Source organism: Sapajus apella, unplaced genomic scaffold (genome assembly GCF_009761245.1).
Source record: "Sapajus apella isolate SASKATOON/1434 unplaced genomic scaffold, GSC_monkey_1.0 scaffold106, whole genome shotgun sequence".
In the NCBI taxonomy this organism is placed as follows: domain Eukaryota; kingdom Metazoa; phylum Chordata; class Mammalia; order Primates; family Cebidae; genus Sapajus; species Sapajus apella.
In genome coordinates this window covers 292,332-364,085 of record NW_022437046.1, presented here as the reverse complement: position 1 = coordinate 364,085, position 71,754 = coordinate 292,332, and the positions used below count along the sequence as shown (strand labels likewise).

General features: G+C 40.5%; 2 protein-coding genes and 3 pseudogenes across 5 annotated transcripts in view; 2 read left to right on the top strand and 3 right to left on the bottom strand.

Annotated features, from left to right (window-relative positions):
* The window catches only part of RRM1 (ribonucleotide reductase catalytic subunit M1), a 43,625-nt gene extending 25,518 nt beyond the window's left edge, over positions 1-18,107 (top strand). For both annotated transcript variants that reach the window (XM_032258888.1, XM_032258887.1), the window contains 10 exons: positions 1,858-2,019; positions 2,397-2,476; positions 3,456-3,657; positions 7,278-7,427; positions 7,634-7,855; positions 9,725-9,801; positions 12,817-12,952; positions 14,069-14,164; positions 15,563-15,751; positions 17,406-18,107. In XM_032258888.1, coding sequence (XP_032114779.1) covers positions 1,858-2,019; positions 2,397-2,476; positions 3,456-3,657; positions 7,278-7,427; positions 7,634-7,855; positions 9,725-9,801; positions 12,817-12,952; positions 14,069-14,164; positions 15,563-15,751; positions 17,406-17,594 — 1,503 coding nt within the window. In that variant the 3' untranslated portion in view covers positions 17,595-18,107. The remainder of the gene's footprint in view (positions 1-1,857; positions 2,020-2,396; positions 2,477-3,455; positions 3,658-7,277; positions 7,428-7,633; positions 7,856-9,724; positions 9,802-12,816; positions 12,953-14,068; positions 14,165-15,562; positions 15,752-17,405) is intronic.
* LOC116537000 lies at positions 3,664-4,689 on the top strand (annotated as a pseudogene).
* A 32,265-nt stretch (positions 18,108-50,372) lies between the features above and the next one.
* Positions 50,373-50,926, bottom strand: LOC116536998 (annotated as a pseudogene). The gene has a single exon (XR_004262911.1). The product of XR_004262911.1 is annotated as a 60S ribosomal protein L12 pseudogene (transcript).
* A 2,415-nt stretch (positions 50,927-53,341) lies between these two features.
* Positions 53,342-54,346, bottom strand: LOC116536996 (olfactory receptor 52K1-like). Its single transcript, XM_032258885.1, has one exon. The coding sequence runs from the start codon at positions 54,344-54,346 to the stop codon at positions 53,342-53,344; it is 1,005 nt and encodes a 334-aa protein (XP_032114776.1).
* A 2,606-nt stretch (positions 54,347-56,952) lies between these two features.
* LOC116536995 lies at positions 56,953-58,117 on the bottom strand (annotated as a pseudogene). Its single transcript, XR_004262910.1, has one exon. The product of XR_004262910.1 is annotated as an HIG1 domain family member 1A, mitochondrial pseudogene (transcript).
* Between the last annotated feature and the right edge of the window lie 13,637 nt (positions 58,118-71,754).

Genomic DNA, 71,754 nt, shown 5'->3' with positions numbered 1-71,754 from the left:
TTCATTTATGTGTAGTTTCTAATTACTTTTTTTTACTTGTAAAATCAATTTGAGGAGGTATAATTATTTTAATGTGCATATACTTTAAATGTATGGTTTGATGGATTTTGACAAATGTATACATTTGTGTAATCACATTGATAAAGAGGTAGAACATTTCCGTTACCCCAAAATCTTTCCTCCCTCATATACCTTTACATTCAGTGATCCTATCACCCCTTCCCACACATACTTTATCCCTGGCTCTAGGCAGCCACCAATCTATTCAGCGTTCTTATGTGATAGTTTATTTGCAAAGAATTTCTCAAGTTATAACTCATATAAATATGTAACTTGAAATAGGGTTGTGATATGTGGTCTAGGTTTTTCTTTTTTTGTTTTTTTTGTCTCTCTCTTATCACCCAGAGATTTTTTTTTTTTCTTTTTTAAACTGCAAGTACAAGAACAACTTAGCTCTAGTACTTGGCTCTATTAAATGTACCTGTAGCAAAGTTAAAGCCATACATTAAGTTGAGCCTTTTCTATATATGTACTCCAATGGCAGCCAAACATGAATTTCAAACTTGGTATCAAGTAAATAGAAATAGTAATGTATAATTTTAGGTTTAAAATCTAATCTGATAATGATACTTTTACAATGGTAGAAAAGCACTTGGTAAAAGAAACATACCTAATAGATAAAATTGCTAATTTTGTGAAATTGGACCATTAAATTGGCATGATCTTGGCTCACCATAACCTTGACCTCCCGGATGTAAGTGATCCTTCTGCCTCAGCCCTCCCATGTAGCTTAGACCATAGGCCTGTGCAGCCACACCCAACTAATTTTTATACTTTTTGTTAGGATGGGGTCTCACTTTCTTGCTGGTCTCAAACTCCTAGGCTCAAGATATCTACCTGCCTTAGCCTTCCAAAGTGTTGGGATTACGAGTGTTAGCCACTGCACCTGGCCTACGTTTTTCTTAAAAAAACAAAAAGAAAAAAAACTGGAACAACAAAACTCTCCCTAATTGGCTGGGTACGGTGACTCCCACCCGTAATCCCAGCACTTTGGGAGGCTGAGGTGGGTGGATCACTTGAGCTCATGAGTTCAAGACCAGCCTGGGCAACATGATGCAACCCCATCTCTACAAAAAATACAAAAATTAGCCAGGCATTATGGTGAATGCCTGTAGTCTCAGTTACTCAGGAGGCTGAGGTGGGAGGATGGCTTTATACTGGTAGGCAGGAGGTTTCAGTGAGCCGAGATTGCAACACTGCACTCCAGCCTGGGTGATAGAACTAGACCTTGTCTCAAACAAAACGAAACAAATAAAAACTCTTCCTAATTGATAGAAGAAACAGTAAAATTGAGAGAATTGGGTTGTTTACCTGATTTTATCAACAGGGTAGTTTGTAACTAGAATCTGCCTTTTGTGACCATAGACATAGTAATCACCTGTTAGTTTATAAATTTCTCTTTGATGGACTTGGACACCTTGATAAGATAGATCAGCTTTTTGACCTTCAATGGCTTATATTGTCAAAGCAACTTCCTTTGGGCTTTGTGTACATGTCCTGTGGTGTAAAGTGAGCTGGGCTATTGCTGAAGAGGAGGCTCCATCTGTAGTTCATCATGTCATTTTAGAAAAGCCAATCTTTCTAGTTTCAGATTTTCTTTATATCATTTGTTCTTTTTTACTCATAGAATTATAAAATATTACTTTTATAGTTATATACGGAAAACTCATACTTTTATTTATGTTATTTATCATTATAGTGAAGATCAAAGGAGATACTATAAAAGTGCTTTGGGAGACATGATGTTTCTTTGTTTCATTTCTGTTCTGAAAAGAATTGTCATTTATTTACCACTAGCGTCCTGGGGCATTTGCTATTTACCTGGAGCCTTGGCATTTAGACATCTTTGAATTCCTGGATTTAAAGAAGAACACAGGAAAGGAAGAACAGCGTGCCAGAGATCTTTTTTTTGCTCTTTGGATTCCGGATCTCTTCATGAAACGAGTGGAGACTAATCAGGTGAGAAATAGGTACCTGTTGGTAATGGCAACTTGATTCACATGAACTTTCTCTTTTTTAGTCACCTTAAGTCATGCTTAGGAAGAGCCTGTCTATGTGTGATGCCACAGAAGGTATTCTGTACAAGTTAAGAGATGCCGTGCTGGTGGTCTTCTTATATTTCTATTCGCTAAAGTAGATGCTATGTGACCTAAATGCTTAAAAGGTCATGTATAAAGAGGCAGACCTAGATGTTTGGGCCTAGACTTGAAAATGATTATTTCTACAGCACATTTCCAAGAGAGCTTATGAAAGTCACCTTATGCTTGCAGTGTTTCTAATGGATTATGGTTGGTTATTTGAAGTTTCTTACTGGTGGTTTTGTCCTTTTTTTATAGGACTGGTCTTTGATGTGTCCAAATGAGTGTCCTGGTCTGGATGAGGTTTGGGGAGAGGAATTTGAGAAACTATATGAAAGGTATGGGAAAAATATGAAAGAAGACAATAATGTTTTATCATGGTTTCTCTTATTTCAGAGATCCAAATAGCAAAAGTTCTTGTCAAGAATCTTCTGAAGCATCTAAGAGAAAAAGTGACTAAAAATTTTGGTCAGATTTGTTTCCTGACTCTTCACCAAAACTGAGTTGTGTCTTTGTCTTTCTTAAAACTTTGGGATGTATAAATAGGTTCTTGGGATTTTTAATTGATCCTTATAAAAATTAAGAAGATGACTAGCAGGGTTATTATTTTGCTTTGTCATACAGTACTTTTTATAAGTTATGCTTTATATTGCATAAAGGAATCATGAGTGACTAGGACACATATGTCAATAGTTTTATATTAAGAGTAGCACAATAGGCCAGGTGCAATGGCTCACGCCTGTAATCTCAGCACTTCTGGAGGCCAAAGCAGGTGGATCACTTGAGGTCAGGAGTTTGAGACCAGGTTGGCCAACATTGTGAAACCCTGTCTCTAGTAAAAATACAAAAATTAGCTGCGCGTGGTGGTGCATACTTGTAGTCCCAACTACTTGAGAGGCTGACGCAGGAGAATCGCTTGAACCTGGGAGGCAGCAGTTGCAGTGAGCTGAGATTGTGCCACTGCACTACAGCCTGGGTGACAGAGCGAAACTCCATCTCAAAAAAAAAAAAAAAGAAAAAAAAATTAGCACAATATTAAGAGATTTGACTTCCTTAGTTTTTACTCCTTTTTATTATGAAAGGTATTACTTGGTTTAGCGGGATTGGGATCATTTGCAGAAGGCTAAAACTGCCTCATTTTCCTCTGTGGCTTTAGCCAGAGTAAAATAAATATTGTATTCCTTTTTTTTTTCTTTAGCAAAACTTAGAAGAAATTAAAGAGTTTTCATAACTTTATATTTTAATGTCTTCAAGTTGTCTACAATAATGATTTTTTTAGGGAATAATATATTAAATAATATTTTCTGTGCCTGTCAGTTATGAGAAACAGCGTCGTGTCCGCAAAGTTGTAAAAGCTCAGCAGCTTTGGTATGCCATCATCGAGTCTCAGACAGAGACAGGTACCCCGTATATGCTCTATAAAGATTCCTGTAATCGGAAGAGCAACCAGCAGAACCTGGGAACCATCAAATGCAGCAACCTGTGCACAGAAATAGTAGAGTACACCAGCAAAGATGAGGTAGGTAGAAAAAATTCTTCCTAGAGCACTAAGAAAAAGACCTTAGGCAGTTACTGTGTGTGAGTTCCTCACTTGATTTCAGTTGAGATGAGTGAAGGGAGTTTTCATAGTTGTAAGCAGAAGAACACTAAAAAAGGCAGGTAGCAAAGGAAGGAAGGGGTATGATCTGTGCCTATAAATGCATTTTAGTCTAAGCTATATGGGAAAGACTCAGTTTTTTTCTTATACATGCATCATTGTAATATTTAGTCAAGAAAAACAGAAATGCAGTTATGTTGGTTTAGGACACACACAAAAATGTGTTAGGATGTACATCCAATTAAAGGTATGTAAGCTTTGGCTCTTTCCCTTCACTGCTGCGGCCGCAGCCATAAATGAGTATGCTCAGGCTTCAGAAGAGGCTTGTCTCTAGTGTCCTTTGCTGTAGCAAGAAGGTCTGGTTGGACCCCAGTGAGACGAATGAAATCGCCAGTGCCAACTCCCGTCAGCAGATCTGGAAGCTGATCAAAGATGGGCTGATCATCCACAAGCCTGTGACGGTCCATTCCTGGGCTGATGCTGGGAAAACACCTTGGCCTGCTGGAAAGCCAGGCACATGGGCATAGGTAAGCATAAGGGTACAGTCAATGCCCAAATGACCGAGAAGGTCACGTGGCTGAGAATGAGGATTCTGCGCCAGCTGCTCAGAAGATACTGGCAATCTAAGAAGATTGATTGCCACATGTGTCACAGCCTGTACCTGAAGGTGAAGGAGGATGTGTTCAAAAACAAGCAGATTCTCAGGGAACACATCCACAAGCTGCAGGCAGACAAGGCCCACAAAAAGCTCCCGGCTGACCAGGCTGAGGCCTGCAGGTCTAAGACCAAGGAAGCACGCAAGTGCCCTGAGGAGCAACTCCAGGCCAAGAAGGAGGAGATCATCAAGACTTTGTCCAAGGAGGAAAAGACCAAGAAGTAAAAGCTCCCCCTTTGTCTGTCCATACTGTCCTCCGTGATTACATAAATTAGCCATTAAAATAAAACAAGCCATTATTTGCTTAAAAAAAAAAACAAAAAATAAGCATTGAGCCGGGAAAGTGGAGGCTGCAGTGGGCTGATATTGTGTCACTGTACTCCATCCCCAGTGACAAAATGAGACCCTATCTCAAAACAAACAGACAAAAAACAAAAACAACAACAAAAAAATAATGTAAGTTTATAGAGAGTCCTTTCAGTGAATGGTGAGATAAAATTCTAATCTCAAGTCTGGAAAGAGACTTCACAGAAGAATTAAGGCTAGAAATGGGACATAGATTTGGTGTTTAAAAAAAAAGTTTTAGAGAAGAGCTTTCCATTTGGAAAGAGTAGTCTGTATGATACATCAGAGATAGGGCTGGGTTTTGTGCAGGCTGTCAAGGAAATTTGTTTTGATGGTGCAAGTAGATTAATCATTGGAATATGGAGAGATGGCTATGGCTGGGGGAAGGGAGATGGAAGGTAGAAGCTGACATGTCACAGAGATAGGAAGCCCTTGTAGGTTTCTGACAGGAAAATAGCATCAAATAGCAATAAATAGTGTCTTGTTATGAGAAGAGGTTAGAGATTAGCCTAGGGAGATTGTTGCAGTAGTTGGATGACAGGCTGCTTTGATATTGCGTGTAAACTATGGAAATGAGGAAGGAGTAGATCCTCAATTCTAGGACCTTAAAAAAGGCAAATGGAAAGTTAGAAAGTAAATGGAAATTGAGTAAAATATACTGCTAAGGTTACAGTTTAATTCAAAATTTATTGATTACCAGCTATATGTAAAACACTATGTTAAATGCTCTGAAAATATAAACAAATATGCTGCTCTCTGGAAACTTCTAATTTAGTTGGAATAAATTGATAGGTATTCAAGTAACTATTATGCAAGATAGATTATATTATTGAGACTAGTGTGACCTTTTTAAAATAAAAACCAGATAATGTCATTTGTCTGCACAAACCTACTCTTTGGCTTGCCAACTCATGCAGAATTCTTTTTTTCTTTTGAGTCAAGACTAAGATCTTACTCTGTTGCCCAGGCTGGAGTGTGGCTCACGGAAACCTCAAGTTCTTTTTGTAAATTGAGATGTGATTCACTCTTTTAAAAAATGTATAATTCGGTGTTTTTTAGTATATCTGCAAGTCTGCGCAACCATTACCACTATCTAATTGTAGTACATTTTTATCACTCTAGATAATGAAACCCTGTACCCATTAGCAGTTACTCCCTGTTCCCTTCTTCCCTCAGCCCTTGACAACCACCAATATATTTTCTGTCTCTGGATTTGTGGACACTGTGGACATTCCATATGAATGGAATCGTATAACATGTGGCCTTTTGTGTCAGGCTTCTTTCACTTAGCATGTTCTTAAGGGTTATTCATGTTATAGCATGTTCGGTTATTCATTCCTTTCCATCCAGAGTTCTTACATTGCCCTTCAAAGTCCTAACCCACCGCATCTGTGATTACTTCCCCTTTGTTCATTGTGCTCCAACCCTATTAATTTTCTTGCTGTTTCTCAAACATGTCAGACATGCTCCTACCTGAAGATTTTTGCTCTTTCTTGCCACTTGAATGTTAAAATGCACCACCTCTCCCCATAACCTCATAGTTTGGTTTCTAACCTGTTAGTTCTTTGTTCATATGCAACATTTTCAGTGAGGTTTTTCTTGACACCTTTGTTTAAAAATGACACCCCTTCATCTTTATCCCCAGTACTCTCTGTCTTCTTTTCCTGCCTATTTTTCTCCCTGGCATTTATTAGACTTCTGTGATTCAAGCTATATTTTTAAAATGGGTATTTGGCAACATGTGTAGAATGGAGTTGATGTGAAGGGCATCAAGAGTTCAACTGATGCCAGGTGAGGGAAGTTGAGACTTTGGGTTGGGATGGTCATAATCCAAATGGAAAAGGAAGTATATTCATTCAACATTATTAAGACTTACTGTATGCCAGATGTGTTGCTAGTGCTATAAATATAAACAAGATGTGATCTTGTGTGAAGAAGCTTACTGCCTAGTGTAGTGTAGTGGAGGAATAACTGGAAGAGCTTTTTTGAAATTCACAAATTAGGATCCTTTGTTGCTAAGAGCTTGTCAGAGTATCAGTGAGGTGAGGTAGAGGTGTGTTTTGAAGAACTTTCTGCAGTGATGGAAATATTCTGTATCTGGTAGCTAGTGAACATTTGAAACATGACTAGTGCAACTGAAAAACTCAAATTTTATTTCATTTTAAATAGATACATGTAGCCAGTGGCTACCATATTGCAGGCACTCATCTACTAAATACTGAGATAAGTGTTTGTAAAAAGTTAATTATAACATAGTGTGATATATGTCTAGTAATAGAGGTGTGTACTGTGGAACACTGGGTTCTCTAGCTTACCTATTTTGCTGATGCATGTTATAACTAACATATATGACTAGGTATTGAAATAGAATCAGTGGGGTTTAGAAATAGACTGATGAATGATGAAGAGGGAGAAGTCAAATATAAACATTTAAAAATTTAATGTCTGAGAGTATTAGAGGCTCACATGGTAGTGTGATTGACACAGAGAGTAGAAATAAAAATTGTGTGATTCTTGACCTTTTTTTTTTTTTACATTCCAGGTTGCTGTTTGTAATTTGGCTTCCCTGGCCCTGAATATGTATGTCACATCCGAACACACATATGACTTTCAGAAGTTGGCTGAAGTCACTAAAGTCATTGTCCGAAACTTGAATAAAATTATTGATATAAACTACTATCCTATACCAGAGGTATGAATAGATTTCTCTCCTTACTGGCGATGATCGAAATCCAAATTGAAAGGAATCAGTCATGATCTGCAAGTCATCATTTAAATGGTTGTCAACAAAATGGTGTGAGAAAACTGAGATAAAAGAGGCAATCTCTTTCATTTGGTGTAGAATGTTGCTTTTCCTGTTCAGTAATGTTTTCTCCTTTAAAATCTATTGACACAAAGGCATGCCTATCAAATAAACGTCATCGCCCCATTGGAATTGGGGTACAAGGTCTGGCAGATGCTTTTATCCTGATGAGATACCCTTTTGAGAGTGCAGAAGCCCAGCTATTGAATAAGCAGATCTTTGAAACTATTTATTACGGAGCCTTGGAAGCCAGCTGTGACCTTGCTAAGGAGCATGGACCATATGAAACCTATGAGGGCTCTCCAGTTAGCAAAGGAGTAAGTATATGGATGAAATTGTTTTTGCCTGTAAGTAACTGTAGTGGGCTGAATCGTGACCCCACAAAAGGATATGTCCACATCCTAATTCCTGGAACCTGTGAATTTCATTTTATTTGGTTCGAAAAAGAGTTTTTACAGATGTAATTAAGAACCTTGAGATAAGGAGATTTTCCTAGATTATCCAGGTGGGCTCTAAATCTAATGACAGTTGTCCAGCAAGAGACACAGAAGGGGAAGCAACATGAGTATGGAGGCAGAAATTGGAGTGTTACAACCACAAGTCTTGGAATGCTGATAGCCACTATAAGAGGCAAGGAACAGAATCTCTTCTAGTGCCTTTGGAGGGAGTGTGGCCCTCCCAACATGTTGATTTTGGGCTTCTGGTCTTCAGACTATAAGATAATAAATTTTTGTTACTTTAAGTTAACAAGTTTTTGGTAATTTGTTTCACCAGCCGTAGGAAACTTTAATACCTTTGTCCTCTGGAATAAAAAGGATATTCTGTTTTAATCTCTTATTTAGAACTAGTCATTGCTAAAATAATGTTAAGAGGGATGCTGTGTTAGTTTTCTGTGGATTAAAACATGCATTCATTATCTCACAGTTTCCACAGGTCAGGAGTCCAGACTTAGCTTAGCTGGGCTTTTTTTGTGTCTGTGTTCAAGATGTTGGTACGGGCTGTGGTCTCATCTGAGGCATAGAGTTCTCTTCCAGGCTCACCTGGTTGTTGGCAAAATATATTTCGAGAATTCATGGCATCTTGCTTCTTTATGGCCAGTTGGGGAGACCATCTCTCATTTCAAATGGGGCACAGTCTGGTCTCTCTTTTGAGGGTTTTCACCTGATAAGTCAGGTCTACATAGGATAATTGCCCTCTCACCTTTCCAACTCCCCCCTGCCTTTTTTTGGGGGGACAGAGTCTCACTTTGTCACCCAGGCTGGAGTGTGTGGTGTGATCTCAGATCATTGCACCCTCCGCTTCCCAGGTTCAAGCAATTCGATTCTCCTGCCTCAAGTCTCCCGAGTAGCTGGGATTACAGGTGTGTGCCACCTCGTCTGTCTAATTTTTGTATTTTTTGTAGAGATGGGTTTTTCCCACGTTGGCCAGGCTGGTCTCAAATTCCTGACCTCAGGTTATCCGCCTGCCTCGGCCTCCCTAAGTGCTGGGATTACAGGCATGAGTCACTGTTCCTGGAGTAATCTTCCTTTTATTTAACTCAGAATCAGCTGATTTACAACCTTAATTAAACCTGCAGAAACCTTTCACCTTTGCCATAATCACTGGAGTGACATCCATCCTATTCTCAGGTCATGTCGACACTCAAGTGGAGATATAAACAGCCTGTGCACTAAGGTGTGGGAATCTGGGGAGCTCTCTTAGAATTCTGCCTTCCCTACTGCCTTTATTATCAGTAGTGTGATTCATTTCTACATAAAATGTTAATTTTATTTCTGACATTCCTGCTGGTGTTAGAAAATCTAATCTGTGGTTATTAGAAAATAGGTGTTTTTAGCTAAGTAAACAGATCAGGGGACAGATCAAGGCAATGAAGAAAGACGAGGTTAAAGTAACATTTTTACTGTAATTAAAAAAATAATGTTATCAGCCACATACTTTCATGAATGTTAGAGTTTTCTGGTTTGTAGATATGATGTGGGATAATCAGCTTTCTTAACCTACTTCTGATTAATATGACTACATGGAATTTTGTTCAGGAAAATCTCTAGAGCATGTATTCCTCATAGAGGTCTATTAGAAGACAGCATTTGTTTGGGATGTGGGGACATGGCAGCTAGTCATTTTTTTTTTTTTTTGGTCATAGTTTTAACTTGCTGTAGAATAAATTTGAGTTGTGTATTCCTTAGATTCTTCAGTATGATATGTGGAATGTTACTCCCACAGACCTATGGGACTGGAAGTTTCTCAAGGAGAAGATTGCAAAGTAAGTGAAGAGATGTAAAGTAGCTCTGAAGGCAGAAGGGTTTAGGTTCTCCTTCTGGCTCTTCAGAAGTTAGATGTGTCATTTTAACTTCTTAAACTCATTTATTACAATTGGGGCTAAAATGACCTATCTCACAGAGCTATTTTCGGAAAAGACTTCGTAAGATAATATATAGAGTAACTTGTAAGTTGCTTGGCACAATGAAAGCATTTCAGTACATGGTAGGAATTACTATTATTAGTTGATCTTATTGTAGGGACTTAACACACCTAGATTAGGTACTTTTCTTTCTCATTAAGGCTTTTTTCCAGCTATGCTTTTTTTTGAAAAAAATGTTTTTCATTCTTATTATTTCCCAATTTAGTTACATTGGCATATAAATAGCTTTTGTTTGAACTGATTGTCATAGGAATAAGGGATTTTGGAAGAGCCTTTGTAGGGTAACGTGTTTAACTATATGAAAGAAAAATTTTAAAATTGAGTTTTTGTAGGCCTTTCAAACTAATAAGCATGAGGGATTGGAAGGCAGGCAGAATGTTTTGCAGAGTAAATAACAAAACAAATTGTTTTTGTTCTCTATTGTGATAACTTTGTCATCTATGGGTTAATGCATATATGCAAAGTGATTAATATTTGGAGAATGAAGCAATAGCTTTAAAATGCTCTTTAAAAAAACTGTTTGCCTTAAAATTGTTTTCTTAAATAATACATGTTAGAAAATTTAGGAAAACATAGATTTGGAAAGAGAAAATGAAAATTATCCTAATATTGTCTCCCCCCAAAAAAGTATGTGCATCTTAGTGTCTGTCATCCTTTAGGCTTTCTTCTAAGAGTACACACATGTGTGTGTTTACATGGAAATTCAACTTTTTAGAAAATGGACCTGTACTGTATTTTTATGTTTTTTTCTCAAAATACTATGGCTTAGTTTTTTATATATATAACTTTTTTTCTAATTTCAAAATTGGTATATGAGCACACATTTATTATTAATGAAGTTCAAATACAGAAATAAAATAGAAAGGAGAAGCCTTTCTTCATACTTCTGCCAACCATTTGTCTCAGGAAACAAACCAAAAAACTGACTTACCCTTTTTCCCAGAGATAAGACTTGTTAATGGCATGTATTTTTTCTAGACCTTTTTTAGTACATTTGCAGATAGATACACATACACAGTTTTGTCATATAAATGTGATCAAACTTGATGTATTCTGGGCTGGGCACCGTGGCTCATGTCTGTAATCTCAGCACTTTGAGATGCTGAGGTGGGAGGATCACTTGAGGTCAGGAGTTCAAGACCAGCCTGGTCAACATGGCAAAACTTTGTCTGTACTAAAAATACAAAAATTAGCTGGGTATATGGTGCATACCTGTAATCCTAGCTACTTGGGAGGCTGAGTCATGAGAATCGCTTGAACCTGGAATTATAGTGGATATTACAGTGAGCTGAGATCGCACCGCTGCACTCCAGCCTGGGTGACTAAGTGAGACTCGGTCTCAAAAAAGAAACCAAACTTGATATATTCTGAGACTTGTTATTTAGTGATTTATTTTGGAGCTGTTTCTCTTTTAGTACATGTAGATCTACCTAACGTTTTTAATGATTACAGACAATTCTATAGCTTGGATATATCATATATGTAAGACTTTTCACATCATTTTGCTGTCCGTAGACAGATGATGTTGCTATTTTACAGATGAGTAAGTAAAGACATGAAGATAGTTGGTAGTTTGCTTGATATCTCACTAAAAAGTGACAAAGTAAGGTGGAGAACCACACCCCAAATAAAGTAAATAAAGAAATAATAAAAACTAAAAAGTAGAGAACCCAGTTGTATTAGTCCATTCTTACACTGTTATAAAGAACTGCCTGAGACTAGGTAATTTATAAAGGAAGGTGGTTTAATTGACTCACAGTTCTGCAGGGCTGAGGAGGCCTCAGGAAACTTAGAATCATGGCAGAAGGGTAGGCAAACAAGTCCTTTTTTGTATGGCAGCAAGTGAAGTGCTGAGTAAAGGGAGAAAAGCCCATTATAAAACCAGATCTCGTGAGAACTCACTATCATGAGAACAGCATGAGGGTAACCTCCCCCAAGATTAAATTACCTCCTATCGGGTCCCTCCCATAACACGTGGGGATTACGGGAACTACAGTTCAAGATGAGATTTGATGGGAACACAGCCAAACCAAATCTCTTGTTGTACAGACTCCATCAGGATATGAGGCTGTATGCTAAGCACTGTATGAATCCATAGGTATAGAATGTAGAAAAGACAGGCTGTTTGTGTTTTAAAAACTTGAGACTAAGAAGACAAATAGTTAAGGCATATGGAAAGGTACAGGTCAGAGAAAATGTTTGCAGAGCAGATATTTGTATTTGACATTTGTATTTGTGCCTGCCTGATCAGGAAAGTTGTTTTAAAATTGATATTAATTAGGCTGAGCTTTGAAGGGTGAGCTGGGGCAGTTGGGAGATTTCTCGGTGTGTCAGATAGTATATTCTCCCTTAAGTACTCTTGGGCATTGATTAGTCAAAAGATGTTAACCTTCTTCCAGGAACTTATAATTAAAGAATATACTTTGAGCATAATTTTTTCCTCTTCACATAATAGTGGAGAATTATGGTGATACATGTCTGATTCTGACCACTTTTTCATCATTATTTTTCTAGAAGGGGCCCAGGCACTTAGAAAAGAATGAGGGTTGAATGAGCATACCCTGATACAGGTGGGGAGTGCTTCAAGTCATGATAAGGATTGCCAACAATAAAAATTGTATTAATTCAGTTTAGGAGTCAGGCATTTAAGAGGAGAGTGAGCTATAATAGCACCCATACTATGGAATTGCTTCTATGTTGGAGTTTAATTGCCTCCATGTAGGAATTTTTGAATTAGATGAGTTCAATGCATCTATGATGTCACAGCATCTACATTTACTACAGTGACTTAAAGTAGCTGCTTTCCTGGCAGATTGTAGCTTTAGGACTAGTACCTGATAATCTCCTTTTTTTTAGGTATGGTATAAGAAACAGTTTACTTATTGCCCCGATGCCTACAGCTTCCACTGCTCAGATCCTGGGGAATAATGAGTCTATTGAACCTTACACCAGCAACATCTATACTCGCAGAGTCTTGTCAGGAGAATTTCAGGTGAGCAGTTCACAACCAGCCCTCCAGGGAGATCTTTCAAAAGCTTGATATTGGGAGTAAATGCTCATTCATGTTTAATTTGCTCATTTTCTTAGTTTGGATGCAAAGCTTTGATAATAGTAGTTCTTCATCTCTAATATTATTCTTTGTTATTAATATTTCAGCACATAATAGGCATTTAATAAGTCTGTTGAAAGAATGATTGAGGGTTGGGTATCAAAGTAACTTGTTGATAGTAGAGTTAACATGTTTAACTGTTATGTAATCATAGTGATATAGTCTACAATTTCCTCCAGATGCTTAAGGTAGGATACTCAAAATGTATAAAAGAAGTAGCATTTAAGGCAGTGGTTCCCAGACTTGGTTATCAAATAGAATTTATGGTGGGCGGGACTACTTTTTTTTTTTTTTTTTTTTTTTTAAGGTTCCCAGGTAATTCTTATGTGCAGCTAGGGTTGAGAACCTCAATTTAAGAGACTATTTGTGAATTTCCAGATATCTTGAAATAAAGTTCTGTAAAGTTCAAGAAGGATATGTTTCTAATTTTTTTAACCTAGGTATTTATATATTTACCCGTCTTAGGTGTTGTTCTTTTTACTTTTGCAAATGTCATATATTATGTTTCTTTTTTAATTTAAATATTTTTTCAGTTTTTTGAGGCATAATTGACAAATAAAAACTGTGTATATATCAAAGGTATACAGCTCCATATCACAATGTTTTTGTTGTTGTTGTTGTTGATTTTGAGAAAGTATCTCGCTTTGTCACCCAGGCTGGAGTGCAGTGGTATGATCTTGGCTCACTGCAACCTCTGCCTCCTGGGTTTAAGCAATTCTCGTGCCTCAGCCTCCCACTTAGCTGGGATTACAGGCAGGCTGCATCACCACACCTGGCTAATTATATTCTTTCTTGAATAACAGATGTCAGGATCTTAAAGGAATATAGTTTTGTGTGGTGGGATTGATGTCTCAGTTTTATAAAAAATGGAATTTACCAAAAAAGCAATCTAGCATTAAATAATTCTTAAGTGATTTTAGTTTAAGCTTCAAACCTGTGGTCTTATCTAGGCTGTCACTGTTATTTATTACTTCATATATTTTCTGCTTTTCTATCCAGATTGTAAATCCTCACTTACTGAAAGATCTTACTGAGCGGGGGCTATGGCATGAAGAGATGAAAAACCAGATTATTGCATGCAATGGCTCTATCCAGGTATAGAATGAAAATGAAGTGTGCTTTGCAGGGGCTGAGTTGGACAATGTGGTGCCTCCTTACTCATCCCAGACAATGGAGAGAACGACTTCAGTGTGTTCATTTGGCTCTGGTTATGTAGCTTTGTCCACCTATGCATTGTTGTGCTAGGATTGTACACATCTTTACTTAGCCCTTACCATCTTGTTTTTATGCAATAATGTAAAATAGTAGTTCTTAATTTTTCTGCATCTTAGAATCAACTGGAGAGCTTTTAAAATCCTGAAGCTTAGGTTGCATTCCTTACCAATTAAATGTCTGGGAGCGGGAGCCAGGCATCAAATTTTTTTTTTCTTTTGAGATGGAGTCTGTCGCGCAGCGGTGCCATCATGGCTCACTGCAACCTCTGCCTCCTGGTTTCAAGCGATTCTACTGCCTCAGCCTCCCAATTAGCTGGGAATTCAGGTTCCCACCACCCAGCTAATTTTTTGTATTTTTAGTATAGATGGGCTTCACCATGTTGGCCAGGCTAGTTTCGAACTCCTGACCTCAGGTGATCTGCCTGTTTTGGCGTCTCAGAGTGCTGGGATTATATGTATGAGCCACTGTTCCTGGCCTCAGACATCAATACTTTTTAAAGATTCCTTCAGTGATTCCACAGTGCCTCAAAATTTAGGGGATCATTGATAGACTGAAATTAAGAGAGTCAAACTTAATTAAAAGGCATGGTAGAGATTGAGGACTGATAGTCCAAAAGACAGAGTCACAAATAGTTTAAATATTTGCAGCTGAGTTTCAGGAGGCATTTATTTGCAGGTAGAGACCTCTGGCTAAATGTTGGTCTGCTTAGCAACACAGATGAAAAGTCCTGTAACAGTTCCATATTTGATGACGGAAACTGTAGCATTAGCCAGTCTGTGTGTTTTAATGAAAGTTAACCCTAGACCTAAGAAAACCTGATTTCTTTGGATTCCAGAGGTAGTTTGGAATCCTAGCTTACAGGATTTTATCTCATTGCTTCCCTTGATCCCTGTGAATTACAGCCCTCATTTTTTTGTGTTTTCTGCAAAACTCAAGGGTTATTTATTGCTGCTTAGCTCTGGCTTTTCCTTTCTTTCTTAAGTGCCTCTAGAAGAAGGAATGTTTGGATCATAGACCAATTTTTAATTGACATATGACCAAAAAAAGGAATGCTTAAATTACTGTCACCAGATTGATATTAGGTTGGTTAGATGGGGTTTTGTTCAACTTTCTAAATAGTCTTGGTAAACTTGATAAAGATCATATCATATGATAACTGAATTGTAAGGTCAAATCTGGCAGGAAGTAGAACCAAGGTCAAACCCTTGTGTCACTATTCTATTAATCATACTGCTTTATTTACCAAAGTAAAATAAACATTTGGTTTTCATTCTTTAGAGCATACCAGAAATTCCTGATGACCTGAAGCAACTTTATAAAACTGTGTGGGAAATCTCTCAGAAAACTGTTCTCAAGATGGCTGCTGAGAGAGGTGCTTTCATTGATCAAAGCCAGTCTTTGAACATCCACATTGCTGAGCCTAACTATGGCAAACTCACTAGTATGCACTTCTACGGCTGGAAGCAGGTTAGTAGAGAATATCAAGGAGGACTTAACTGCCAGCTTGAGATATTTTGGCATTGGAATGATTTTATGTTCTAGCCACCTGTTAAATATTACCACCTAGAAATTCTTTAAGTTCAAATCCAGTATGTTAAAACCAACCCATGGTTTTTGTACCAAATCAAGGTATTGCCTTGGATTTTCTTGTTTTTGTTAGGTTTCTTTCCTTCTTAGGTTTGAAAACTTGGAGTTACTTGTGATCCTTTCCTTCCTTTAGTCTCCGTGCAATTACTAACCAATTTGTGTTGATTGTTCCTTTGTATTATTTCTTAAGTATCTTCCTTCCAATTCTGCTGCTTTTATTCTAAACTGACCTTATTGATTCTAACATTTCTGCTCCCAGCCATTTTGTGTACATTACAACCATTCCTCAAATAAAACTTTGCACGTCAACCCACTATTCAAAAATGTAAAAGCTAGATTACTTAGCATTGCTACATGTAAAGTCTGCTGATTTTGGATTATGTTCTTATTCCCTGATAATGTATTGGGTATTTATGTAGAATTATAAATTTGTTTCTTAATTTAAGATTTATTGAACATCTAGTATATGCCAGGACTGAAGATGCTGAATAGAAGATGATGATCCTTATCTTTGAAGTCTTATAGTCTGTTGTTATACAGAGACACAGTCTACTTGTCTAAATAGTTATAACCTAAGGCAGACATGTTGTCTTGGGCAAACTTGGAAGTCATATACATAAAAACAAAGACAAAATAATAAAAATGTTTGACCTTTCCAAAGAGATAAGCCTGTTTTCGGGGTGAAAAGAACAGGGTTTCACTGTCTGACTCAAAGCATTTTTGAGTACTCCTAGAGGAGATAGAATTCCAAGTTTAAAAAAGAGTTTGACCTGGTTCATGGGAATGTATTTTATTTATGTATTTATGTATGTATGTACATATGTATGCATTTATTTATTTTGAGACAGAGACTCACTCTGTTGCCCAGGCTGGAGTACAGCTGTGTGATCTTGGCTCACTGCAACCTCTGTCCTGGGTTCAAGTGATTCTTGTTTCAGCTCCTCAGTAGCCAGGATCACAGGCAGTGCCACCACTCCTGGCTAACTTTTGTATTTTTAGTAGAGATGGGGTTTTGCCATGTTGGCCAGGCTTGTCTCAAACTCCTAGCCTCAAGCAATCCACCTGCCTCGGCCTCCCAAAATGCTCAGATTACAGGTGTGAGCCACTGCACCTGGCCAGGAATGTATTTTATTTTTATTTTAACATTATTATTTTATTTTATATATTTTTAGGCAGAGTCTCACTCTGTTGCCCAGGCTGGAGTGCAGGGGTACAATCTTGGCTCACTGCAACCTCCTTCTCCTGAGTTCAAGTGATTCTCTTACCTCAGCCTCCTGAGTAGCTGCGATTTACAGGTGTGCGCTGTCGCATTCGGGTAGTTTTTGTATTTTTAGTAGAGATGGGGCTTCACTATGTTGGCCAGGCTGATCTTGAAACCTGACTTCAAATGATCCATGTGCCTCGGCTTCCCAAAGTGCTGGGATTACAGGCATGAGCCACTGTGCCCAGCCAGGAATGTATATTAAATATTGGTGTGGAATGTCTAGTATTCTTGAAAAGTTTCTCCTAATAATTGTATTTATTTTCCCTGTAGGGTTTGAAGACTGGGATGTATTATTTAAGGACAAGACCAGCAGCTAATCCAATCCAGTTCACTCTAAATAAGGAAAAGCTAAAAGATAAGGAAAAGATATCAAAAGAGGAAGAAGAAAAGGAGAGGAACACAGCAGCTATGGTGTGCTCTTTGGAGAACAGAGATGAATGTCTGATGTGTGGATCCTGAGGAAAGCTTGGGAGAGACCAGCATGTCTTCAATAGCCAAATTACTTTTTGAGCATAGATAGGTGTAGTGGGTTTGCTTGAGGTGGTAAGGCTTTGCTGGACCCTGTTGCAGGCAAAAGGAATAATTGATTTAAAGTACCGTCTAGGATAATTGTAATGATTTTTTTTTTAAACTCATATATTGGAATTTTCACAAAAATGATGCTTTTGAAAAAAAAAAAAAACCCAATATATTGGGAATAAAAGTAAAAGTTTTAGGAGTGCAGAATAAGTCATCTTGCATACAGGGAGTGATTAAGTAAGGTTTCATCACCCCTTTAGCCCTGCTTTTCTGATGACTTCAGTTTTGTTAAGGAGATTTAGTTTTACAGCTTTGACTGGTGGGTCTCTAGAAGCAAAACAGTGACAGCTCATAAAAAGTGCTGATAGGACCTTTATCTGGATATGGTCATATAGGACCTTTATCTGGGTATGATCCTATTATTCTGAAATAAAGATAAACATTTCTAAGTGATTGTATGAGATTAATTTTGTCATTTACTTTCATATAGAAGTCAAATTTGAAAAAAACATTTTCTGTTCTTTGAGAATTCAGGGAGGACTTTTTTTTTGTTTTTGAGATGGAGTTTTGCCCTTGTTATCCAGGCTGGAGTGCAATGGCGTGATCTCAGCTCATTGTAGCCTCCGCCTCCCGGGTTCAAGTGATTCTCCTGCCTCAGCCTCCTGAGTATCCGGGATTACAGTCATGTGCTACCACTCCTGGCTAATTTTGTATTTTTAGTAGAGACAGGGTTTTTCCATGTTGGTAAGGCTGGTCTCAAACTCCCTGCCTCAGGTGATCTGCCTGCCTCAGCCTCCCAAAGTGCTGGGATTACAGGTGTGAGCCACTGTGCCCGGCCCTTCAGGATGTCATTATATGCCTTTTTCATCTTTTTTTCCTTTCTGTAGTAAAATATACATAACATGTAATTTACAGTTTTACCCATTTTTAAACGTATAATTCAGTGGCTTAAGCACAATCTCAGTGTTATACTACCATCACCACTATTTGTTTCCAGAACTTCATCATCCCAAACATAAACTCTGTATAAATAAGAACATTAACTCCTCATTCCCTCACCCCTAAGTCCCTGGTAACCTCTATTCTACTTTACATCTCTATAATATGCCTATTCTAGGTACCTCATAAATGGAATGCATATCTGGCTTATTTTATTTAGCATAATATTTTCATAGTTTATCCATGTTATAGCACGTATCCAAATTTCATTCTGCATGTATACCGCACTTTTTTTTTTGACAGAATCTTGCTCTGTCACCCAGGCTATGTAATCGTGGCTTGGCTCACTACAACGTCTACCTCTTGGGTTCAAGCGATAAGTAATTATTGCGCCTCAGCTTCCTGAGTAGCTGGGATTATAGGTGTGCACCACCATGCCTGGCTAATTTTTGTATTTTTCGTAGAGATGGGGTTTCACCATGTTGGCCAGACTGGTCTCAAACCCCTGGCCTCAAGGGATTTACCCGAATGCGCTACCACACTCAGGTAATTTTTGTATTTTTAGTTGAGATGGGATTTCATTATGTTGGCCAGGCTGGTCTTGAACTCCTAACCTCGAGTGATCCACCTGCTTGGCCTTCCAAAGTGCTGGGATTACATGCATGAGCCTCCACACCTGACTTACCACACTTTGTTAATCCACTATCTTTTGATGGATATTTGGGTTGTTTCCTTCTTTTAAGGAATTGTGACTAATGCTCTTGTGAATATTGATTTACAAGTATCTATTGAGTTCCTGCTTTCAATTCTTAGTGAAGTTGCTGGAAATTACAGTAATTCTATCTTTAACTTTTTGAGGAACTAGCAAACTTTTCGACAGCAGCTGCATTATTTTACATTTCCACCAGCAATACAGTAGGTTACCATTTTCTCCACATCTTTACACAACACTTTTCATATTTTTGTTTTTGTTTTGATTTTTGAGACAAGGTCTTGCTCTGTTGCCCAGACTGCAGTGCAGTGGTACCATCATAGCTCACTGCGGCCTCGATCTGCTGGGCTCAAGTGATCCTCCTATCAGCCTCTCAAAGTGTTGGGGTTACAGGTGTGAGCCACCATGCCCAGCTTGTATTTTTTTAAATAGCCATCTTAGTGACTTGACAATTTGATTATAATGTGTCTTGGTTTGGGTCTCTGAGTTTATCCTATTTGGGACTTACTGGGCTTATTAGATTTGTAGATTCACATATTTATTTAAATTTGGGATTTTTTGGCTATTATTTCTTTAGATAATTTTTCTTCCCCTTTCTACTTGGGACTTCCACAGTGCATCTATGGGTTGACTTGATGGTGAGCTATAGGTCTGTTAGGCGTTGTTTACTTTGCTTTATTTTTTCTTTCTGTTCACAGACTTGATAATTTCAGTGTCCTATCTTCTCATTTTCTGATTCTTCTTCCTGCTCAAATCTACTGTTGTTCTCCTCTAGTGAGTTTTTCATTTCAGTTATTCTTTTCAACTCGAGAATTTTTATTCTTTGTAATTTTTGTCTCTCTTGATATTCTGGTTTTTCTGATTTCTTTTACTTATTTGTTCATCTTTTTCTTTAGCTTTTTGAATATATTTAATACAGTTGTTTTAATGTCTTTATTGAGTAAGTCCAGTATCTTGGCTTTCTCAGGGATGGTGTCTGTCATTTTTTCTTGTTACTTTGAATAGGCCATGTTTTCTTTCTTTTTTTTTTTTTTTTTGTATGCCTTGTGACTTTTGTTGTTGAAAATTGGACATTTGACTATTATAATGAGGTAACTTCAGTAATCAGATCGTCTTACTTCAGGGCATACTGTTTTTTGTTTCATTGGTATGTTGAAGACTGTAGTATTTAATTTGAGACATTTCCAAACTTTTTTTTTTTTTTTTTTGAGACAGTGTCTCACTGTATCACCCAGGCCAGAGTGCAGTGATATGATCTCAGCTCACTGCATCCTCTGCTTCTGTGTTCAGGCAATTCTTAAGCCTTAGCCCCCTGAGTAGCTGAGATTACAGGTGTGCGCCACCATACCTGGCTACTAATTTTTGTGTTTTTAGTGGAAATGGGGTTTCACCATGTTGGCCAGACTGGTGTCGAACTCCTGGCCTCAAGTGATCTGCCCACCTCAGCCCCCCACGGTACTGGCATTACAAGTGTGAGCCACCGTGTCCAGCCCAAACTTTTTGCAGAGACTATTCTTTGTCATGTATGATCGCTAAAGTCTTTGTTCCTTTTAGTGCATGTTCAGTTAATGTTTTGACAGAGATATATGATACCTTCAAACTTTTGTCAAACCAGTAAGATTGGCTGGTTGCTTTTAATTGCACTGCACAAAATGGACAAAGAAAAGGATGACTTCAGGGATTTGAATTCTCAAGTGCTACTTACATGACTGAACATTTCTGTGTCTGCTTTGAAAGAAACTTTTACCTTCTATACCTGCAAAGTCGAGATTTCTGAAACCAAACCCTGAATCTCATTTTGCAAGTGCCTGAATTACAATGCAAACTGAATTCCCAGCCTTGCAGGTGTCTCTACTGTTAAAGTGAGGATATTGACTGGGAACAAATCGGATCCTGAAAATTGGAATGGTGACATGGGAAAATCCTGATGAAACTGGTAATACTGGATACCTAAATTCTGATGCGTCTTCATTGCCAGTAGAAGCAGAGATAACTGATTTACCTAAACTGATTATACCTAATCTGACATTAACTGCTTTCCCTGAGGAAATTAATGTCCTCCCCTGAGATAACTGCCTTGCAGAACACTGCTGTTTGTCCTCAGGACCCACTCGTGACCACCCCTCTTTGCTTCTAAACCTATAACTAGACCCAAGTCCCAGCGGGCCACAAAGGTGAGGTAAAAGTGAGATCCATGAGGTGTGCTACACTCGAGAACTACATGATTCTTCCCATTTGAGAATATGTGTGGAAATGGATATTGAGGGTATGTGATAATGGTGGAAGGAACATAATGTTGGATCAGGCTCAGTTTATTGATATGGGCCTACAAAGCAGAGATTTTGGATTTAATATTGCAGCATGGGGGATCAAAAGTGCCTGCTCTAACTGGTTGGTTGGTAGGTTGATTGATTCGTTGGTTGGTTGATTGGTTGAAACATGGACCAAAATTTCCCCTCAGTAAATGAAGCTGAAATGCCACTCCTGCCTTGTTATAGAGGAAGTAGTGCAAAGGGTTAGGGAGACTGAAATGTTAGAGTAGCTTTATCATTTAAAAGACCAGCTTTCCCACCCTGAGGGAAGTCTAGAGGAAACTTCACCATAACTGAGAAGTAAATTTGTGAGGGGAGCCTCAGTATCCTTAAAGACCTCTGTGATTGCTGTTTCCTGTAGGTCTAAAATTACAGTGTGAATTGCTACCACTGAATTGGGAAACCTAAATTCAGTGGGAGTAATCGAATCCCATGGTGGCAGATAGAGACACTATTGCCAAAGGCAAGGTGGGAATGATTATTATAATGGACAGCAGAGTTAAAGCAGCAATCAGAAGAATCATCTGATGCGGGTAGACGCAGTGGCTCACACCTGTAATACCAGCACTTTTGGAGGCTGAGGCAGGCAGACCACTTGAGGCCAGGAGTTTGAGATCAGCCTGGCCAACATGGTGAAAGCCTGTCTCTAGCAAAAATATGAAAATTAACCTGGTGTGGTGGCACACATCTGTAGTACCAGCTACTTGGGGGACTGAGACAGGAGAACCCAGGAGACAGAGGCTCCAGTGAGCCGAGATTGTGCCACTGCACTCCAACCTAGGCAATAGAGCGACTCTGTCTCAAAAAAAAAAGTCTGACTCACAGAGTTGTAGTTTGGCTAGGTGATCATGAAGTTCCTTGAAGTGAAATACATGGGAAATTTATTAAATTCTCACTTGATCTATATAAGCAGAAGGGTTTTATGTCAAGTGAACAAGTCTAATTTGAATAATAAAACCAGAATTATGGCCCCTCAATAAATTCCCAGATTTGACCTGGTTTATAGACCCAGAACCCCTTGGATGAAGGGGAGACTAGGTGCCCTTGAGGAAGGATCCCACACACTGCCAAAAATATATACTGTTAAATCTTTCTCCCAGTCTTTCCCAGAAGGATCTGTGGCCTTTTGCTAGAGTAACTGCATTAGGGAAAAGAAAGAAACCTTTCAAGGATTACCAGACACAGACCTAAACTAACACTAGTTCCAGGAAACTAAAAATGTCACTGTGATCTTCCAATTGGAGTAGGAGTTTATAGAAGTCAGGTGAATCAATGGAGTTTTAGCTCCAGTTAGTCTCACAGTGGGTCCAGGGATCCCTGAAACCATCCTGTGGTTATTTCACTGTGCAGTTTGGGAATGCATGATTGGAATAGATACACTCAGCAACTGGCACAGAAAGCCAACCACATTGGTTCTCTGACTTGAGTCAGGGCTATTATCGTGGGAAAGTTAAAGTGGAAGCCACTAGAACTGCCTCTACCTAGGAAAATGATAAACCAAAATCAGTATTGCATTCCTGCAAGGATGGCAGAAATTAGTGCCACCATCAAGGTCTTAAAGTACGTAGAAGTAATTTCCACCCCATCCCCATTCAACTCACTTGTTTGGCCCTTCCAGAAAACATGGATTTTGGAGAATGACAATGGATTATCATAAGCTTAACTGGGTGATGACTCCAACCAGAGGCAGTTCCATTGCTTGAACAAGTTAACATGTATCCTGGTACTTGGTATGCAGCTACTGATCTCGCAAATCCTTTTTTCTCCATACCCCTTAGTAAAGACCACAAGAAACAATTTATTTTCGTCTGGAAAGGCCAGCAATACACCTTCACTGTCCTGCCTCATTGGTAAACTCTCCAACCCTACATCATAATTTACAGGATTTTGATCAGCTTTCTGTTCCACAAGGTATCACTCTGGTCCAATACATTGGTGACATTATATTGATTGGACCTGTGAGCAAGAAATAGTGACTACTCTAGACTCATTGGTAGGATACTTGCATGTCAGAAGGTGGAAATCTAAAATTCAGGGTCACCTTCTACATCAGTGCAATTTGTGTTTTTCTTTTTTCTTTTTTTGAGACGGAGTCTTGCTCTGTTGCCAGGGTGGAGTGCAGTGGTGTAATCTAAGCTCACTGCAACCCCCGCCTCCCGGGTTCAATCTATTCCCCTGCCTCAGCCTCCTGAGTAGCTGGGACTACAGGTGTGTGCCAGACGCCCAGCTAAGTTTTTTGTATTTTAGTAGAGATGAGGTTTCACCATGTTGGCCAGGATGATCTTGATCTCCTGACCTCGTGATTCGTTTGCCTCAGCCTCCCAAAGAGCTGGGATTACAGGTGTGAGCCATTGCGTTCCGCCCATAAGTGCAATTTCTAGGCATCTAGTTTGAGGCATGTCGAGATACCCTTTCTAAAGAGAAGGATAAATTGTTGCATCTGACCCCTCCTACAAGCAAGAAAGAGGCATGATACTTAGTGTACCTCTTTGAGTCTCGGAGGTAAAAAATCATGGTAACCATTCCCAGCTTGGTTATGGCAATTGAGTGCCTTTACATGCCACTCAAATCTAATTACCCCCACTGAATTTAGGATTCATTTGGAGCAGCACACTGTGGCATGCTACTCCATCCTATTTACCAAAAGCTGCTAGTTGTGGGGCCCAGAACAAGAGAAGGCACTGCCACAGGTCCAGGCTTCTAGGGAAGTTTCTCTGCTACTTGGGCCATCTGATCCATCAGATCCAATGGTGCTCGAATTGGCAATGGCAGATAGAGATGCTCACTGGAGCCTTTGGCAGACCCCTGTAAGTGAATCACAGGACAGGCCCTTAGAATTTTGGACCAAAGCCCTGCCATCATCCCCTGTGGATAACTACTCTCCTTTTGAGAAACAGCTTTTGGCTCGCCTTGGTAGAGACTGAACACATAACCATGGGCCACCAAATTAACATGTAACTTGAGCTGGCTGTTATCTGACTCACTCACCTTGCAATAAAATTGAGCATGCACAGCAGCACTCCATCATCAAATGGAAGTGATATGTACAGAATCAGGCTAAAGCAAACCCTGAAGGCACAAGTGAATTACATGATGAAGTGACCCAAAAGCCCGAGGTCTCCACTCCTGCTACACTGCCTTTTCTTCCCCAGCCTGCGCCTATGGCCTCATGGGGGAGTTCCCTATGATCAATTGACAGAGGAAGAGAAAACTCAGGCTTGTTTAGCAGATGATTTTGTGCAGTCAGTGTGCAGGCACTGTAGCCCCTTTCTGGGATATCCCTGAATACTCTTTCCTTCTGTAGATGATAAGGAGCTTTGAAAGTCTTTTTTTTTTTTTTTTTTTTTAAAAAAAAAGAAAAGGAAAAAAAAATAAAAAAAAAAAAAAAAGAAAAAGAATAAAGGAAAGGAAGAAAGAGGAAGAGGAAGAGGGAGAGAGAACAGGGGTGTTGCTTTATTGCCCGGGCTAGAATGCAGTCTAAAACTGGGTATGCCTGTAATTGTGTTTAATAATAGAGACATAAAAAAAAAATGAGGGAAGAAAATAATTAACAAGCAGCCAACCAATATTTCATTTAAACCTATAAATACGTGTAATGTAGTACTGATAAGAGTGTATATTTTGTGTATTTAAAGTGGAGAGTTCTATGAATGTTAATTAAGTCTACTTGTTCCAGATCTGAGTTCAAGTCCTGGATATCGATGTTAACATTCTGTCTCATTGATCTATCTAATATTGATGTTGAAGTATCCCGCTATTATTGTGTGGGGGTCCAAGTCTCTTTGTAAGTCTTATATATCTGGGTATTTCTGTATTGGGTGCATATATGTTTAGGATCTTTAGCTCTTCTTGTTACATTGATCCTTTTATCTTTATGTAATATCTTTCTTTGCTTCTTTTAATCTTTGTTGCTTTGAAATCTATTTTATCAGCAAAAATCGCAACTCCTGGTTTCTATTTATTTATTTTAGCTCTCCATTTGGTTGGTAAATTTTTCACCATCCCTTTGTTTTGAGTCTTTATGTATCCTTGCATGTGAGATGGATCTGGATGTAGCATACCAATGGGTCTTGGCTTTTTTTGCCTGTCTGTGTCTTTGGATTGGGGAATTTAGTCGATTTAAATTTAGAATTAATAACAATATATGTGTGTTTGATACTGTCATTTAATGTTAGCTGGCTGTTTTGCCCATTAGTTGATGCAATTTCTTAAATATGTTGATGTTCTTTATTTTTTGGTATTTTTTAGAAAGGCTGATACTGGTTGTTCCTTTCCATCTGCAGTGGCTCTCTCAGAAGCTCTTGTAAAGCAGGCCTGGTGGTGATGAAATCTCTGAGTGCTTGCTTGTTCACAAATGATTTTATTCTTCCTTCGCTTATGAAGCTTAGTTTGGCTGGATGCAAAATTCTGGGTTGAAAGTTTTTTTTCTTTAAGGTTGTTGAATATTGGCCCCCACTCTCTTCTGGCTTGTAGGGTTTCTACTGAGAGATCTGCTGTGAGTCTGATGGGCTTCCCTTTATGGGTAACCTGACCTTTCTCTCTGGCTGCCCTCAGTATTCTCTCTTTCATTTCAACCCTGGTGAATCTGGCGAATATGTGCCTTGAGGTTGGTCTTCTTGAGGAATATTTTTGTGGTGTTCTCTGTATTCCCTGGAGTTTAATATTGTCCTGCCTTGCTAGGTTGGGAAAGTTTTCCTGAATAATATCCTGAAGCGTATTTTCCAGCTTGGATTGATTCTCTTCGTCACATTCAGGTACACCTATCAAACGTAGATTAGGTCTTTTCACATAGTCCCATATTTCTTGGAGACTTTGCTCGTTCTTTTTTATCCTTTTTTCTCTAATCTTGTCTTTTTGTTTTATTTCATGAAGTTGGTCTTTGACCTCTGATATCTTTTCTTCTACTTGATCAATTCGACTGTTAAAACTCGTGCATTAATTCACTTATATTCCTCTCTAAATTGTGTGTTATTGTTAAGATTTCTTCAAACCTTTTTTCAAAGTTCTTGGTTTCTTTGCATTGGGTTAGAACAAGTCCTTTTAATTCCCAGAAGTTCCCAGAAGTTTCTTATCATCCACTTTTTAAAGCCAGCTTCTGCTAATGGAACACAGTCTTTCTCCATCAGGCCTTGTTCTGTTTCTGATGAGGAACTGTGATCCCCTGTAGAGGGAGAGGCGTTCTGAGTTTGGGTATTCTCAGCCTTTTTAGGCTGTTTTCTTCCCTTCGTTATAGATTTATCCATCTGTGGTCTTTATAATTACCGTCTTTATAGTTGGGTTTCTGAATGGACGTCCAACTTGTTGATTCCTGGCGCTAGAATCTGAGCAACCCACTGCTCCAGCCAAAACAGCAGCTTTAAGATTGATGGTGCTTTTCTGACTCTGCACCAAGAACCGCCACACCAAGGCAGCGGCAAAACCACCTCACCGGCCTCAAGAGTCACGCTGGCGACACGTGGGGCTCCTCCGCTGGGAATCTCCTTGTGTGTGAGCAACAAAAATTGATCTGAAAGTGTGGCGTCCTCTCGTTCTCTGCTCTTTGAGTGGGAGCTGCAATCCCGAGCTGCTAGTGATCAGCCATCTTGGATCTCTCTCCCTTTTTTTTTTTTTTAAATTTTGAAACAGAGTCTCGCTCTGTTGCCCAGGCTGGGTATTAATCCTCTGTCAGATAAATAATTAGCAAATATTTTCTTTGCCAATGGCTTGATCTTGGCTCACTCTTGGAGTGCAATGGCTTGATCTTGGCTCATTGCAGCCTCTGCCTCCTGGGTTCAAGTGATTCTCTCCTGCCTTAGCCGTCCGAGTAGCTAGGACTACAGGCACATGCCACCACACCAGGTTAATTTTTGTATTTTTGGTAGAGACAGGCTTTCACCATGTTGGCCTCAAGTGATCTGCCTGCCTTGGTCTCCCAAAGTGCTGGGATTACAAGTGTGGGTCACCATGCTCAGCCAGAGCTGTGGAAGTCTTTAAAGTAGGGGTAGCTTTTAGATAGATCACATTGGCTGTCATGGAAAGAATGGCCTAACTATGGGTTCGATTCCAACTTGGATCTGGATCCTGGATCAGGGCTTAGTCTGGTTTTGGGGGTCAGATGTGGGCTCCAGGGCAGGACCCTATCTGTGTGCCTGAGGTCAGCATGGAGGCCTCAAAGTCTGACCTGTGTGATAAGTTTGGGTTTCCCAGGTAGAGTCTACTCTGGTCTTTGGGTCAGACAGGGACCCAGAAGAAGATCTGGTCTGGATGTGTGTCAGACTGGGGCCCTTGGGCAGGACCTGACCTGTGTGGGCTAGACTGCACACTGTGGGGTAAACCTGACCTGTGTGCCTGTACAGCTTTGGGATCTCAGGAAAGAACCTCACCTGTGTTTGGGACTGATTGGACTCTAGAACCCAGCCTGGTACCTGGATTAGACTGGAAGCCTAACCCAGCCTGACCTGTGTATTAGGTCAGAATAAACTTAATGTCAAGCTTAGGCAATGTTTGGGAGAGACCGGGTCCCAGGGAAGGGCCTGTGTTTGTTTCAGAGTGGTGTTCGGAGCAGGTTGTGGCCTGTATGACTTGCTCTGTAAGACTCCCTTAGTTAAGTTTCATACATCCAGATATTAGTTGGGACTTTCTCAGGAGTTGGGAGAAAGAGGACAAGAAAATAAACTAAGAAGAACAAATAGGTAAACACACTTATTACTGGGGGTAAAAACAGAAAGAACATTCTAAGAATTTAACGAGCAGCAGTTGACTAATAGGGGGCCTGCTGTTGAGCCCATAATCTGCTGAGGAAATTCCAGCCTGTCCCTGAGTACTGCCTGCTTATCTCTTCTCAGAGGTCACAGCCCCAACTTCCCAAGTTAGTAAAGTCCTCTCACCCTGGCAATTTCCTCTCCACTCTCATGTTCTGCAGCCTCTTGGCTTCTCCTCTGTATTTTGGACTTTTTCCTTTCCACAGAGCATCTTTTCTACATGTTGCTGGATCTCCCTAGTTCTTACCCCATAAATGACAGGATTCTAGGCTCCTGAAAGCAGCAAGTATATGGCACTAAGTAGATTCTGGACATCCTGGGACCCAGTCTTGGCTACTTGGGAGATAATGGAAGTGGAAAGACCAAAGAGGTAGATGGTGAGGATGACCAGTAAGTGCTAGTCACATGTGTGTAAGGCCTTGGGTTGGGCTTCCCAAGAAGAGACCCAGAAGGCACCATAGATGATGCAGGTGTAGGAGGTTCCTAGCAGGGCCAGATCAAAGGCTACAGCGACCAAATGCATAGCCAGCCCCAGCCAGATGTTGAAGGTCAGGTCTCCACAGGCTGTGCTCAGCAGTGCAATGTACTCACAAGTGAAGTGTTGAATCACTGCTGTCCGGCAGAATTGGGCTTTTGCAGTTAGCAGAAGCAAGGGGACTACAACTCCCAGGCTCCACGTCAGGGCAAGAATGGCCAGCAGGCCCAGCAGCTGGCAGGTCATCAGGTCAGAATAGTGGAGTGGGTGGCAGATGGCCATGTAGTGGTCCAGGGCCATGGCCAGAAGGAGGTTGTAGTCCAGGAGGAAGGTGAAGTAGATAAAGAATGTCTGGGCCAGGCAGCCATGCAGTGATATGAGGTTAGCATAATGCACAAAGCCCTCCTGCATTTTAGGCATCAGCTGTGGCAGCACAAATGCAGATAGCTAGGAGCAGAGCAATGAGCATATACATAGGCTGATGCAGATTTTGCTGGGCAACCACCGTGTGGATGACCAGGGCATTGGCAGAGATGATGGTCACATAGAGAAAGACAAGAGGCAGGACCAGGAGGGGCTACCACTCTTGAAGTCCAGGGAAACCCAACAGGAAGAATTTGATGTAGGAGATGTTCAAGGTTTTTGGGGTCTGACCTGCAGACCCTGACTCAGTGACAGATGAACAAATTCACTTGAACACAGATCTCCAGTGAAAGAGTAGACTAGGGGTGTCCATGGCCACTCACAGACATTCCTGAGAGAGGCAGCAGCCACAACCCCGACTAGCTGGTATTCTAGGCATTTATTCAATATAGATTTAATCAGAGAGGTTCTGAGTTAGCACACTTATGGATAATGATTAAAGGCCAGGTTTCAAGCAGACACCATTTGTGGGTGATAAATGTGGTCGCCCTCCCCCGAGAGAGCCATCTAGCTTGTGAAAGGTTAAAAGTTAGTTTAGAATCACATGACTAAACAAGTTATTCAGATAACCTCCCCCACATTTCCTAGTAATTTGCTTTTCTTTTTATTTTTATTATTTGCTTTTCTTGATCAACTAAAGGTAAAGGGGATTAGGCTTCTATCAGCTGAAAATTCTTATATACAGTATATATATATATATATTTCATTGCACTTTAGGTTCTGGGGTACATGGGCAGAACATGCAGGGTTATTGCACAGGTACCTAAAAGGCAATGTGGTTTGCTGCCTCCATCCCCCTATCACCTATATATGGCATTTCTCCCCACATTATCCCTCCTCAACCTCCCTACTCCCCGCTGTCCCTCCCCTATTCCCCCACAACAGTGTGTGATGCTCCCCTCCCTGTGTCCACGTGTTCTCATTGTTCAACACCCACCTATGATGAGAACATGCTGTGTTTGATTTTCTGTTCTTGTGTCAGTTTGCTGAGAATGATGGTTTCCAGATTCATCCATGTCCCTACAAAGGACACAACCCCATTATTTTTATGGCTGCATAGTATTTCATGGTGTATATGTGCCACATTTTCCTTGTCCAGTCTATTGTCGATGGGCATTTGGGTTGGTTCCAGGTCTTTGCTATTGTAAACAGTGCCGCAATGAACATACGTATGCATGTGTCTTTATAACAGAATGATTTATAATACTTTGGATATATACCAAGTAATGGGATTGCTGGGTCAAATGGAATTTATTGGTGTATAGGAATGGTTGTGATTTCTGCATATTGATTTTGTATCCTGAGACTTTGCTGGAGTTGCTTAATAGTTTAAGGAGATTTTGGGCTGAGATTATAGGGTCTTCTAAATATACAATCATGTCGCCCACAGATAGAGGCAATTTGACTTCCTCCTTTCCAAAATGAATGCCTGTTATTTCTTTTTCTTGCCTAATTGCTCTGGCTAGAACTTCTAATACTATATTGAATAGGAGTGGTAAGAGAGGGCATCCTTGTGTAGTGCCAGATTTCAAAGGGAATGCTTCCAGTTTTTGCCCATTCAGTATGATATTGGCTGTTGGTTTGTCATAAATAGCTTTTATTATTTTGAGATAAGCTCCGTCGATACCTAGTTTATTGAGAGTTTTTAGCATAAAGCGCTGTTGAATTTTGTTGAAGGCCTTCTCTGCATCCATTGAAATACTCATGTCTTTGGTTCTGTTTATGTGGTGGATTACGTTTATAGACTTGTGTATGTTGAACCAGTTTTGCATCCCCGGGATGAAGCCTACTTGATCATGATGGATAAACTTTTTGATGTGCTGTTGCAGTCGGTTTGCCAGTATTTTATTGAAGATTTTTGAATCTATGTTCATCATGGATATTGGCCAGCAGTTTTCTTTTTTGTTGAGTCTCTTCCGGGTTTTGGTATCAGGATGATGTTGGTCTGATAAAGTGATTTGGGAAGGATTCTCTCTTTTTTGTATTGATTGGAATAGTTTCAGAAGGAGTGGTACCAGCTCCTCCTTGTATGTCTGGTAGAATTCAGCTGTGAACCCATCTGGACCTGGGCTTTTTTTGGTTGGTAGGCTATTAATTGCTGCCTCAACTTCAGCCCTTGTTACTGGTCTATTCAGGGCTTTTGACTTCTTCCTGGTTTAGGCTTGTAAGGGTGCAAGTGTCCAGGAATTTATCCATTTCTTCCAGGTTTACTGGTTTATGTGCATTGAGTTGTTTGTAGTAATCTTTGATGGTAGTTTGTATTTCTGTGGAATTGGTGGTGATATCCCCTTTGCCATTTTTTATTGCATCTGTTTGATTCTTCTCTCTTTTCTTTTTTATTAATCTGGCTAGTGGTCTATTTTGTTGATCTTTTCAAAAAACCAACTCTTGGATTTATTGATTTTTTGAAGGGTTTTATGTTCCTCTATCTCCTTCAGTTCTACTCTTGTCTTAGTTATTTCTTGTCTCCTGCTAGCTTTTGAGTTTTTTTGACCTTGCTCCTCTAGCTCTTTCCATTTTGATGATAGGGTGTCGATTTTAGATCTTTCCTTGCTTCTCATGTGGCATTTATTGCTATAAATTTTCCTCTAGACACTGCTTTAAATGTGTCCCAGATATTCTGGTACGTTGTGTCTTCGTTTTCATTGGTTTTAAAGAACGTCTTTATTTCTGCCTTCATTTCATTGTTTATCCAGTAAACATTCAGGAGCCAGTTGTTCCATTTCCGTCAACTTGTGTGGTTCTAAGTTTCTTAATTCTGAGTTCTAATTTGATTGCACTGTGGTCTGAGAGACTGTATGCTATGATTTCCATTCTTTTGCATTTGCTGGGGAGTGATTTATTTCCTATTATGTGGTCAATTTTAGAGTAGATGTGATGTGGTGACTCATTCTTTTCCTCTATTTCTCTTTCTAATATTTCTGTTTCTGTCTTGAGAGGTTTTAACAAAGTGCTTTTCTATAGCTGATTGAAATCTATCATCCAAGTTTAAGAAATTAAAGGTAAATAAGCCTTGTGCTAGTAGTGTTGCAGGATCCTTACTCATACTTCCCCATTTTTGTTTTCTGAGCATATTTTTAAGGGTGAAGCAGGCACATTCTACTATGGCTTGTCCTTGGGGGTTATATGGGATGCCTGTGGAATGTTGAATGTACCACCTGTGACAAATTGTTGAAATTGTGATCTGGCACAAGCTGGACCATTATCAGTTTTAATTTTTGTGGGTTGCCCCACAAACACAAAAATTAAGAGAAGATGTTTAATAGCATATTGAGTAGACTCTCCATGAATGGCATGTGCACTAATTAGATGAGTGTTGGTATCAATGGATACATGCACATATCTTAATTTTCTAAATTCAGGAATCTGTGTAATATCTATTTGCCATAACTGATTAGGTTCTAGTCCTCTGGGGTTAACTCCTGTTGAAGGAGGGGACGTGCCTATGACTTTGAAATCTGGGCATTGCAGGATAATTTGTTTAACCAGTCTCTGGGTAAGCTGAAATTGTTTAGTTAAATTTCTCCAATGTTGGTGGAAAAATTGATGCAATTGGGTGGCTTCATCAAGCAGGGATGTCATCACTTGTAGGCCTGCTTGTTCTTTGCCATAAGCCAATGGGCCGGGCAGTGAACTGTGGGCTTGAATGTGTGTAGTAATAAAAAATGTGATGTGTACGTCGATCTAGCAATTGCTGAAGTTGAATAAAAAGAGCATACAGGGCTCTAGTTTATATTGCCTAGCAATTTTTGAGAATGATTTAAGGTGTGTAAGTTGCTAGTATTTAATTTAACCTTCTGAGGTCTTACTGACCAGGAAGTCAGTATGCTTACAAGATATTTCCAAGGAGAGGACATTTGTACTTTTTCAGGTGTTATGATTAAACCTCTTAACTGTGTATTCTTTTGGACAGAGGTATATAACCTTAGAAGTACAGGCTCCATTGGGATTGCCTAGTAAAATATCATCCATAAAATGAATAATTTATGCAATTGGGAAATTCCTTTCTACTGGGGAGCAAAGCCATATGGCTGGCTTTTAATTGCTCCTTAACTAATTCATGGGCTCTCTGTAATTTCTCTCCCTTTAGAGGCTGCTGTTTTACTTAAATAAGATTTTGAGAGAGCCATGACAGGGTGTCATCAACAGTGGCCATTATCAGAAAAAGGTCTTACAAATTCTTAAATTTTACTAAAATCTTAGCAGAGAATTATAATTTGGGACATTGCTTGCATAGAAGGAACATAGGAAATTTTGCCATGGGCTGCCTATGGAGCCAGAGGACAGTGGTGAGGTCCTGGGCAGTGGCTATGTTGCACTTGCCTAGGCGCTGCCTTTTGTTTGTGCCATGTTTTGTTTGTGTTGCTCCCTCCTCCCACCACTGGGTGTCTGGAGTGTCAAAAGCTTCCCTGCTGCCAAACATTTTCTTTTCACCCACCACTACTTGGCTGCATGGTTTCAGCCTCTAAAGCCTTTTTTCTTATCTTTGTATAAACATACACCTGATTGCCTTGTTGATCTTGCATTACCAAGTGGGCCAAGAGCTCCCCTTCTAATGCCACTTGCCTAAGACAGTGCTCCATAGCTGAAGCATGTCTCTTGTCCTTTTACCTAGTGGAGGAATGGCCTCAGGCAAAACTTCCATTTGTTTTTTCAACAAAACCTCTTTGTTGTTTTGACCCAGTGATGATGTTACTGGGACCCGTTGCCCTTGTGCATGATGCTGTTTAAGACTTCTCCCCACTTGTTCCCAGAGCTTTATGTCTAGCATACTGTCTGCCAAGAACCATGGGCTTTGGGAAAAAATAGTTTGCATTAGATCCCTTAATTGAGCCTGTGAAACCGAGGCTCTGCTAGCTTAAAGGAGCTGTTTCAATACTTTTATACACTGTTTCTGTTGAACTGATAACTGTTGTCCCATGATGAAACCCTAGCCTGAACAATGCCCCCCGAACTTGGTAATCAAGCAGGTACCAATGACTTACTGTGCAGTCCTTTTCATCTTCGTTTTCAGGGGTTCCATCATGATCTTCAATCTGTTACAGCTCTCCTCACATGTGGGACCAGCTGTCAGTTGCAGCCTCCTCACATGGGGCACCAGCTGTTGGGGTCTGACCTGCAGATGCTGACCCAGTGACAGATGAACAAATTCACTTAAACACAGATCTCCAGTGAAAGAGTCGACTAGGGGTATCCATGGCCACTCACAGACACTCCTGAGAGAGGTCGCAGCCACCACCCCAACCAGCTGGTATTCTAGGAATTTATTCAGTATAGATTTAATAACAGAGGCTCTGAGTCAACACACTTATGGATAATGATTAAAGGCCAGGTTTTGAGGCCTAAAGCAAACACCATTTGTTTTTGATAAATCTGGTTGCCCTCCCCCTGAGAAAGCCATCCGGCTCATGAAAGATTAAAGGTTAGTTTTAGGATCACATGAGTAAAAAAGTTATTCAGATAAACTCCCCCACATTCCCTACTTATTGTATTTTATTTTATTTATGAACTAAAGCTAAAGGGGATTAGGCTGTCTTCAGTTGAAACTTCTACTGAAGCTATGTAAATGTCTCAGTCTTCCAAGAAGGTTTGTGACTATATTCTATAATTTTACAATCTATCCTACCATCCTGAGTGAACCCCCACAGAAGGTGCTTGTATTTGCATCCTCACCCACTAGCATTGGACATGGGCTGGCACCAGGAGTGCAGATCAGAGACTGTTAGAACAAAATGGTCAATTTTAAAAAGCCAGTTTCTGTTGTAGGCCCTGAGAAGTTTGTGATGAAAGCCCACTTCTTCATGTATGTATTCCTTTGGGGCATAGATAAGTACTAAGCCAGGTGCCGTGGGAGCCACACAGTTGAACAAGACAATTCTTGTCCTTAGGGAGCTCTTGGCCTTATGTGGGTGAAATGTAAACTTACAAGATACTTGTTTATTTGTGATGTTCCAGATATTTGCTGAATAAAAGATTAGGAGGAGAATTAGGTGTAGTATACATGAGGGAGAAAGAATGATAGCCAGAGACAAAACAGGAAAGGTTAAAGATAAAGCATTTGAAGAATCTTTAATCCAAGGAGCTGGGAAAGCCCAAGTGTGGCTTAACAGGGAGAGAAGAAACAGCCGGGAATGATGGCATCACTTGTGTGCTTGGGACACACTGTGGCAAGGACAGAGGGAAGTTGCTGAGGAAGAATTCTGGTCTTCCTGGATCACAAGAAACAGACTGCAGGAACTGCTCCCTTCCTAAGTCCCTGTAGATTGACTGTGGTGCCTCCTGTCTGACCTTGTCCTCAGTGTCATGGGTGATGAGTTTGCTTTCCTTTCAGAATGTAATTCCAGGACGGCAGGGATAATAGCGTGCTTCTGGTGTGCTCACTGGAGCTCCAAGCACAGAGTCACCATAAAGGCACAGGAAAGGCTTAAGCATTGCTTGTTGAGTAGGTGCATGGGAAACAGGAAGAAGACAGTAGGAGGCTAAACATTTAATTGGGCTGTTACAGCAGTAATTTCAAAGCTTTGGCCAGGACTCTTCCTTCTACATTCCTCATACTCCACAAACAAGGCAGCATTCAACTGGCTTCAATCACTTCAAGCATTTTTTTTATTTTTATTTATTTATTTTTTTAGAGATAGGACCTTGCTGTTTTGACCAGGCTGTTTTTGAACTCCTGGGCTCAAGCAACCCTCCTGCCTCAGCCTCCCAGGTCTGAGCCATTGTTCCTAGTCACTTCAAGTGTTCTTAATCTCAGCTGCAATATGAAGAGTTAGCATTTATTGAGTACTTGCTACATGCCGGACATGGCTCCAAGTGTTTTCCATGTGGTATCTCTTTAATTCTCACAGAAACCCTAAGAGACAACTTTGGTTGTCCCTTAGTATCTGTGGGAGATTAGTTCCAGGACCTGCTGTGGATACCAAAATCTGCAGATGCTCAAGTCCCTTATTTAAAATGGTGCTGGGAAAACTGGATATCGATATGCAGAAGAATGAAATTAGATGCCCTACCTCTCATCCTATATAAAAATCAAGTCAAGATGGATTAAAGACTTAAATGTAGGACGCCAAACTATAACACTACTAGAGAAAATATAGATCGCAGAAATGATTTAGACATTGGTCTTGCAAAAGACTTTATGAATAAGACCTCAAAAGCACAGGCAACAAAAGCAAAAATAAGCGAATGGGATTATGTCAAGCTAAAAAGCTTCTGCACAGCAAAGGAAATAATCAACAGAGTGAAAAGACAACATACAGAATGGGAGAAAATATTTAGTAAATATTTATCTGACAGAGGATTAATATTCAGAATATACAAGGAACTCAAATATCTCAACATCAAAAAACTCCAAACGATTAAAAATGAGCAAATGATCTGAACAGAAATTTTTCAAAAAAAGATATAAAAGGGCAATAAATATATGAAAAAATGCTCAGCATCCCTAATCATTAGGGAAATACCAATCAAAACCACAGTGAGGTAGGATCTCAACCCAGCTAGGATGGCTATTATCAAAGAGACAAAACAAATGCTGGAGGTGATGCAAAGAAATGGGAACTCGTATACACTGTTGTTGGGACTATAAACTATTAATAATACTGTAAACTATTAATAAGCCACCATGGAGAACAGTATGGAAGTTCCTAAAAAAAATACAAATGTAGCTGGGTGCAGTTGTTTACACCTGCAATCCCACACACTTTGGGAGGCTGAGATGGGAGGATCACTTGAATCCAGGAGTTCGAGACCAGCCTGGGCAACATAGCAAGACCACTTCTCTACAAAACATAAGAAAAAAACTATCTGGACCTGGTGGTGTGCACCAGGCACTTTTGGAGGCTGAGGTGGGAAGATTGCTTGCACCCAGGAGGTTGAGGCTGTAGTGAGCTATCACCATCTTGGGTGACAGAGTGAGAGCCTGTCTCTAACAATAAGCCAAAAACAAACCCAAAAAGCTACAAATAGAACTACTGTATGGATCAAGTAATCCACTACTGAGTGCTTATCTAAAGGAAAGGAAATCAATATATAGAAGAGACATCTATTTTATCATGTTTATTGCACCACTATTCACAATAGCCAAAACATGGAATCAACCTAGTATCCAACAACAGATGAATGGATAAAGAAAATGGCACATATACACAACGGAATACTATTCAGCCATAAAAAGGAATGCAGTCTTGTCATTCACAGCAATATGAGTGGAAGTGGAGGACATTATGTTAAGTGAAATAAACGAGGAACAGAAAGTTAAATACTGCATGTTCTCACTCGTATGCACGAGCTAAGAAAAAGTTGGTCTTGTAGAAGTAAAAAGCAGCACAGAGGACTTGAGACTGGGGAAGGTAGGGGGAAATGAAGGATAGGGAGAGATTTATTAAAGGATACAGCATGACAGCTAGATAGAAGGATTAAGTTCTAGTGTTCTATATATACACTGTAGGATGACTATAGTTAACAATAATATATAGTTTCAAGTACCTAGGTTGGTAAATGTTCTCAGGACAAATAAATGATGTGTTTGAGATGATGGATATTCTAATTACTATGACCTAATCGCTATACATTGTATGTGTCAAAACATTGCCATGTACCCCATAAATATGTACAATTATCTGTGTCACTAAAACAAGTTTAAAAATTACATAGAGTTTACATGTAATCTATGCACATTCTCCTGTATACTTTATACTATCTCTAGATTACTTGTGAAGCCTAATACAATGTAAATGCTATATAAATAGTTATAGTGTATTTTAAATTTTATATTATTTTTATTCTTGTGCTTAATTTTTAAATTTCTTTTTTGACTATTTTTGATCTGCAGTTGGTTGAATCTACAGATGCCAGACCCATGGATATGGAGGGCTGAATGTATAATACTATTTATTAACCGAGTTTGTAGCTGAAGACACTGAGATTTAGAGAGGTAACTAATGTTCTTAAAGTATCATAGGTATACCTTTAAATGATACGGCTGGGATATGACTTAGATTTGTCAATGGTAAAAGGTGGAGTTCAGCTCCAATCATAGGTTTATCTCCCTCCAAATCCCCCATAAATTTCTTGTTGCCTCACCATGGCAGCCAGTAGTAGTCTCCAATTGGGTTGCAGCCTTCTGTGGCTTTGGTTTTGCCTCTGAAGAGCTAAGGCTGGAGGTCAGTCCTCAACTCCGAGGTACTATACAGCTGATCTATGAGGGATGGAAAATTAGACCTGTGGCTCCAGGGGAGGAGCCTGAGGAGATTCCCAAAAGGAAGAAACAAGGAGAAACCCAGAAGAACCCATCTTTCCCTCAGAGAGGACCCCAGGGAGAAGGCTGGGTGGAGGTGACAGTGTCCAAACCAATTTTTTTTTCCTTGACAGAGTCTCACTCTGTTGCCCAGGCTGGTGTGCAGTGGTGCGATCTCGGTCTCAGCTCACTGCAACTTCCATCTCTTGGATTCAAGCAATTCTCCTGCCTCAACCTCCTGAGTAGCTGGGATTACAGGTGCCTGCCACAATACCCAGCTAATTTTTGTATTTTTAGTAGGGGGTTTCATCATGTCAGCCAAGCTGGTCTTGAACTCCTGACCTGAAGTGATTCACCCACCTCAGCCTCCCAAAGTGCTGGGATTACAGGTGTGAGCCACCGTGCCAGGGCCTGTACCAACATTTTTATCTCTATGGCTCTTGATATTTTTCATAGCGCAATCGCTTCCACTAAGGGATTTCCCCTGTTTTATAGATAAGCCATTAGAGGCTCAGAAAGAGCAAGTGAGGTTTCAGAACAGGTTCCATCCTGAGGCACCAACAGGCATAATCTGAATATCATTGACTGGAATGAACTGGGGCTAAGCTGAGGGGAAGGGGATCTTGCAATTTGAAGGTCAAAATCATGGTGGAAGGTGAAAGGCACATCTCACATTGTGACAAACAAGAGGAGAGAGCTCGTGCAGGGAAATTCCATTTTTAAAACCATCAGATCTCATGAGACTTATTCACTATCATGAAAACAGCATGAGAAAGACCCACTCCTATGATTCAATTACCTCCCATCAGGTTCCTCCCATGATATGTGGGAATTGTGTGAGTTACAATTCAAGATGAGATTTGGGTGGGTACACAGCCAACCCATATGACCTTCTGATTTATTTTTTGTTATATTTTGAGACCGGATCTTGCTCTGTTGCCCAGGCTGGAGTGCAGTGGTATGATCATGGCTAATTGCAGCCTTGACCTCCTGGGCTCAAGCAGTCCTCTCACCTCAGAGCTTCCCAAGTAGCTGGGACTACAGGGGTGTGCCATCACATCCACCTAATTTTAAAATTTTTTGTAAAGATAAAGTCTTCCTATGTTGCTCCAGCTGTTCTCAAACTCAGACTCAAGTGATCCTCCTGCCTCAGCCTCTCAAAGTGCTGGGGTTACAGGCATGAGCCACTGCACCTGGTCCCCTTCTGATTTGGATGTCCTTTATGTCTTCTCCTTGTCTAAAATAGCTGACTAGGACTTCCATTACTATGTTGAATAGAAGTCGTGAGAGTGGGCATCCTTGCCTTGCCTAGATCTTAAAAAAAGTCTTGGTTTTTCACCATTAAGTATGATGTTAACTGTGACCTTTTTGTATATGGCCTTTATTGTGTTGAGATAAATTCCTTCTACATTTGTTTTGTTAAGACGGTTTTTTTTTCACCATGAAAGATGCTGAGTTTTGTCAAATGCCTTTATTTTTTGCATCTGTTAAGATAAGCATATGATCTTTATCCTTCAATCTTTTGGTGTGGTATACCATATTGGTTAATTTGCATATGTTGAATCATCCTTGCATTCTATGGGTAAATTCTGCTTGGCATAGTGTATAATCCTTTTAATGAGCTGCTGAATTTGGTTTGCTAGTAATTTGTTGAGGATTTTTGCATCTATGTTGATCAGGGAAATTGGCCTGTATTTTCTTTTTTTGTAGTGTCTTTGTCTGATCTCACTCTGTCACCTATATATATATATATTGTGTGTGTGTGTGTGTGAGAGAGAGAGAGAGAGAGAGATTTATCACTATATACTTCCAGCTTAGTATTGCAATTGTTGCATTCCATAAGTTTTGGCATACTGTGTTTTCATTTTTATTTGTCTTAAGATATTGTCTGTTTTCATTTGGCCCAATGGTTGTTTCAGAGTGTGTTGTTTAATTTCCACATATTTGTGAATTTTCCAGTTTTCCTTCTTTCATTGATTTCTAATTTTTTTCCATTGTGGTTGGAAAATGTACTTCATATAATTTAAATCTTCTTAAATTTGTTGAGACTTGTTTTGTGACCTAACATGTGATCTATCCTGGAGAATGTTTCATATATATTTGAGAAGAATGCATATTCTGTTGCTGTTGGGTGGAATGTTCTGTATATGTCTGTTAGATCAATGTAGCCTGCAGTGTATTTAAGTTCACTGTTTCTTATTGATTTTCTTATTGATGTTTTATCCATTGTTTAAAGTATAGTATTGAAGTCTCCAACTATTGTTGTATTTTTATGTATTTCTTCCTTCAGATCTATCAGAGTTTGCTTTATTTAGGTGCTCTGATAACTGCATACGTATTTGTAATTGTTATATATTCTTCTAAATTGTCCCTTTTATCATTGTATAATAACCTTCTTTTATCTAGTGACAGTTTTTCACTTAGAGTCTATTTTTTCTGTTGTCCATGTAGCCATTCTTACTTAAAAAAAATTACTATTAGCATGGAAATATCTTTCCCTATTCCTTCCCTTTCAGTCTATGTGACTTTTTTAATTCTAAAGTGAGTCTCTTATAGACAGCATATATTTGGATACTGTTTTTAAAATTCATATGACACTGCATATCTTTTGTTTGGAGAGTAATCTTTTTACATTTAAAGTAACTATTGACAGGCAAGAACTTAATATTGCTACTTTGTTAATTGTTTTCTGTTTTGTAGTTCTTTTGTTACTTTTTTCCTCTCTTGTGTTTCTTTGTGATTTTTGACTTTTTTGTAATGATGGTCTGATTATTTTCTCCTTTTCTTTTGCATGTCTGCTATAGGTGTTGTCTTTGTAGTTACCATGAGATTTACATAAAACATCTTATAAATTTATTTTAAGCTGATAACAACTTAATTTCAATCACATACAAAAACTATACTTCTACCTCTCTACCCTTTAAGTTATTGACATCACATTTTACATATTTTTGTATTGTGTATATATATTTTTTTCTTCATATGAGCTGTGGCTTTGTTGTATGTATTGTGTACCTTTAACACATTTTTGTATTTATAGTTATTTTTAATACTTTTTTCTATTAACTTTTTTCTTTTTTTTTTTTTTGAGACAGAATTTCACTCTTGTTGCCCATGCTGGAGTGCAATGGCATGATCTCAACTCACTGCAACCTCTGCCTCTCAGGTTCAAGTGATTCTCCTGCCTCAGCCTCCTGAGAAACTGCGATTATAGGCACATGCCACCACACCTGGCTAATTTTTTGTATTTTTAGTACAGACAGGATTTTGCCATGTTGGCCAGGCTGATCTTGAACTCCTGACCTCAGATGATCTGCCCACCACAGCCTCCCAAAGTGCTGGGATTACATGCATGAGCCACTATGTCCAGTGTCTTTTAACTTTTATACCAGAACTAAAAGTGTTTTATATACTATCATTATGTTATTATAATATTCTGTGTTTGTCTATATATTCACCCTTGCCGGTGAGTGTTATACTTTCATATGTTTTCATGTTGCTGTTTAGTTTCCTTTTGTTTCAATTTGAAGAACTCCCATTAACATTTTTTTTTTGTAAAGTAGGTCTAGTGTTGATGAACCCTCTGAGCTTTTGTTTATCTGGGAAAGTCTTTATTTCTCCTTCATTTCTAAAGGACAATTTTGCTGGGTAAAGTATTCTTGGTATGCAGGCTTTTTCTTTCAGCTCTGTAAATATTATCCCACTCCCTTCTGGCCTGCAAGGTTTCTGCTATATGGTCTTATAGGGCTCCATTGTATGTGATGAGTCTCTTTTCCTGTGATGCTTTTAAAATTCTTTATTTGTCTTTGGTTTGACAATTTGAATATAATATGTTTCTGTTTAGACTTCTTAAGGTTTATCCTATTTGAGATTCTTTAAGCCTCATAAACCTGGATGTCCATTTTCTTCCCAGAGTTGGGAAGTTTTCAGCCATTATTTCTTTAAATGAGTTTTCTGCCTCCTTTTCTACCTGTTTTCCTTCTTGAACAGCCATAATGCATATGTTGGTTTATTTGATGTGTCTCATAATTCCCTTAGGGCGTTTTTCACTCTTTAATTATTGTTTTTCTTTTTGCTTCTCCTATTGGATAATTTGAAATGACTTGTCTTTGCTGATTTTTTCTTCTGCTTGATCAAATCTGCTGTAGAATCCCTCTAGTCAATTTTCTAAGTTCATTAATTGTGTTTATCAACTCCAGAATTTCTGTCTCTTTATTCTAGTTTTGTTCATGTGTCATTTTCCTAATTTAGATTAGTTGTTTGTGTTCTTTTGTAACTCACTGAGCTTCTTTAAGAAAATTATTTTGAATTATTTGTCAGGCAATGAATAGATCACCTTCCTTTAGGGTTGATTACTGTAGATTAATTTTGTTCTGCTGATTGTGTCATGTTTTCTTGATTTTTTTATGTTTCTTGTAGCTTTGCACTGTTATCTGAGTATTTGAGGAACAGCCCCTCTCCTAATCTTTACAAACTGGCTTTTATTGGCAAAGACCATCACCAGTCAGCCCAGCTAGAGATTCTCGACCTTTGTTCCCAGCTGTCCCAGGCATTTGGTCATTTTTTCTTTCAGGAGTTTATAATCTCTTGCTCTTTCTGGTGTTTAACTATGTCAGTTCTGTCAGCACTCTGTGTGAGGCGAGATAGAAATGGGCCCTTTGGCTGCGTACTGTAAGACTGGGGATGTTGGAACTATGTCGCACTCCTCTCTCCCTCCTGAAGAGCAGCTTCAATTCTACGCCTTCTCCTAACCTGACAGAGACATATTGGCCACAGCTGCGCCAGGCATCCAGACCATGCCAGTTTCTACAGTGCTCTGTGTGAGGCAGGGCAGAAACTAGACCCTTGAGGAGTACACTGAAAAAGCAAAAATGTTGGAGCTATTCTCCACTATTCTCTTTCTCCCTCTTGAAGTAGAGAACTCAGTTCTGTACCTTCTGCAAGCCTTTCAGACTGTTACTGGCTCCCAGACGGTGCCTGTCTTCATATCTAACCTAGGTATCTGAGCTATGCCAATACTTTTGGTACTCTATGTGGGGCAAGACAGAGGCTGGCTCCTTGGAGAGTAACTGAGAGACCAGGGATATTGGAGTTTGCCCTGCCCCCAACTCCACCCTGACCCTCCCTCTGGGGAAGAGTAGTGGCCTTTCTTGGTGCTGAGTTGTGCTGGCTTGGGGAAGTGGCTGAAGCAGGTAAAATGAAATCACTCTTCTTACCTGTTTCAGTGTGACTGATCTCAGTTTTGCGTTCTTCTTTGTGTAGGTTTATACTACAGCTTCTTAACTGGATCCTGGACTTCTCAGAAGGGTATTTTGTTACTTATACCATTGTTTAATCTGTGTTTCTGTTGGGCAAGGAGGGCTTGGACTTCCTATTTCACCATGTTACTCTGCTACATTTAAAATACAATTTTTACTCTTGTAGAACTCATAGTTGAGCATTAAAAAGACACTTATTTAATATATATTAATATAACATGATAAGGGAAGAAGACTATAGACATACATATACTATTTACTATAGACATACTATATATAAAGCATTATTTAGTCATTTTTATTAAGTATCTCTTTTTACAAAATTGCTACATAACAAATAGCCACAGAAATTCAGCGACGTACCTTTATTATAAGCATTTATTGTTCACAGTTTTGGGGTAGTTAGCTAGGTGGTTATCCCAATAATAAACCTTACAAGGTTACTGGAAAGTAAGAGGAAGCCAGAAGGGACTTCTCCATTCTATTTGCTTATTGTTCTTACCAATATCACCTCAATAACAAACCTCCCCCTGGCAACAGCAATTGGTTCCAATTTATAGCTTCTCTGGACTCTCCCAGAATAAACTGATTGTATCTGCTTGGAAGTACCAGCACCTCTGGGCAAGCTCTACCTCAATGAGAGGTATGCATCTCAGCTTTTTGGGGCTTCTGCTATAAGCTCTTAGGGTATAACACCAGCCTAATCACACCCCCCTGAGCTAACTATTACTCAGAGATCTGCTTCCCAATTCTACACTGCTCTTCTTCTGAGCTCCTGAATTACCAGCAACATACTGGCAACACATTCTGCTCAGAGAGCTGAGTTTCAGCTCTGGAGAGCCTCTTCTCCAAGCTTCTAGGTTCTCTGATATTCTCAACTCTTTAGTTTGTTTGCTGATCCCTCAGGGTGGTAGCTGATTCTTGCTACCTCTGTGTTATCTCGAGGTTTCCTTTTTGCTTTTCCAAGTTTCCACCTCCTATTTAACCAATTTCCTTTAACTACAGTAAGATAATTTTAAAATTAACATTATATTTTCTGTTAAAATACTTAGTATAGCTTGTTTTCCCAACTTGACCATGACTGGTAAAAGTTGTTTGGAGACTATTGATACCGCTGTGAGAAATACACATTCACCCGTCCAAACCCAAAGAATGGACTTGGAGACATGAAGAACAGTAGAAGCGAGACTTTTAATGGTGGTCTTGCAAGGTTGGGTGTCTTGTAGGCAGGCACACCTGGGACAGTTACAGCAGGTAATTTATCTCCTAGCACGCAAGTCCTTCCCCCAATTCCTCAACGGTCAAGTACTATGGGGTTACAGTCTTCCCGAAGATTGCCTAAGTTTCATTATCCCCCTTGAAAAGTTATCCCCCAGTCCCCTTCCCCACTTAAGTTTCGATTTCCCAATAATGAAATTTTCTTCCCTTTTATGGGCTGACCCCTCCTCTACATTCTTTTCATTTATCATGACTTTCTAGGTGCATGAGCCATGTGGTTTTTTTTACATCTGCAGCTGGTTGCCCAGTACTTAGATTTATCATGCCTTGAAAATGGACCATTTAAAATGTTTTCTTGGGCCGGGCGTGGTGGCTCAAGACTGTAATCCCAGCACTTTGGGAGGCCGAGGCGGGTGGATCACGAGGTCAAGAGATCGAGACCATCCTGGTCAACATGGTGAAACCCCGTCTCTACTAAAAATACAAAAAATTATCTGGGCATGGTGGCACGTGCCTGTAATCCCAGCTACTCAGGAGGCTGAGGCAGGAGAATTGCCTGAACCCAGGAGGCGGAGGTTGCAGTGAGCCGAGATTGCGCCATTGCACTCCAGCCTGGGTAACATGAGTGAAACTCCATCTCAAAGAAAAAAAAATGTTTTCTCACAAATTGCCACCTGCTTTCTATTTACTTCCTTTGGTCTCATTTTCATCTAAACCCTTTTGGTCCTTGAATCACTCTAGAAGTTGTTTACGGTCTTCCTCATAGGAGAGTGAGTTTAATTTGGTTTCTAATAGTTGCAGGTTATTTTGCTGATAAGTCATGGGCATTTGTTTATTAATAGCTGTTTTAATTTCTGTGCTAGTCCCCTCACACAAGGGATAATACAATATCCCATTGATGTTAAGACTCCTCCATAATTAGGAGAGATGTAAGGATTGAAGCTACCATGCCTTTCCATTTTCCAAGCCAACCTGCTAGCCAACCCATAAATGGGTCATCAATTACAGCATTTTCTGCCAGCTTGTTGGCTAGAGTTGTCAGTCCTTTTGTGATGGTCCCATCTGGAGCAGTATTGTTGAGAATTAAAGTACCACATTTCCCACCCAGCATAACACATATGCCCCCTTTTTCATCTAGTATTACATCTAGTGCAAGCCTGTTTTCCCAGGCCATTCGGCTCATGGCATCTAACTGGCTAACCAACCCTTTGAGGGCATCCTGAGTATAACTGATGAATCTCTGTTGATTATAATAGATGTAGTTAATCCAATTCACATTCTTTTTTTAAAAATTCATTTATTTTACTTTAGGTGCATACTAAATCTGGTTGACCACCAGAAGAGTGCTGACTGAAACCCAGCAGCTATTTGGTTTCGAGCCTTAAATTCATTAGGCACTCCCCTAGGGACGCCTATCAAGTCAACATATATATTGGGATCAAAATAATTTGTTAAATCTCCTGTTTTGGCGGCCATATGTATTTCCAGATATCTTATAGAATACCAGTTGAAGGGAATGGCCAATTAGAATAAAGCACAAGTCTCAATCCAATTGGATGGTAACAAGTTACAGAGGTTCCTTTTCCCACCATACCGCCAGGCATCAGCCTGGGATATATGGAGAGCTAAGTAAATGCCATTGCCTGACTCACCAGTGACATTTAGGATGTGAGTACAAGTTGGGAATTCTCCCATAGGCTTATAAGAGTGACCCCTCAATTCATTCTGGTCCTAATCTGATTAACATTTTCCAGTCCTAATCTAATTAACATTTTCTTGAATATCAGAACTCGAAATTCCTCCCCTTTTACCCCTGATACTGTCAACTTTTCCTTAGAGTGTTCTGTACCCCTTGGTTGTTGAATTAGGGAGGAGTGAACCACCCCAGTATCAACCAAAAATGTCACTGCTTCTCCCTTGGGTCCCACCTTTGAATTTATCAAGGGTTCCTGGTGGGACCTACTCAGAAGGAACTGCTGATCCCACTAGTCTTCATCAACTGTCATGAGGGGGATCTCCTTTTCTTCTTTTTTCCATTCAGGACTTCTCTCTTAAAATGTCCTGGCTTTTCACGCTTGTAACATCCACTTACAGTTTTAGGAGCTTTTCCCTTCTTTCTCTGTGTTGAAATCTATCATTCCCTTGTCTCTTTCAAGGCAGATTTTGTTCTAACCACTTTCTTACTACCTCTTCCACGGTAAAAACCATGATTTTCATTTTTTGTTTCTGCTTCTCTTCCTCTTTCCTTACAAAGACCTTCTGAGCTTCCCTTAGTAATTCCTCAATTGGTTTCTCATTCCATCCATCAATCTTTTGTAATTTTTTTTTGCAGTGTCAGTCCAGCTCTTAGTTACAAAGTTAACCTTCAAAAGTTCTGCCCTACTGGGTCTTCCAGATCTAATCTGGAGTATTTTCTCATCTGACCTCTGAGCCTCGGCAGGAAGGCAGAGGGTATTTTCTCTTTTTGTTGAGTCTTGAATGCCTTTGAGATATTTTGTGTCTTAGGAGTGAACTCTTTGATCCCTTTAATTATTAGTTCCCTGAGGTCCTGCACTTGGGCCCAGTCCCTGGGATCATTATTATCCCATTTGGGATTGACATTTGGAAATGTTTGGCTGGCAAGGATCCTTGTCTGAAAGGGTGTTGCCTCTCTCAGATGATCATGGCTGTCCTCCTAATCATTCCCCTTTCTTCTCCTGTGAATAGGATATTCATGATAGACATTATTTCAGCCCAGGGATAAAATCTGGGTCCTAGGAATTGTTCCAGCTGGTCTGCTAAACCAAGGAGATTTTCTAAGAGTGGTTTCTTGAAAGTCCTAAGTTCAGTACTTGTAAGAGGAGCATTTACAAAGCCAATCTCTCCCTGTCCCATGGGAAATTCCCGAAGAGGTAACATACTAGATGCCTGCTGTAGGGAAGGGACAGGGAAGTTCTCAATATCCCTCTGACACTGTTCTAACTCTTTTATTGAATTTGGATAAGAATTCAAAGGAGAAGTTGGTTTGGCTCCCCCATGGTCTCCAGGTCTTCCTGTAACCCTCTTGCTGTCCCTTGATCTTCCTGTCCCCTATTTTGTGAGATGTATGGAGGAGGCAAACATGTGGGGGTCCCAGGGCTTTTCACTGGGCAAGGGCTATTTACTAGGCTATTTTTCTTCTTCTTTGAGGGAGATCATGGGAGCTAATTCCTTGATCCAGTAGAGAGTGTAACCTATCTTTTCTTGTGAGGTTAGGATTTATCATTCACATAGAGAATTAAAGCTTGGCACACACAATCCTCCTCTGAGCCAAACTTAGGCCAAAACACTGAAGGATTACAAATGGAGTTTTTGGGCCAGTTAAAACAGCAATACTTTATCATCTTTTGCTTTTCCTTGTCCCTGGCTCAAGAGTTGTCCCTCCAAACCTGCAACATTCTCTCCAAAGGATTATCTGGGGCAATGTCAGAGGGAGTCCCTTTGGCTCCCTCTTTCCTTTGTCCCCTAGGCCTAGAATTTCTATTTCCCATTTTCAGGCAGTTTCTGTGTCTGAGCTTTTCCCTGTGTACTCAACTCCCTGCTACTCAAGGTTTCTTGCATACCCTGAGAATTGCTTCATCTGTCTTTGGCCATTTCCCTAGTGGAAGAATGTAATCACAAATTGAGACTCTGTACTCACTTCATATCTAGAATATGTCTCAGTCACACACTTGCCCTCTGAAAATGCCCAACCACTAAGGCAGTGCTTATAGTCCAATTTTCCTACCTTGGCTCATGCACAAGTTTGCCTGGTTGCCACAGTGCCTGCTTTTTTTCCCTGTGTGGCACCTCCACTGCCTCCTGAATAACAGTCTTGGGTTTGTCTATGGCTTCTGCAGGGAGCCAGGATGCCAGGATATAGTGGGCTACCTAAATTGAGTGGGACACATCTCTCCTCTCAGCTGGGGACCCACTCCATACAGGCACAGAGATCCCAGATGGGCCCCCAGGTTTGTGAGAAACACACATTCACTCGTCCAAACCCAAAGGATGGACTCAAAGACATGAAGAACAGCAGAAGTGAGACTTTTAATGGTGGTCTGCAAGATTGGGTGTCTGGTAGACAAGCACACCCGGGACAGCTACAGCAAGTAATTTATCTTGTAGCACAGAAGTTCCTCTCCCAGTTCCTCATTGTTCAAGTACTAAGGGGTTACAATCTTCCTGGACGTTGCCTAAGTTTTATTATCGCCTTTATACGGTTATACCCCTGTCCTCTTCCCCATTTAAGTTTTGATTTCCCAATAACAAAACTTTCTTCCTTTTTTTTTCCTATTCTTTTCTTTCTTTTTTTTTTTTTTTTTTTGAGATGGAGTCTCACTCTGTCGCCCAGGCTGGAAGGCTGGAATGCAGTGGCACAATCTTGGCTCACTGCAACCTCCACCTCCTGGGTTCAAGTGATTCTTCTGCCTCAGCCTCCTGAGTAGCTGGGACTACAGGCACGTGCCACCATGCCCAGCTAATTTTTGTATTGTTAGTAGAGATGAGGTTTCACCATATTGGCCAGGCTGGTGTCAAACTCATGACCTCTCATGATCTGTCTACCTCAGCCTCCCAAAGTGCTGGGATTACAGGTGTGAGCCACTGCATCCAGCCAATTTCTTCCCCTTTATGGGTTGACCCCTCCTCTACATTCTGTTAACTTATCACCTTCTAGGTCCATGAGCTGTGTGGTTTGTTACATCCACAGGCTGGCTGCCAGTACTTAGATTTACCATGCCACGAAAATGGACCATTTATAGCTGGGCATGGTGATGCATGCCTGTAATCCCAGCTACTTTGGAGGCTGAGACAGGAGAATCACTTGAACCTGGGAGTCAGAGGTTGCAGTGAGCCAAGATTATGCCATTGCATTTCAACCTGGGTGACAGAGTGAGACTTCCCAACAAACAAACAAACAACAACAAAAAAGAAAATGGACCATTTAAAATGTTTTCTTACAGTCTCAGACTGGTTTTCTTTTTAAGAGGAGGTTAGGGCAATTTAACTGATACTATACAGGTGAAAATGGAAAAGAGTGAGATAAAATCTCGGGTGATATTTTTGGTTTAATGCTTTTGGTTTTGTGAAACATTCTCTTAGCCTTTAGAGCAGTGAAGCAAAGCTCAAGAGGGCTTGCTGTGCCTAGAACTTTTTTCTATAGGCCTGATTTTGTCCCTTGTTTGTTATGTCCACCAAGCAGCTCAACCTTTAGTCATAGCTGGGTGTTAAACCCAGGCCTACTGGGCTGTAACACTCACACTGTTACCTCCATATTAAACAGTCACCTTACTGTCACCTAAAATGATTGTTTTTCCAATTTTATTTCCCCTTCTTTTCTCATCATTGTCATCTAACAGCCTAGAGGTTCTTTAACCATTTTCTTTTTTTTTTTTTTTCCACCACTTGTTAAATGACCTTTATTGAAATATTTTCCTTTGTGCTTCTTAACTAGCTGGGCATTCCACAGCACCACTGTTGATGTCATCTATGATGTCATGAGGGTGGCGGCCCTCAACATTACAGCCCACAGACTGGGCAGTCCCCAGGATCTCTTTAATGGTTCCAGAGAGTTCTCTGGCTAAAGATTTGTGCCGCATCTGTTGAGCAATGTTGACAATCTCATCAAAAGTGATATTCCCGCTGTGTTTAATGTTTTTCTGTTTCTTTCTGTCTCTTGGTGGTTCCTTAAGGGCTTTGATGATCAGGGCAGAGGCAGAAGGCACCACCTCAATCTGGGCCTGTCTGTTCTGAATGGTCAGTTTCACTGTAATCCTCAGGCCCTTCCAGTCACCCATTGACTTGGCAATGTCATCACCAAGCTTTTTTGGAGACAGATCCAGGGGGCTGATCTTGGGGGTAAGCGCAGAAGTGGCACCGACTTCACCCCCAGTGCACCTCAGGTATACGACTTTGATCTCATTGGTGTCGAACTTTGGCGGCATGGTGGAGGCAGCTGGTGTCAGATGAACCTGGATTCAGGACGACCAAAGAAAGTTGCACCTTGGCCTCCTCCGAGCTGAAAGCCGAAAGCCTTTACCCATTTTCATAGAGGCCCTTGGCTCAGTTCATCTTTCCTTCCGAACTCCTGCCTTTCTCCTGAACCACAGCACAGTTAATCCATGTCAATGAGCTATTCAACATTATTTAGTGGTTATTTGCCTCCTTCAACCCTGGAGGCATATTCTTCACCTAGTCTAGAGCACAAAAACCATGGTTATCCCCTGAATAATCATCGAGAAATATATTACCTCTGAAATCTTATATTTTAGTGTTTTTCTTTCCAACTGTCTTATTCCTTCACCAACTACCCCTGCTTGTATATATCATAATGACCTCTGGGCCTTTAATCTTTCTTTAATTGTTCAGATCTCTTCTGTCTTCTCTGCCCTTCTCACACTTGGATGTCAGGCAGTGCGGTCACTCTCTTCAGCACTCATTTCTGTGCTGTTTCTTCCGACAATTGGATGAAAGCTATGCCTAGACTAAGGGTCTCTGGAGAAACAGCACAACTGTGAAATTCTGAGCCTCTCTTCACTATTTCTCTATCAGAAGGAGAGCGTCCCTCATCTCAAGATTCAGCTTGCCTGCTTTGCTCTTCTTCCCTTATGGTACCTCATTTAATGGACCACCCCTTGGCTTTCCCCTCAACTGGCTGCTCATCTCCCTGTTAAACAGGTCACATTATTACCTCCATTTTGCTGTGATATTCCCGCTGTGTTTAATGTTTTTCTGTTTCTTTCTGTCTCTTGGTGGTTCCTTAAGGGCTTTGATGATCAGGGCAGAGGCAGAAGGCACCACCTCAATCTGGGCTAATGATGAGAAAATAAGGTTCAGAAGAACTACAAGGCTGATTACAAGGTTGCCCCATGGTCTCACATCTGTTAAGTGGCTGAGCCAAGGATTAAACTCAGGTTTCACCTTCTCTAAGCCCCACATTCTTTCTACTCTGCAAAGCAGAGTTTACCCTAATTTTCTTCTCTACCTTTCTCTCTATCTGCTGCTCTCTATTTCTCCCTATGAACTTCTGTCCATCCTGATCCACTCCAAATCATGATGATTTCAGTTCCCACCATTCCACTATGTTGAAATTGGTTAACTAATGCCTATGCATCCTCTAAACTTTAAATCCCATACAGGCAAAGATCATATGCTCATCATTGTATCTCTAGGGCCTGAAGAAAGGAACTGCTCTCCCTAAAGAAGTCATAAGTAACCTGCAGAATTCTGAGTCAAAGGACCCTTCAGTTCTCCTCCTTGGCCCATCAGAGGATTTAGTATTGCTGACCACTCAAGCCTTCTTTACCCTTCTTCTTCCCCTCCCCTGGCTTTGGTGATGCCACTCTTCTTGTTTTTCTTCTACCTCTCTGACCCCCACATACAAATTCAGCCTTTTTATTTATCTTATGTAGGTCCATCTCTTTTCATCCCTGATGTCACTAGTATGGTTCAGGCCACCATAGTCTCCCATCTGGACTAGTCTAACAGCCTCTTCATGTGTCTCTTGGCCTCTAGGCCTGTCTCCCTTGAATCACACTCTATTATGTGCAGTGACGTATACTGATGTACAGTGTGATCATTCCAAAATACAAATATAATATTGCCACTTCCCTTCTTTGGACTCTTAAATAGTTACAAACTGCCTGGAGTAAAAATTCAAACTCATTATCATGATAGATAAGGCCTTTCCTCATGTGACCTCTGGTTACCCATCCAGCCTCATTTCCTTCTATATGCCCTACTTTCCTCTGTTTTAGGAAAACATGGGCCTACCAGTGAGCTTCCATGTCTGCCATGTTTATTCGTGCTTCTATGCCTTTGTCTTTGGCTGTTTCTTTTGCCTATAATGGGTATTCTTTTCCCCATGTTTTTCCTCCCCAGTGAATTTGAGTTGGATTATCCTTCAGATTCAACGCAAATTCATTTTCTCTCTTCATTTTTCATGATTATCCATCCTCTACGTTCCCACAGAATTTTGCACACAAAGCTATTTTTGAACACATCTCTTTACAGCTTACTAGATTGGGACCTCCTTTAGGAAAGGGATTGAGATTTTATTTCTTTCTTTGCAATCATAGGGTTAGTATGATGTATGTATAATAAAAGTTTAATGAGTAAATGAATGAATGAACAAATGAAACTCATGCAAAAGGAAGGGGATAAAACTTAGAAGCTAGAGACAGAAGCTTGCTTTCAGCTGATTACTGTGTACTCTGAATAAGTGGCTATTTTTCAGAAAGTAAAAATAAGACTCTTAAAAATAAGGACAAATGCAGTTAGCCAAGCCAAAATATAGCAGGAATGACTCATTCACCTAATTATCCTCCTCTCATTGGATACTGAGAATGATTTTAGGACCCACAAGTCCTAGAGAATCAGCCAGGAAGCTCCATATGTGAGGGCAGAGACAGGGGCTTCTTGGAGGGGACCTGTAGTGGTGTCCTTTGGAACAGAGTTGCCAGGTGGTACCTGATTTCCTTAGTTCTTGTCCCATAGATGATGGGGTTGACCAGACATGGGAGCAGCAGGTAGAAGGTGCTGAGCAGGTTGTGCACATCCTGGGAGGCAGTGTGGGCTGTATGATAGACAATGGATGAGGACATGGTGGATAAGTAGACAGTGAAGATGACCAACAGGTGGGAGCCACATGTGTTCAGGGCCTTGGAGCGTGCTCTACCTGATGAAATCCTGAAGGCAGCATGGATAATACGGGAGTAGGAGGTGCCTAGTAGGAGCATGTCTAGGACTCTGTTGAAGATGCGGACAGTGAGCCCCACAGTCTTGTTTAGGGAGACGTCTCCACAGGAGAGCTTCATGAGGGCCATGTGCTCACAGGCAAAGTGCTGGATCATGTCTGAGCGGCAGAAGTGAACCCTGGAGGCCAGAAACACCACTGGAGCTACAATGCAAGTGCTCCTGGTAGCTGCTGCTCCCACCAGGCCAGCCAGCAACCGGCCTGTCACTATCTCTGGGTAGCGGAGCGGGTAGCAGATGGCAACATAGTGGTCCAGAGCCATGACCAGGAGGATGTTGCAGTCAAAGACAATGAGGAAGTAGATGCAGAACATCTGGATCAGGCAGCGAGCTAGGGAGATGCGGTTGAAGTGTGTGGAGAAGCTAAAGAGCATGGCGGGCACCACGGTGGAGGCGGCACAGATGTTGACAGCCAGGAGTAGGGCAATGAGCAGGTACATGGGCTGGTGCAGGCTCCACTGGGTCAGCACTGTGTGGATGACCAGGGCATTGGTAAAGATAATCATTAGGTAGAGGCTGAGGAAGGGCAGCACCAGGAGGGCACGGTATTCCCTCAGCCCTGGGAAGCCCACTAGGAGGAAGCTGGTGTAGGACACATTGGAACTTCCATTGCTCCACCTTGACATCTTCCCTGGGTGAGTGGGGTGGCTCTGGAGAAAGAAGGAATAGGAGGTCTGGTTTCTGTGTCCAGCCCTGCCAGCCTCAGCCTCACCAAGCTGGACTGGGCGCTTTGACCTCCATGGGCCTCCAGTGTTCCTAGAGAGAGAAGGAAAAGTTATGTTTCAACATTTAGTGATATGCTTCAAGAAATAACTTTTCATAGCTCTAACTTGCTTATTTTTCTTTTTTTTTTTTTTTTTCTATATGAAGTCTTCACTTGTTTTTTCACTAACAAACTCTTATTGAGGGCCTATTTTGTGCTAGGCTGTATTCTGGGGCTTAGAATACACAATAAATAATTGACTGTCTATGTCTTGAATGAGCTCACATTAGGCTGAATAAGACTGAAGTGACAAGTAAGAAATAAAGTGCAGTGATTAACAGGATGTTAAAATAGGACCCTTTCTGCTTCAGATTCATCTGATGTGCCCAAAGCCCAAGAACAAAATGCAAGGCAAGTACTCCTTTCTTCATCCACCTTGAGGTGCTGGAGTAGCCTTCCTATACAGGATTTAAGAGGAGGTGGCTGAAAATTGTTGTTGCAGTCTTTAGTCCAATGTGTACCTGGAAAGTATAAAAGGTTTGGGGTTGGAGAGTCTGAGAGAGAAAGCCTTTGGAGAGAACTGGCATTTTCCTTTCCCACATCCCACAGTGGGAGGGGGGTAGCAGAAAAGGGAGATTACTCCACAGCCTCACCAGGAAGCCCTGGATACTTTGGCCTTTGTGAATTACATTTCTGCAGAGAAAAGGAAGAGGTTTTTTTTTATCAGTTGGTGAGATCCTTCATGAAATAACATCATTCTATAGCCTCTTTTGTCCATTTTGCTTTCTCATTTATTTAATTATTATTATTTTTTATTTTGTTTACTTTTTTCTTTTTTCTATTTTTGTCTCCTTTCTCATTTTTATTCAGTTACTATTTCTTTATTTTTTTTCTTCACATCTTTCTGAGCATCTACTTTGTGCTAGACCATATGCTGGATGCATGGATACAACAATAAGTAACATTTTTGTTCTCTGAGTCTGCATTCTACTGAGTAGGCTAGTAATGACAACCAGTGGTCAAAATACAGCATGTAACAGTGTACTCAACAAACACATCCCAAAATGCTATCTGCTTTTTACATCTGTCAAGCCCAGGTCAGTTGAGGCCATGTCTACTTTTGATCTATCTCCATTCCTGACTTGGTGAGGTGAAAAGCCATCAGTCACAAACTAGGGAGAGGAAAGAAAGGATAAGGAAAAGATTAAGAGACAGTTCTGACTAGCTCCCATTTCCCAGCCTGGGCATCCAGTTTGGAGGAGGCACAGGTGGTGGGGGTGGTGCTGGTGCAGTTTCTAATTTCAGAGTTTGGGGCTTTTATAGTTAGATGTATGTAGCTATTTGAATGGTTAATATCAGGTGGTCTTTGAAATTAAAAGTGATCCAAGGACTTTTTAAATATTTTTAAAAGAATTAACAAAGTCATAATGAAACTTCTTGAGAATTTGTCCAAGGAGCAACACAGATCAGACCTGAATGGAGAATAGGCAGAAAAAGTAAGCTGTTCTGATGCTCCCTTTGGAGCTTCGCTCTTCCAATGAAATGATGTAAGAAGAGCTTTAGGGCCAGGCACAGAGACTCTTGTCTGTAATTCTAGCACTTTGGGAATCTGAGGTGGAAGGATTGCTTGAGATCCAGGAGATTGAAACTAACCCAGGCAATATAATGCCCAATATAAATACACTGTCTCTACAGAAAATAATAAAGAAAATTAGCTGGGTATCGTGGTGCACACCTATAGTCCCAGCTTCTTGGGAGGCTGAGGTGGGAGGACTGCTTGAGCCCAGAAGATTGTGGCTGCAGTGAGCCATGATCAAGAGATTCAGGAGCATGGTGGATGAAGATCTGACTGTGTCTGCTGTAGGTTGGGAGAGGAATGAGAGAAAGATTTATTGAGGAAAACTAAGCCCAGTAAATGCTTTACTGAGTTCAGGTATGTTAGGTTCTTCCATTTTTGGCAAGTGCATAAAAATGGAACTGATATGTAGATATCTAGAGATATTTGACAGGGACTAACTTTAAGTTGAACAACCTGTAATTGACGTTAGCCTTTTTCCCTTTCCTTTTTTCAATCTTCAGATATTTCCAAAGATTTCTTACAAATGTACTGCAGAGAAATCCCAAACCCACGTTCAAATCCTTTCAGTAAGCATAAGTACTTTGTCTAAGCAAGAGATTTGAATTTTACTGGCATTGTCAGATGCTCTCTTAGAATCTCTTACCATGATAGGGAATAGGCTTTAGTTCTTTCAGACATCCTTGTTATGCCTTTTGTGGTTTTAAGCTATTTTCTCATGATATGGGGATAGAAACAAAGTGGAAGATGAGCAATTTCTTTGTTATTTTTTTTTTGGCATGGGTTGCTTACTTTAATAACAATATATATACCATGTTATCATGATGGAATGTAAATTCAGTTTAGACAAGAGAATTTCAGAAGTGTAATAGCATTCTGTACTATGTAAAAGTTTGGGTATACTGTCTGGCCAAACCAGCTTGCTCATAGGTCATTAATCAAATCCATTATAGGTCATTTTTTCAGTTTAATGTTTACAATTCTTATGGAAAAAATAAGCAATGCACACATTTAAAAAGTGTTCATTTACCTTTGCTATGAGTGCTTAAAATACATATTTCCATTTCAAGATGACATTTAAAATTTACTCTAATATAACAGCAGCAAAAATATAATTCGCAGTTACACAAGAACTAGAGTCCATAAGTTATTCTCATGTTTACAACTGAGATCCTTTAATAAATACTTCTATTATGCAGCTCTACGGTAAGCTTTCTACATTTGGTTTAAACACATGCACATATACATATTGTTAGTTGTTGGAAATTTTACAAGTTATATTCCATGAACTTTTTGGACAGAGTTCTAAAAGGGCCAGCCTGTCCACAAAACAGGCAGAAAAAAGCTAAATTAACTAGGGCAAATAGGACTCTTATATAACATCCAAAACATCTGGGATTCTGCAGCAAACTGGGAGTACTTCAGGGTTGGCCTGTTATCTTCTTTAGAACTAAGTTCATCTTAACAATTTAAGAAGGTGTACATTTCAACATCATCAAGTGCATTTAGGTGACATGTTTCTTTCAAGTTAACTTGACTTCCTTGAATGATCTAGTTAGTAAACTACCCACTAGTAACTCAGACACACCAGGCAAATCAAGCCTGCAAGAAAGGAAGCCAATATTCAAAATGCCATTTTACCATCTAAACCCATACAAATTAGTTTATTTTCAACAATACATAACTTCAATAAACAGATCTAACTAAAGTAAGCTCCTCCAACAAGACCAAGACAGCATCTCTTCTTCTAAGGCTTAGGTTTTGCCCAGTATTCCTGATACATGGAATAGCCATACCAACAGTCATTGCTCCTACAACAAAGCCCTGGGCTGCCACACGCATGTGGAGCAGATGAACAGACATTTTAGTATTTCCCCTGCTCTTCAATTTGTATAACCCACATGCAACAATTGCTGCAAAACCTGCTGTTCCAATGGGTACGAATGGTGCCTCTTTAGCTTTTTGAATAACTTTGGATTCCTGATCTTCATCATATGAAGAAAGGGAAATATCTGGGTCTGTTGACATAGTGGTTGCTTGAAGAATCTCCCTGAGAATTTTCTATGAGGTTCTACAGTGAGAAAACCTCTCACACGCCAACCTGCTGCTGATTCCTGCACACGAGCCCAGTTTCGCGGCTTCTCTCTTTGTTCTTTCTTAATATTACTCACCTGCTCAAGATCTAGAGAGCCCTTCTGTTTTTTGCCACCCCCACCCTTTCTCCATTCCAAGAACTTACTGAAAACCCCATTCTGGCCCACTTAGACTGCAGCCCTCCCCACAGCCCTTCTGAGGCTGTCTTGGAGGTTCAAGGTCAGAATATGAAGTGGGGACCTTGTACCCAAGGCTTAGGTAGACACCCTAGTCTAGGGCTTGGGCTTTCACAGGCAAGTATAGAGTCAAAGGAAATGAGAAATGGCCTAGGTATCAACAAATGTTTGGTGGCGGACAATCACAGGGATAGGAAGCCTTCGTTCTTCTCCACCTGGGATTATAAGGTCAGAGAACCAAGAACTCAGAGACTCAAGACTCAGAGAATCCAAGAACCACTTAGAAGAAAACTTTACAAAGCAAACCCTCCAGGATTGGGTATGGGAAGGAAAAGAGGGGAGAAGGAATCCTTGCCTTCTCCCCACCTGTAATGCCACACAAAGCACTTTTCTAGTTTAAGCTGCTACATGAAGTAGCTTACTGTTTATGATTACTAAGAGAATTTACAGGTACTGAAAACATTTTGAGGGGCCTTCAAACCCTGTGCCCACCTTTGCCCTTACATTACTGAGGTGAGAGCCTCCCCCAAGCCTTCTGCCTGGCCAAGCACTAACTTTGTTACTCACCAGGACTTACACAGACTGAGAGTAGTAGGACCAGTCTGTCTCAGGCCTGGGTTTCTTGAATGCAGTTAAATCTATCCCATTCCTCCCTGGGGGAACTCCCCATAGCGTTCTCCCAGGCTCTGGCTTAGCTAGTCGGCAAGATCCCAGGGGTGGCCAGAATGAGAACACATCCCCTCAGGGACTTGTGGGCTGGAGGAATAGCATGAACAGGAGCAGGGCCTTGATATGGGCATATTAGAGGGTCAGTAATGATGGGTCCTGTTCGGGGAAGTAGAGGGATTTTTCTCTAGCATTTCTCTTTGCTTCTTTACCTACATTCCTCTGAGTGACTTAACTCTTTTCATGGCTCCCACCTTTATCTGGACACCTGTGACTCACATGTCTCTACCTACAGGCCAGATGTTGCCCCTGCATCTCAGAGTCATGAATCTAAAAGCCTGTCAGTCAGGAGAACTTCATGTCTCAGAGGAAACTAAAACTTACATGTCCCAAGCTGAATTCATGTTTTCACACTGGCATGTTTTCTTTTTTTTTGAAGTACTGTTTATTTTTATTTTTTTCAATAACAGCTTTATTGAGGTAGAGCCCATGTACCATAAAACCCTTTCAAAGTGCTTTTTAGTATACTCACATGGGATTTTACAACCATCACCATTATCTTATTTTAGAACATTTTCATCACCCCCAAAAGAAACTCTAACCCATTAGCAGTAATTCTTCAGCCTCCCCTTCTCCAAAACCCCAGAAACCACGAATTCAGTTTCTGTCTCCATAGGTTTTCTTATTCTGGACATTCATGTAAATGGAATCATACAACAGAATGGAGTCATTTAGCATGATGTTTTCAAGGTCCATTCATGTAACATGTATCAGTATTTTATTCCTTATAACAGATGGATAATATTCTATCATTTGGACATACCACATACTATTTATCCATTCATCATTTGATGGACATTTGGGTTGTTTCCACTTTTTTTCTGTTATAAATAATGCTGCTGTGAACATCCATATACAATTTTTTGTGTGGATATGTTTTCTTTTTCTAAAAATTTTGAAATCTATATTTTAAATCAACAAGTAAAAGATGTATATCTTTATGGATAAATGTTTTACATTATTGGGGTATATACCAAGGAGTGACATTTCTGGTCACATGGTAACTCTATATTTAACATTCTAACAACTGCCAAACTGTTTTCCAATGTGGCTGCAGCATTTTATATACCCACCAGAAGTGTATGAGGGTTCTTATTTCTGTGCATCCTTATCAACATTTATTATTTTCTCTTTTGAATTTTAGCCATCCTGGTGAAGTGGTATCTCATTATAATTTTAATTTGCATTTCCCTGATGGGTAGCGATGTTGAGCATCCTTTCATATGCTTTTTGGCTATTTAGCTTCTTTAGAGAAACTATTCAAATTCTTTGCTCATTTTTCAATTGGGTTATTTGTACTTTTATTTTTAAGGTATAAGTATTGTTATATTTTCTGGATAGTAAACCCTTATTGGATATAGGATTTGCAAATGTTTTATCCCATTCTATGCATGGTCTTTCTATTTTTTTGCTGGTGTCCTTTGCAGTACTAAAGTTTTTACTTTTGATGAAGTCCGGTTTATCTATTTTCTTCTTTTTCTTTTGTGCTTTTGATGTCACACATAAAAAATGATTGCCTAATTTGAGATCATGAAAATTTACTTCCATGTTTTCTTCTAAAAGTTTTGCAGTTTTAGCTCTTACATCTACAACTCATTTTGAGTTAGTTTTTGTATATGATGTGAGGAAGGGGTCCAGCTTTATTCTTCTGTGTTTGGATATACAGTTGTCCAGCACCATTTGTCGAAAAGGCTATTCTTTCCCCATTAAGCTGCTTTGGCATCCTCATCATTCCCTATATTCTTTACGTTAGTGATCTTCTATGCTTTATTTTAGGGATGCTGTTACTATCCACGTATAGCCTAAACTAAAAAGTTCAGCAATGCTATCTTTTCCATTTTGATCCATGCATGTTTTAGGAAGACTGCATCAACACATTACCTTGCCTGCTGGCTTTCAGTGGCTTCAGCCAAATTTCAGTCCCCAGTAGAGTAGGAGGTTGGGGGAACACTAAGGCCAGGGAGTTGGTTCTCCTGGCTCCCTTTCTGCCAGCTCACAGATTCCTTCCTAAAGACCACATCCCTGGTCGGGTGACCTTCTTCTATCACTACTCTTTGGGTTTCTATGTCTACTTTCTCCATTTACTCCTCAGATCATGGGGTGGTCCTGGCTCTTTGTTAAGTAAATTCCAGGGTGCTGCTCTGTCCCTCACTGGCTTCCTTAATTCTGTCTGTGTTTATAAAGAGTCCCTCATTACACTTTCTTCAATTATCCCCTTTGAGTGTCCCATCTCTGTCCTTCTGGGCCCTGACAATCAGAGATGGTGGACACACCCTAAACCCAATGAATGGTTATATCTTTTCCAGCTCAAGTCACTATTTTCTGTCCATCCTTGGTGCTTGGTGACTCTTCCCCAATCTTTGAAGCAGAGGTCTTCTGTGATCTTATCATAATGGTCTTTACTTATCAGCAAACATTAAATGTAAACAATCAGCCTTATGGGAGGAGGCAGGGTGTTTCTTCCCAGGGTAACCTGTGGCCTCTCTGCTGTTTCAGTTGTGGTAGTTCTTGAAGTCTGTTATCTGAAGTTACCAGTATTTACCTTAAATGAAACCCAAACTCTCTGGCTTAGCTCCAAGGCCTTTTAAAATCTGACCTCAGACCATCCCTTCAACACTTGTGTATTTCTCTGCATCTCTTATACTATGTTTTAGTCAAACTCATGTATTATTCATGTAGCAGGCAGAATAATGACCCACTCCCCACAAAGATGTCCCAGTTCTACTTCCTTGGGAATATGATGAAAGCAGATGTCAGAGTGGTGTGCTTGCTGGCACTGAAGATGAAGAAAGGTGGGGAAAGAGGACACCAGACAAGGAATCTGGGCAACTTCTGGAAGCAGCTAAAGGCAAGAAAACAGTCTCTCCCCTAAGTCTTTCAGAAAGGAATGCAAATCCTGCTGACACCTTTATTTTAGCCCAGTGAAACTTACTTTGGACTTTTGACCTTCAGAACTGTAAGATAATAAATTTGTGTTGTTTTAAGACACCAAGATGGTGATAATTTGTTACAGTAACAACAGGAAACTAATGTATTTCCTGAATACTCATCCCATTTCTCAATATAAGCCAGTGGTTCTCAACCTTAGTTTACATTAGAATCACCTAGGAAGCCTTAAAAAAAGTACCAGGACCTGGATCCCATCTCCAAAGATTCTTATTTCCTTAATGTCTGGACATTAGTGTTTTTAAAAAAGGTACCCAGGAAACTCTAATATATAGCCAGAATTGGAAACCACTGATCAAGACCTTTACTCAATACTGTCTCTCTACAGGAAATGATTTTCTTTATATCTCAATGATTTCAACTTTGGATGCTGAGTAGAAACACCAGGGGACTTTTTTTGAGTGTGTGTGTCCAGCATTGTTTATTTATAAAAGCAGAAAGATGAATAATTTTGAAAGACAATAGCTAATAATGCTTTATACAAAAATCAGCTAAAATATTACAGTTTGTATTATGTTGTGGAACCAGAGGGCATATAAAAAAGAAAAATCATGTAGTAACAGGTTCTTCTAGAGGATCAGACATTTTGAATTATGCGTAAGGGAGGGAGAACATTTAATCTTACACAAGTTGTCTCTATGATTATATATATAGTTGCACTATAGGTTCTGGGGTACATGTGCAGAACATGCAGGATTGTTGCATAGGTACATATATGGCAATGTGGTTTGCTGCCTCCATGCCCCGTCACCTATATTTGGCATTTCTCCCCACGTTATCCCTCCCCAGCCTCCCTACCCTATGCTGTCCCTTCTCTATTACCCTCCAACAGACCCCAGTGTGTGATGCTCCCCTCCCTGTGTCCATGTGTTTTCATTGTTCACCTCCCATCTATGAGTGAGAACATGCTGTGTTTGATTTTCTGTTCTTGTGTCAGTTTGCTGAGAATGATGGTTTCCAGATTCATCCATGTCCCTACAAAGGACACAAACTCATCGTTTTTTAATGAGTATTCCATGGTGTATATGTGCCACATTTTCCTTGTTCAGTCTATCATCAGTGGGCATTTGGGTTGGTTCCAGGTCTTTGCTATTGTAAACAGTGCTGAAATGAACATACGTGTGCATGTGTCTTTATAATAGAACAGATTTATAAAAGATTTATAATCTTTTGGATATATACCCAGTAATGGGATTGCCGGGTCAAATGGAATTTCTATTTCTAGATCCTTGAGGAATCGCCACACTATCTTCCACAATGGTTGAACTAATTTACACTCCCACCAACAGTGTAGAAGTCTTCCTATTTCTTCACATCCTCTCCAGCATCTGTCTCCAGATTTTTTTTTAATGATCGCCATTCTAACTGGTGTGAGATGGTATCTTAATGTGGTTTTGATTTGCATTTCTCTAATGACCAGTGATGATGAACATTTTTTCATATGTATGTTGGCATCATATATGTCTTCTTTTGAAAAGTGTCTGTTCATGTCCTTCGCCCACTTTTGGATGGATTTGTTTGTTTTTTTCTTGTAAATCTGTTTTAGTTCTTTGTAGATTCTGGATATTAGGCCTTTGTCAGATGGGTAGATTGCAAACATTTTTTCCCATTCTGTTGGTTGCTGGTTCACTCTAATGATGGTTTCTTTTGCTGTATGGAAGCTCTGGAGTTTAATTAGAACCCATTTATCTATTTTGGCTTTAGTTGCCAATGCTTTTGGTGTTTTAGTCATGAAGTCCTTGCCTATGCCTATGTCCTGAATGGTTTTGCCTAGGTTTTCTTCTAGGGTTTTTCTGCTGTTAGGCCTTATGTTTAAGTCTTTAATTCATCTGGAGTTAATTTTAGTGTAAGGTGTCAGAAAGGGGTCCAGTTTCTGCTTTCTGCACATGGCTACCCAGTTTTGCCAACACCATTTATTAAACAGGGAATCCTTTTCCCATTGCTTGTTTTTGTCAGGTTTGTCAAAGATCAGATGGTTGTAGATGTGTGGCATTGCCTCTGAGGCCTCTGTTTTGGTCCATTGGTCTTTATCTCTGTTTTGGTACCAGTACCATGCTGTTTTGATTACTGTAGCCTTGTAGTATGGTTTGAAGTCAGGTAGTGTCATATCTCCAGCTTTGTTCTTTTTGCTTAGAATTGTCTTGGCTCTGTGGGCTCTCTTTTGGTTCTGTGTGAAGTTTAAGGTGTTTTTTTCCAGTTCTGTGAAGAGGGTCATAGGTAGCTTGATGGGGATAGCATTGAATTTATAAATTACTTTGGGCAGTATGGCCATTTTCACAATATTGATTCTTCCTAACCATGAGTATGGACTGTTTTTCCATCTGTTTGTGTCCTCCCTTATTTCTTTGAGCAGTGGTTTGTTGTTCTCCTTGAAGAGGTCCTTTACATCTTTTGTTAGTTGTATTCCTAGGTATTTTATTCTCTTTGTAGCAATTGTGAATGGCAGTTCACTCATGATTTGGCTCTCTGTTAATCTGTAATTGGTGTATAGAAATGCTTGTGATTTCTGCACACTGAATTTGTATCCTGAGACTTTGCTGAAGTTGCTTATCAGTTTCAGGAGATTTTGGGCTGAGATGATGGGGTCTTCCAAATACACAATCATGTCATCTGCAAATAGAGACAATTTGACTTCCTCCTTTCCTAATTGAATACCCTTTGTTTCTTTTTCTTGCCTGATTACTCTGGCTGGAACTTCCAATACTATGTTGAATAGGAGTGGTGTGAGAGGGCATCCTTGTCTAGTGCCGGATTTCAAAGGGAATGCTTCCAGTTTTTGCTCATTCAGTATGATACCGACTGGGTTTGACGTAAACAGCTTTGATTACTTTGAGATACGTTTCATTGATACCTAGTTTGTTGAGAGTTTTTAGCATAAAGGGCTGTTGAATTTTGTCAAAGGCCTTCTCTGCATCTATTGAGATAATCATATGGGTTTTGTCTTTGGTTCTGTATATGTGGTGGATTATGTTTATAGACTTGCATATGTTGAACCAGCCTTGCATCCCCAGGATGAAGCCTACTTGATTGTGATGGGTAAGCTTTTTGATGTGCTGTTGGATTCAGTTTGCCAGTATTTTATTGAAGATTTTTGTGCCTGTGTTCATCATGGATACTGGCCTGAAGTTTTCTTTTTTTGTTGAGTCTCTGCTGGGTTTTGGTAACAGGATGATGTTGGTCCCATAAAATGATTTGGGAAGGATTCCCTCTTTTTGTTTTGTTTGGAATAGTTTCAGAAGGAGTGGTACCAGCTCCTCTTTGTATGTCTGGTAGAATATGGCTGTGAACCCGTCTGGACCTGGGCTTTTTTTGGTTGGTAGGCTACTAATTGCTTGTTATTGGTCTATTCAGGGTTTCAACTTCTTTCTGGTTTAGGCTTGTGAGGGTGCAAGTGTCCAGGAATTTATCCATTTCTTCCAGGTTTACTGGTTTATGTGTATAGAGTTGATTGCAGTAATCTCTGATGGTAGTTTGTATTTCTGTGGAATTGGTGGTGATATCCCCTTTATAGTTTTTTATTGCATCTATTTGATTTTCTCTCTTTTCATTTTTATTAATCTGGCTAGCGGTCTGTCTGTTTTGTTGATCTTTTAAAAAAAACCAGCTCCTGGATTTATTGATTTTTTTTTGAAGGGTTTTTTGTGTTTCTATCTCCTTCAGTTCTGTTCTGATCTTATTTCTTGTATTCTGCTAGCTTTCGAGTTTTTTGATTTTGCTCCTCTAGCTCTTTCAATTTTGATGATAAGGTGTCAATTTTAGATCTTTCCTTACTTCTCATGTGGGCATTTATTGCTATAAATTTTCCTCTAGACACTGCTTTAAATGTGTCCCAGATATTCTGGTACGTTGTGTCTTTGTTTTCATTGGTTTCAAATAATATCTTTATTTCTGCCTTCATTTCATTATTTATCCATTCAACAAACTCAGTTGTTCAGTTTCCATGAAGTTGTGCGGTTCTGAATTAGTTTCTTAATCCTGAGTTCTAATTTTATTGCACTGTTGTCTGAGACACTGTTTGTTATGATTTCTGCTCTTTTGCATTTGCTGAGGAGTGATTTACTTCCAATTATGTGGTCAATTTTAGAGTAGGTGTGATGTGGTGCTGAGAAGAATATATATTCTGTGGATTGGGGTGGAGAGTTCTGTAGATGTCTATTAGGTCTGCTAGGTCCAGATCTGCGTTCAAGTCCTGGATATCCTTGTTAATTTTCTGTCTGGTTGATCTGTCTAATATTGACAGTGGAGTGTTAAAGTCTCCCACTATTGTTGTGTGTGAGTCTAAGTCTCTTTGTGGGTCATTAAGAACTTGCTTTATATATCTGGGTGCTCCTGTATTGGGTGGGTTAATATTTAGGATCGTTAGTGCTTCTTGTTGCATTGATCCTTTTACCATTATGTAATGCCCTTTTTTGTCTCTTTTGATCTCTGTTGGTTTAAAGTCTATTTTATGAGAGACTAGGATTGCAACTTCTGCTTTTTTTTTTTTTTTTTTTTTGCTCTCCATTTGCTTGGTAAATCTTCCTCCATCCCTTTATTTTGAGCCTATGTGTGTCCTTGCATGTGAGATGGGTTTCCTGAATACAGCACACTGATGGGTTTTGACTTTTTATCCAATTTGTCAGTCTTTGTCTTTTGATTGGGGCATTTAGCCCATTTATATTTAAGGTTAATATTGTTATGTGTGAATCTGATCCTGCCATTTTGATGCTGGCTGGTTGTTTTGCCCAGTAGTTGATGCAGTCTCTTCATTGTGTTGATGGTCTTTACCATTTGGTACATTTTTGGAGTGGCTGGTACTGGTTGTTCCTTTCTTTGTTCAGTGCTTCTTTCAGGAGCTCTTGTAAGGCAGGCCTGGTGGCGACGAAATCTCTGAGCAATTGTTTGTTTGTAAAGGTTTTTATTTCTCATTCTCTTTTGAAGCTTCATTTGGCTGGATATGAAATTCTAGTTTGAAAGTTCTTTTTTTAAGGATGTTGAATATTGGCCCCCACTCTCTTCTGGCTTGCAGGGTTTCTGCTGAGAGATCCACTGTGAGTCTGATGGACTTCCCTTTGTGGGTAACCCGAACTTTCTCTCTGGCTACCCTTAGCATTTTTTCCTTCATTTCAACCCTGGTGAATCTGATGATTATATGCCTTGGGGTTGCTCTTCTTGAGGAAACTTTGTGGTGTTCTCTGTATTTCCTGGACTTGAATGTTGGCCTGCCTTGTTAGGTTGGGGAAGTTCTCCTGGATAATATTCTGAAGAGTGTTTTCCAGCTTGGATTCATTCTCTCCGTCACATTCAGGTACACCTATCAAACGTAGATTAGGTCTTTTCACATAATCCCATATTTCTTGTAGGCTTTGTTCATTTCTTTTCACTCTTTTGTCTCTAATCTTGCCTTCTCCTTTTATTTCATTGAGTTGATCTTCTATCTCTGATATCCTTTCTCCTGCCTGGTCAATTCGGCTATTGAAACCTGTGTATGTATCGTGAAGTTCTTGTGTTGTGTTTTTCAGCTCCATTAAGTCATTTATGTTCTTATCTAAGCTGTTTATTCTAGTTAGCATTTCATCAAACCTTTTTTCAAGGTTCTTAGTTTCTTTGTATTGCATTAGGACATATTCTTTTAGCTCAAAGAAGTTTGTTATTACCCACCTTCTGAAGACTGTTTCTGTCAATTCATCAGACTCATTCTCCATCCTGCTTTCTTCTCTTGCTGGTGAAGAGTTGTGATCCGTTGGAGGAGGAGAGGAGTTCTGGCTTTGGGTGTTTTCATACTTTTTTTGATGGTTTCTTCCCATTTTTGTGGATTTATCTACCTGTGGTCTTTGTAGTTGGTGACTTTCCGATGAGGTCTCTGAAAGGACATCCTTTTTGTTGATTTTGAAGTTATTTCTTTCTGTTCTTTAGTTTTCCTTCTAACAGTCAGGCCCCTCTGCTGTAGGACTGCTGGAGGTCCACTCCAGACCCTGCTTGCCTGGGGATCACCTGTGGTTGCTACAGAAGAGTAAGGGTTGCTGCCAGTTTCTTCTTCTGCTATCGTCGTCCCAGAAGGATACCTGGCATATGTCAGCCTGAGCTCTCCTTTATGAGGTGGCTCTTTGGATATGCAGGGGTCAGGTAGCTGCTTGAGGAGACACTCTGTCCCTTATATTGCTGAGCTTTGATATCCATTGTTCTGTTCAGAGATGCTGGGCAGGTACGTTTAAGTCTGCTGCAGTGGAACTCATAACCACCTTTTTTCCCAGGTGCTCTGTCCTGGGAAGGTGGGGCTTTATTTATAAGTTCCTGATGTGCTGTTGCCTTTTTTCAGAGCTGCCCTGCCCAGCAAGGAGGTAGCCTAGTCACAGTCGGCCAGCAGAGGTATTGCTGAGCTGCCATGGGCTCTGCCCAGCTGCTGTGTGAACTTCCTTGCAGTTTTGTTTATAGAGGTATAGTTAGAACTGCCTCAGTAATTGCGGTCTGCCTCAGTAATTGGACTATCTTTTTTCATCCCTTTACTTTATGTCTGTATATGTCTTTACATGTGAGATGAGTTTCTTTTAGGCAGCATATAATTGGGTCATGTTTTTTAATTCATGCAGCTAGTGTTTGTCTTTTATTTGGAAAATTTAGTCTGTTTTTATTCAAGGTTATTATTGATACATGATTTTGTTAAATAATTTATGGTGGCTGCAATAGGCTTGGTAGGCTAGTCCCTAGGCCCATAGGGGGCATGTGTGTGGGTGCCAGCTGTGGTGGTAGAGGCAGGTTGGATGGCCCTGATTTCAGGTCCCCGGAAAAAGTGTTTGGGTGCCAAAGGTGATGAGCTAGGCTGGGTGATTCCCATGCCCAAAGATGACATGTTTAGACACTGGAAAGGAGGAGTGGAACTAGGCCTGGCTCCTTAGGCCCCTTAGTAGCATGTGTAGGTACTGGCTATGTTAGGCAGAGGTAGGGTGATCTCTAGGCTCCTGGTGGTATGTTGGGTTGGAGGTGCCACTGTCACCCTTCTACTGGGGAGCAAAGGGTTGTTTTCAGTGGGAGCAGCAGTAGGCAGGCAGCTGGGGAGCATGTGCTTTGCTTGTGCTTTGGCTGTGGCAGTGTCTGTGGGGCAGGGGAGTCTGTCCTCAGGGCTTGTGAAATGCACAGCAACTGCCGCTGTGGGCACTGGAGTCCCTGCCAATGGCTTGTGTTTTGACCCTGGTGTCATCTAGCAGCTGCAGAGGCTGTAGGTTGGGTAGCTTTTCCTCAGGCCATATGAAAATGTACTGTCACCCCTCTGTTGTGTGTGGGAGGTGGAGTTGCAAGCTGAATCTCTCAGTCAACCCCTTCCTCTGCTAACCATTCACAGGCTACATAATCCACTCTGACTTTGGGCAGGACTCTTAAGAGCTTCTAACCTGTAACTCTTTTTCAACCTTCACCCCAACCACCCAGCCCTGGGAAGCTGAGTGCACAAGGCCTCAGCCTGTGTACACCAACCGGAAGCAGCAAGGAGAAGCAAGTCAAGAAGTTTGGGATCTGACACAGATTCTGGCAGGTGCCCTTGGGCCAGGGACTCTTATTTCCTCTTCCACAGACGATAGGTGCTGGACTGGTGGCCTCTCATGACCTTTCCCCTCCTGCATGAAACTTGGTGATGTTTCTAGTGAATTTTGTATGACTATAGTTTAGAAAGCTCTTTTATGTTCCTCAATTGACTTTATTTTTCCAACACTTGGGAGGTAGGTGATACCACCTCACTTTACAGATGAGGGAGCTGAGGTTTGGAGTGAGCAATCTCATAGCCAATTGGTAAGAGAACCAGGTCTGGAGCTGGCCCCCTGACTTCTGTCTCCTGACCTCACCCTGATTGCTGAGAGCTAGAGGAGCTTTCGGTACTGGGAATGGTGGGGCAGATTGTCCAATCCAAACGAGACAGGCATGGGACCAGGACAAGTCAAGTCTCTTCTCCTCTTGCTCACCCTACTCACTCAGGCTGATACCTCTGATCCTGCTGTATACAGTCTTAAGAATGGGTATCTATCCCCTCAGGGGGATCCCCTGGCCTCTCCAACCTTAGCTGCTCTTCTAGAGAAGTGGCCAAAGAAACTTCTGGTTTGGTTTGCCTGTGTCCCCCAAATTTCCTGTATCAGAAACTTAATCTCCAATGAAACAATGTTGAGAGGTGGGATTTTCAAGAGGTGATTACATAATAAAGACTCTGCCCTCATGAATGGATTAATGCTGTTAGCACAGGAGTGGATTCCTGATAAAATGGTGAGTGTCGTCCCGCTTCCTTTCCTCTCTCATGCCCTCTTGCCTCTCCACTTCTGCTGCAGGATGACACAGCAAGGCCCTCACCAGATGCTGAACAGATGCTGGCACCATGCCTGTGGACTTCCCAGTCTCCAGAACTGTGAGCCAAATACATTTCTTTGTAAATTTCCCAGTCTCAGGTATTCTGTTAGCGACACAAAACACTAAACACCTTCCATGAGGCAGCAAGCAAGTAGGCCCCTGGCCCAGATGAGGAGGCTTCCTTTTCTCAGTGGGGCAGCTCTCAAATCTCCCATGCAGGGAGGGGTGAATTCCTCCAGACAAGCTTCAGGCCCTTGGCCTGCCTCAGTTAGGGAAGGGGCCTAATTAGATATCTTTCAATGGGAGGTGGTGAGCCGACCAAGGTGGCCCCTGATCCCTGCCTCCAGCCAGGGTGCCTCCCTGCACCAGTCACCTTCTCCTCCTTGGCACACTCACCTGGGGATCCATTCTTTAAGCCACAAAGTAAGAAAAGTCAAGGCCCTGAGGAAGAGGGGCACCAATTGCCTCATTCTCCAGAGTCTGCCCTGATCTGCCTGAGCCTGGCGTCTGACTTTGAGAGTTTGGGCATCATGTAAGTCCCTGTTATGAGTTGTGGCTGGAGGACTTCAGTCTTCTCTAGTCTCCTTCAGTTGGTCCCGCCCCGGCTACAGGGAAGGAATAGCCCATTTAACTAGCTCCTGCTCTGGCCAGGTCCTGCATTTGGGGTGTTATATGCCATATGTCGCTTAAACCTCACAACCCCTTGCAACGTAGTGAATACTAAGCCCATGTTACAGATGGAGAAACTGAGGCTCAGAGAGGTTGCACTTAGTCAAGGCTTGGCACTAGTAAGTGGCAGGTTAGGGACTTGAAATGAAGCATGGTTTTGATCCCTACACTCTTTCTCCTGTAAGATGCTTGGCCTAGGCACAAGTGGGTGGTAGTCCCCAGATCCCTGCAGGACTGTGACATGGGAAGGGACAATTTATACTGAGTCCAATGGGGCAGGGATCAGGTTGGATGAATTCCTGACTGAATTATAGCACTTGCTGTGCTGTTTAATTTTAAGAGAAGAAGGGGCCTTACTGAGAATCCACTGACCTGACAGTCTGAAGGCCTTGGCATAGAGCCCTCCTTCCAGGGCTTTGCTGTGTGATCTTGGTCAGGGCCCACCTGTTTATGGGTCTAATGTACATAGAGAAGAGGTGGAAACTACTCACTAGATGGGCCTTCAGGCTAGGCATCCTGGCCCTCAGAAACCAGATTTGGCAAGTTGCATGATAGGGCTCCTGTGTATGTGTTGTGTGGGTGGGGCAGATGAGAGGCCCCCAGGGTTTGGTGACCCAGAAATCCAGGAGGCCTCAGGCCCCTGTTGGACACAGAAGCAACCCAGCTGTATAAGCCTAGCCCCTCTCCTACCCATACACAAACTACTGGGTTCCGGGGGCTCTTTTGTCTTTGAATGAAGCTTTTGGAAAAGTCTGTCCTTCTCTATCCATGACTAGGCTGGGTCTCTGAACTGGATCTGTGGACTGGTGGCTCTCTGGCCTCTCCTGGATGTGGGAC

Excerpts from the sequence above, each read along its gene's own strand:
- LOC116536996 (XM_032258885.1), bottom strand. The coding sequence starts at position 54,346 with ATGTCAAGGTGGAGCAATGGAAGTTCCAATGTGTCCTACACCAGCTTC.